We start from the raw sequence: 72,089 nt of genomic DNA on the forward strand, positions 1-72,089 counted from the left end.
AAGGTCCCTGGTCATAGTTACATGGCATCTAACCCTAGGGGCACATAGGTCACACCTTAGGGGTAACATATATGTAAAAATAAGGTAGTTTAAGATATTGGAAGTACTTTTAAATCCAAAGTCGAATTTAGATGTAACTTTAGTTTCAAAGCAGCCAGCAAGGCAGGCCTGCCTTTAAAATTACACTGGGCACCTCAGCAGTACACCTAGGGGTTCACTACCTATGCAGGGGTCCCTAAACCTATATGCCCTACTATATACTAGGGACTTATAGGTAGGTTGATACAGCCAATTTTAATTAGTCTAATTTGCATATCCACTTTACACAGAGCACTGGCCCTGGGACTAGTAAGCAGTAACCAGGGCACTGACAAGAGTCAGTAACCGCCAGTATCTGTCCTAAAGGTTTGGGGGTGACCATGGCAAAAAGGAGGGCTTTCCTACACTGATGATCCCATTGAACATGGTGGACATGTCACATTAATCAGGGGACCTACTCTATTATGTGTCTCGTTCGAACCAAAAGAATCCGTAGAGGTCATGGCTGGCACCACAGTGCTCCGTTTCTCCATTTCTGCATTGGTTCCAAAAGGAGAATTCATTGCTGATACCGAATTTGGAATCTGTGAATCACTCTCATTATTACCCAGAGCATACAATGGGACTACTGGACCTACTGACACAGGAACTTTCAATGCATCTGGTCCTGACAAATTTGTTTGACTTGGCAAAAACATTAGTCCTTTACTGTGGGCAATCAGTACTGTACCAAAAGCTTGATTTGACTGATTCAGGGAAACATTCTGTGGTGTCGTGCCTGGGGAATACATAGGAATTTCTAGTCTCTGGTTCACAATCTGTGCATGTGTCTGTACATTAGACATGGACTCAAATTGAGTCATTCCAGCATTCTGAATTGTCTGTGGTATACCTGGAACTGTGACATTCTGAGCTGGATTAAGAATTGAAACTGTCGGGAAAACTACTGGTACTTGTGCAACATTAGCAGTAGGCGAATTTGAGGTCATCTCAATCTGGATTTATGTGACTGGAACTGTGGCCATATTGGGGACTACATTCTGATTTACTGATTCAAATGCATTGTACAGTGGGGGCTATTCTGCAACAACTGAGTTATAAATTCATCACTTTCGGTGTCCCATACCTTTTTATTTTCACCTAACTTCTGTTCTGAATCTGCTCGTCACAATCTCTGCTCCTCATCCCATCTAGCTTCCGCTAACAATTTGTCTGCTTTCCTCATTCTTTTTTCAAAATTCTGATACTCTTTCTTCCTCGCAACTAACTCCCTAATAGCAAGTGCTTCAAATTGTGCAGGTCAAGGAAAAGGGTTTTATTCATACAACACCCTCCTCAGATTCTCTAATACTCTTAAATTAAAAGTTCCATAACAGGGAAAAGCTAAGGTACCCTCCTTCTCAGTTATTTTACACCAATTTACCCAAAGACATACTGAAACTCCTCTCTCCTCCATTACTTCAAATGCTGGTGTACACTCAGGAGTAGATTCACCATCTCTAACTGGAATAAAAATATCACCTCTCAATGCACTCCTTAAAGCTGTGAAAAACTTCATTTTACACAGAATTAACTTAAAAACACAAATTCTACAAAACCAGGAAGTAATTTTCAATACCACAATTCTTTTCACAATTGGTTCTCAATCTATAGCAGTGCAGTCTTGTCCTCCAATTCGTATGCAGCTTTTCTCACCAACGGACTTATCCCAGTGCGGACCAAATGACGTCCCACTCACGTCACTCAGCGGATGCGACTCACTACAGAGCTGTCTCCTGCACCTCTCACATAAACTTCTAAATTCAAATATTTCAAGCACAAAAACCAAACCTGTCTGCTCACTACAGGTATGACTCAAACACTTAGAAAGCTGTACCGATCTTTCAACTGTAGCCTTTCGCGCTAACAGCTACTCTTCCAGCCATGGCTTTCTCACCTGTGCAAGTAAGATTTGACCCGGAAATTTCACTCAGATTGATACGGATTCTCCTGGTGCACTCAAGGGACCTATTGGAATTGTTGAGAGTGCTCAATCGACTAACACCTGACTGCAGACAATAAATGAATCAAGTGTCTCCATATACTTGTACAATACTCCAGAGTCTTAGGCCTCGTAGGACCCATCAACAACAACAAACATGTGGACAATTTTTTAGCACAGAGTGCAACCATCACTTGGAGTACACCAACTCCCCACTCTCTGACTTGGAGTACGCAAACTACCTACTCAATTATTGGAGTATGCAAACTCCTTACTCACTTCATATACCACACTTCACCGTGATTCAGCTAAAATCATTGCAAGTGCAAACCCCACTCAAACTCATACCATACACTTTAACACAACGTTGGAATTTTATAAACCCTTACACTACACCAAAACAACTCACAAAGTGGGTAAATTCTGAAACTCCTCCTCACAAGACATAACCATAACTCTGCTACCAAAAACTGCTGGCGCGCTTGCGGAGGGCTTCTTCCATCCTCGGGTTTAGAAACTGCAGGCACTCTGGTGAGCCATCATCATTATTCCCACCAATAAATGTTGATTAGATCTTTGGAATTGGTGAAGTGTATAGCAGTTATAATAATTGAATCACAAATCAGTGACATAAAACCCTAAACAATTCTGGACGTCACAAACAATTTAACACTAAATCAAATTCCAAACTGAATAACGTTTTAAAGCTTTATTAGAATCCCAGAATCAATGACACATAAATGGTGAGCAAAACTAAGTTATAAACATATACAAAAAACATTGGCTGACCAAAATATCTAAAGAGATTTAACCTACTAAACATCAATACTGTTAAACACTCTAAAAGAATAACATAGATCAACAAAACCACAATACACATTAATATCAGATTTCAAAGCAGATAATGGTGAGATCAGTAAATCATACAAATGAAATTTCAACAGTCAATTGAAGTGCTGGGCCATCCTTATCTCTAACATGAATTAGTACTTGCATGTGGGGAATGGACTAACACATGAGGGCAAAAGCGAAAGAAAGACAAAAATTATTTGGAAAAATCATCTAAGTAGGCCAACTCACTATACAAATATGCTGGTGTAAGTATCTAAGCTGAAAAGGAAACAAGAAACTAACGTTCAATCATACCCCTCCTCATGGGACAGCAGACAGGAATACATTATCAGATAGAACGTTCATCTTCTCCTGATGTCAGTAGAGAGCAGCATCAGGACAGTGCTGAACACGGGCTGCACATAGGACAGATCAGCAGTTCAGAATTTACAGTGTAAAAATACACACACAGACACTGCAGTGGCAGGTCTGAGACATTACAGGGTTACTTGTGTGGGTGGCACAACCAGTGCTGCAGGTCCACTAGTAACAATTGATTTACAGGCCCTGGGCACCTCTAGTGCACTTTACTAGGGACTTAACAGTAAAACAAATATGCCAATCATGGAGAACCAATTACATACACATTTTAAACAGGAGCACTTGCACTTTAGCACTGGTTAGCAGTGGTAAAGTGCCCAGAGTAATAAAAACAGCAAAATCAGAGTCCAGCACACATCAATAACCTGGGGAACAGAGGCAAAAAGTTAAAGGAGACCACGCCAAGGATGAAAAGTCTAACAAGAATAAATTTGGCATATTACTACTAAACAGCATAAACAAATGGGCAATTAAGACAAAGAGGAAACTCTTCAGAAGACAGGAGGTGACAGCAGCAGACTTAAGACAGAAATAGACGGATTCTGGTAGAGTTCTAGATTGACTAACTCAAAGTTTCAAAGTCTTCTACTAATTAGAAATATTGATGGTCCTCTTGATTGGTCTTTCAGGTGGGCTCATCTTACGCACAAGATTCGGTGTTCAATGGTTACTGATGGCACCATCAAGTTTGCAACTATTCCAGATTTTCTCAGCAAAAGAGCATTGCCATTTCAATGATTTCATACAGTTTTGCCAAAATATTACCTTTTCTAGTTGTTTGTCACTTCAGAATTCTTTCTCATGACACACAAACTGAACTAAGAATTTCTTACATACAATTATTAGAGTTTACTGTCTTGTCCAACAGCTAGAACAAATATTGTTACATAGTTAACATAGGAACACGGTCTTCGTCTTCAATGCAATAGGACAGTCAACATCACGTTAGCAACCTAGGGAAAGAATTCAGGTCATCTGGAACAGAATAAGCAAGTAATTTTCCTCAACTGCTGCAAGATTAATCTCTCAGGCCTATTCAAGCTAAGAAAATCTCAATGCACATTAATACAATTAATACACATCATTAATATTGTGCAACTTACAATTGTAATCAAATATGGAAAGCTAAATATTTTACAGCAAAGTTTATTTACGACATTATTAGAACACAACATTATTAGAACACAATTTAAATATGCATTTCTTTTTATGCACATGTGTAATTCTTTTTAAAAAATCACTTAATTCAACAAATTGATTAATTCATATTCATTTAATGCTTAACTTCTGGTATTCATCTAGTGAATTACTTTTTGCATTAGTTCATGTCAGTAACTTACTCAAATATAAATGCACAATGTCTTTCATGTTAAATGTGATGTCAAAATACAAATGGCAGCCATGTTGTCCACCATAATTCAATCCTGCACATTTTACATTTCTTTCTCTGTTATACTTTTAAGTAAAGGGTTGTAAGTTGCCAAATGCCAGCTTCTATACCACAAATGTATTAGTAAAATGTGATCTCTATCACCCCTGCTGCAACAAGCTATCCAATGTGAAGTTGAATGTAACTTAAAACTGAATTATTGTTATGGCTGACAATCGGTTTAGACAAAATCTTTTAATTTATTTTCCCATTCCCTTGCCCTTCTCCCATTTTTGTATATCAAAATGACGTAACTGCCACAAAATAGTCAAAGCTGTTGCAGATTCTATAGAGAGATGACCCATCAAATAAGTTCAGAGCCTGAACCAATCACATATCTCCCTGCTGTTGACACTGGTGGATTATATGTGTAAAGTTTGCTGACAATAAAAAAGTTGTGAGAACGTAACCAGTATTTAAATTATCTTACTTTGTGCTATTTAGTCTGAATCTGCACTTGTACAAAGCAATTCTTCACTCTGTTGTCATCGGACAACCAACACAACAACAGCTTTGACCTCTTGTGTAATGTGAGAAGGGCCACCCTCCATCAGTCATCTAGAAGTCATCTGAACACAAGAAACAGCAGTATGCAGGCCAAATCTGATCGCATTCATAGGCCGGGGAGAAACATTTGTAATTTCCTTCTCTGAAATTTGCCGAAATGCCAACAAAATTATGGAAAATTGCACGTGAAGTGCTAGTTTGGTGTTGTGTACTATTTTAGGTCAAAATGCATCCATGTTCATTTTTATCATGAGGACACATTTCAAACTAAAAAATATGGCACACAATTGTGCATGATGCAAACAAAAGCAACTCATGCTTGGTTTTTTAAAATTATTCCTGTGCTCCTGCTTTAGGATTTTTAACTAAATTAACCCTCAATTACTTGGTGAGCCGTAATCTTAGGCGTTTCACATAATCAAATTGAAATGCTATATATTATGTGAGATTACGCCAGTACAAAGGAAATCTTGGATTCCAGTTAACCCCTCACTTTAAACAGAAGGTTCTAGAATTCAACAGGCCTTAATGACTCATATATGAAGTTAGGGCGGTTTGTTTCGAGGTAGAGGGAGCTGAATTGTGGCTGATAGTCATGCCACTGCTGCAGCTCACGAAAGTCTTGTATTCCTTCTGCTACAGCCCTAGTTTTCTCTAATTGCCTATGAGAGACAATACTCCAGGCAGGATCACATTTCATTCCCAATGTCTACTTATGTTTACACCACTTAATCCTCTGGTATTCAGGAGTCTCACAGCAGCCAATCTCATTTGGCTCTCCATGTGAAACAGTTCCATATTATGTTGGCAAGTATGTTTTGGCAGAAGCAGACTTGCACCTCGATCTGTATAGAACTTGATTCACAAGACCTGCTACAAGGTCACAAGCAGATCCCCAAGAAGCAAAAGTGGAAAGCAGGCTGTTCTCACAGCCACTCTTCGAGGACTGCTACTGCACAATTACAGAGTACCACCTTAATAAATGGCCAATTGCTTGCTGGCAATAAATACAACTGGGGCCTCCTACTCCTGTCCAGAACTTGTATGTCCCCTTGCTAGTTTGGGAATCAGTTGTGTTTACTGTTGCAGGCTTCCAGGCAGGAACCTGAGTTTGAAGCAGAGTTCACAGCAAAAAGCTTGTTTTCTTAAAACAAAACCGTAATTGAAGATAGAATTTCATATTCTCTCCTCTATCAACTAATGCCTAATACTATTGAGACACGCTTGAAGCCCCGACTCCTTTGCTAGAGGATATCACTTTTCCTCTCAAGGAGGTACCAAAATACTATGCCTCAAGGTTGAATATTGCAGCTGTTTATTGTAGGAGTACTAGTAAATCATATGTCCTATGAATCAATATGAAGAAAAAACTTAGAACATAAACACCTCTTCAATGTTTGTTGGTGAGTTTCCTTTTGTGTGGCTGTGTGTTTTATTGTAGATGGGCAAAAGGGAGAAACCAAAAGTGAGTAAATGAATGGATAAATGGATGTCCCATGCACTCATATACTCCTCATCCAGACACTTTTATAGTCTTACCTGCACTCACATGTTTACTCTTTTGTGCATTCCTGCAGCTACAACTCACCCATCTACATTACAACAAACAAACTCATCAATCAATGAAGATAAATTTCCACTTATAAGCCAGAGCTATTGCTTTACCACTGCACATACCAAACAAAGCATATACCATATTAAAAAAACATTCAGAAACGGGTTACGTCATTTATTGTTAGTCGTTAGTTGTTAGACCTGTCGACCTTAGGGTAGTCTTCCCTCAAACATTTTGCCTTACTCCTCCATTGTTTTACAAGCCTCAGTTTCTGTTCGTCTTAGGGCTCTGTGCACTTTACCACTGCTAGTCAGTGATAAAGTGTGTGTGCTCACCTCCTAGAACATGGTAACCCGTTGATACATTTCATTTACCTATGAGTCCCTAGTGAAGTGGTACTCCATGTACCCAGGGCCTATAAATTAAATGCTACCAGTGGCTCTGCAGTACTGATTGTGCCACCCACTTAAGTAGTCTGTAAAACTGGCAAATATGTCTCAGGCCTGCCATTGAAGACTGTGTGTGCAGTTTTAAACTGGCATTTTGGCCTGGCAAGATAAACTTTTTGCTAGACCTAAACCTTCCTTTTTAATACATATGGCTCCCATAGGCTAGGTGGCCTTAATCAGTCCAAAGGGCTGGGTACTGTGTATTTAAATAGTATGACATGTACTTTTACGTTTTACACGTCCTGGTAGGGAAAAACTACGTTCACTACTGCAAGGCCTACCCTTCCTTTAGGATTACATTGGGTTAACTTAGTACATCTAATAAGGGATCCTTTTTCATTGGGAGTAGCAGGGACTATCAAGTTTGGCAATATCATTTAAAACTCTCTTTAATGGTAAAGTCGGATTTTAAGTCACAATTCTGAACATGCCACTTTTAGATTTCGACTTGCGTGGGTTGAGCAGATGCGGATGGAGACAAACACTAATGGTTCCATATTTAGAAGGTTGAAGTCCCCTTGTGAGTTGCTATGGAGTCTATTTTTGAAACCTGTTGTAATATTTTACAACACTGAGGCCTGATGATGGTCTGACGGACCTCTGACTGCCACCACAGACCAGAATGTTGACATTAGCTTTTCACTTGACAAGCTGAATTGAAAGACCATGATATTGCTTGAACTGGGACTAAAAATCAGGCAATTATTGTGCAGGACAGTGTCTAAGGAAGGATTATAATCTCTTACTGGATCTTCTGTTGGGGTACAATTGTGTGATCTAGTGGGGTTAAATATAGTGTTGTTGTCTATGGGATGGACATTTGTTGTACTTGTTTTAAATTTTTTGAACCTCCCGAAGCCTATTAATTAAAATATTGGATTTGAACATTACAGAGTTGTCTTATCCATTAATTGAAGACTGGATCTTATGTACACAAATTATATCTGAACAATTCCTCTAGGAACATTTTTAAATGAGACATTGTCTTTACCCAGTTCCTAGGTTAAATACTGGGCTGCCCCTAAGTGTGTTGACTTTTAGAAAGTTGGCATTTTCTTGTCCTATTTGGTGCCTGCAGCCTGTATCCTGGGTCACATGACTAGGTGTAGCTAGCAGTTGGTCTTTGTGTATTACTCCCAAATGGTAAGACAAATGGGGGAATAGGTGTTGGTAGGAAAGACTATCTCTGACATGATGATGGGGAAAAGCTGCCATCCACCACACTTACACATCACATAGATTCAGCCTGAACATGCTTAAAAAGAGTTTCTCACTAGTTTATTGCCCCTCCATAAAAACAGGAAATGGAGACAAGAAATTCCAAACACCTCTCATGATGGAAACCTCCAGAACCTTCTCCTACTTCAAAGCTGGCACCAGGTATGCATGTTGGACTCTCAGACTCAACTCTTCAGTATTCCTCTGAACCTTTGGAAGAGTCAGAAGAGTGCTGTGCTGCTCTGCAAGAAGGATTGCTACTCTGCTGCCCTGCAGCTTGCGTGAGAAGGGTTGAACCTGCCTTGTGAACGCAGGAGCACCTGAATGATTCCAATGTTTTAGCTTCTTGGCCTCTCGTCAGAGCTTTAGGGACAGAAAAGGCTCCAACCTCCGTGAACCCAGGACCTGGACTTTGCCCTCTGTAAGTCTTGCCCCCTAGTGGTGCTACTCCAGTCTTAGACCCTCGAAAGAGGGCCTGAAGGTGCTTTGCCAGCCCAGCTGTGGTCTCATGGGCAATGGGAAGCAACCAGTTGCAGTTCCGCATCAGAGCCACCACTGTGTGGCACAACTCTGATGCAGGACCCGCTTAGCATCATGTAGTTACTTGGAAAAACTTGCTTTGCAATGCATCTTCAACACAGGACTTCTTATTGCAAGCCTTCAATGTCATTCTTGATGACAACAGTACAGGACATTGCATTTCAGGCCCGTCAACAGCTTCATATTGACCGCCACTGCTTGACGCATCTCCAACACAGGACCTCACATTGCTGCCAGCAGCTTTTCAGAACCGCTGTTGCTTATTGCATCCTCAACATGGGATTTCACAACACTTCGCAACAAGGATTTAAGGTACATTGTTCAACAGGCCTAACTTGATCCACGTATCCGGCCCATGCTCTATCGTGGTTGTCCTGAACTGGAAACTCTGTCCTAATCTGGTGCTACCAGATAAGTACAGTTGGTGGTTTGTGCTGCTCTGCACTGTTTTAGTCCTTATAATTGCATCTCACCAGTTCTATTAGTTGGATTTTTGTCATTTTGGTATCAAATAATTAGTTACACTTTACTCTATTTATTTCTAAATTGCCATGGGATTTTTCTTGTTTTGTGTTATTGTTTCAAGTGTTGCATAAATAATTTACAAATTGCCTCTAAATTAAGCCTCACTGCATTGTGCAAAGCTACCAGTGGATTAAGCATAGGTTAATTTGGGGTTTGCTTGTGTTTCACCCTGACAAGAATTATCTTTACTGCTTGAATTAGGTTTCACCCCCTTCAACTAGTAACGCAATTTCCTACATTGGTGTATTAGGGTGAGACCCCCTTCAGGCACTGGATTAATGGGCTGTGAGTCATGTTTTGGATCAGCCATGGCATTCCATGGAAGTGTACATACACATCTTACAGTGTTTATAGTTTGATTTGTTGAACATGCAAAGTAGTTAGTGCCAGATTTAAGAAAAGTGGCGCTGCACCCAGTGCAGCACCACTTTTTTTGCGCCCTTTATTGCCCCTCTAATGCCACCATGTGTGCACTGTGTCTAAGGTACAGTACACCATGGCGGTAGTTAGGGAGCTAGCATCAAATTTTTTGACGCTAGTTTGGAGCTTTGCAGGACTAATGACGCTAATCCTGAAAAGCCCATTGATGAATAGTGGTGTTAAAAGTGCCAAAAAAATTGCGCAAAGAAATCTCTTAGATTTCTCTGCGCCATTTTTTCAGCCAACCTAACGGGAGAACACACCCTTTGCATACATTATTCATGTCGCATGCATGATGTAGCGTAAAGGGTTACAAAGTAGCGCAAATCGTGCGTTGCACCACTTTGTAAATCTGGCTTGGCGTTTTTGGTCTTCTAACACCATGTAAGTTCGGTATTGGTTAGAGGGTAGAATGTTCAGCTGGCCTTCCCAAATGCAACTTTTGCACAGGACTAGGAGCCCACACACGCACTGGCATAGCATACTCAGAGGCCAGTTGCATTTAAAATGTTTGTTTTTCCCGTCTAATTTTTAATATAATGCATTTTATAAAATTAAATTGATTTGGACGCTTTTAGAAAATCCGTAGGTTTCATTGAGGTACGAGTATTTGTCATTGTCTTAAACACTTCTGATAATTTTGATGGTTAGACGAGGACTCTGCTTAAGAATCACAGTTTCTTCTATTAAGTTGTACAATTTAAACGATACCCCAACTTCTCCATTGAGTTTACCTTTATAAGCCCTTCTCGGTAACCCCTTGAGCAGAGGAAATTTCCCGCTTTTGTTCTCTCATGGGAACGCACAAATAAAGTCTGTAGCTGAAAAGAGAGGCGGAAAAAGCCTAGCCCAAGATTAGATTGCGGTATTGTGAAATGCGTGTGTAAATTCAGGTTGTATCCGAGGCACTGCACACATTTACTGATATTATATTAAAAAAGCAAACAATATCTTGCAAGTTTTATCCCATTAAATTTATTTTGTACTTTCAGGACACAAACGCACTATTAAATTCAGAGTAAGTAGGAGCATTTATCAAGTTCAAGTTGAAGTCTCCTGCCATAGCGTATCATATTCAATGTCCAGTTGATCAATTTTGGTACAATAAATTGCCAGGATGCATTGATGGATGGCAGAGTGTCATGAACAGTGGCAAGCGGTACAATTCTATCACAAACGGGCGTAGCTTAGTCAGTAAAATGGTGTGGGGAGGGGGAATCGGGCGCGCTTCAGATTTCCCAAAAGCATGGTGCACGAGAGGGACTTAGGGACAGATGTACTAAGCAGTTTGCACGTCGCAACAGCGAATTTCACTGTTTGCGATGTGCAAAATACACTTTGCAATGCACAGACCTCGTTTTGTGATTCGGTAACCTGGTTACTGAATCGCAAAATGGGTTTGCGAGTCGCAATTACGAAGGGGTGTTCCCTTCCTAATTGCAAGTCGCAGTGCAATGCAGGATTGCTTTGTGACTGCGAACGCGGTCGCAAACCTATTGCAGTTCCCACCCTTTTGTAATGGGTGGTAACCCATACCCAAAACGGAAGGGATCCCCATGGGACCCCTTCCCCGTTGAGAATGGCACTGCAAACATTTTTTCAGAGCAGGCAGTGGTCCTATGGACCACTGCCTGCTCTGAAAAATTGAAACAAAAACGTTTCATTTTTCGTTTTTGGAATGCATCTCGTTTTCCTTTAAGGAAAATGGGCTGCATTACAAAAAAAAAAAACTGCTTTATTTAAAATCAGTCACAGACATGTCCGCAGCAGGCCACCATCCCTGTGAGAGCTGCCATTCGCAAGGGGGTCACAAATTGCGACCCATCTCATGAATATTCATGAGGTGGGCCTTTGCGACCCCCTGCGAATCGCAGATGGTGTCAGGGACACCATCCTACATTCTGAATTGCGACTCCCTAATTATGAGTCGGTCTGACTCGCAATTTGCGGGTCGAAATTCATAATGTACCTACATCTGGCCCTTAAAGTGCAGTGGAAAAGGAGAGGATTGCGAATTGGTAGGGTTGCTAATTAAGAGGAAACCTCATCATTGTGTGAAATGCGAGACACCTCACCATACCCGACTGAAAGCACCTGTATCCAACTATTTATCACAAAATACATTTATTGGGTGAGTGTAACACCCCGGACAACCCCCACCCAAGCTACGCCCCTGAACGCAAAAGACATTGGTTATCATAATCATCAAAAAAGTGTAAATATCAGCAAAATAATGCATACATGACTTTAAAAAACGGAGGATTTAGGACTGAGTCAGTATGTACCCTAGAATAATTGGTAAAGTGGTAAAATGACATGAAAATGGATGTTACACTTTGTTGATGCCCCTTCATTAGGAGGTGCTCCTTTCCGGTTTTGAACCAACACAGAAAATTAAAGCATCACTACCATCATGCAAAATCTGTCCAATTTTGAAAGATGTGGGTAAACAGCAAATGCATCAACAAACCTTCCAGCTCCTGAATTATATTTGCTTTGACATTTACTGGATTAACTAAAAGTGTAATACAAATGCAAAAGTCTGATGTGTTGTCCTGTTACAACCTCTTTTAAAAAAATATGTTTATTGCATTTTTGTTTCAACAACAAATCCACATATTGCATACAGTAACAACATAAATGGAGGAAGGACGTCAGATACATTTTGATCATATTTCTTCATACCATCACTCAATACAACGTGTGTGGGTTTCCCACTTGCCGGACAAAGATTGTTAAAACATGGGAGCCCGCCATCTCTGTACATCTCACCCAGTCCATATTGTGAAATAAATTATTCAGGTTGAGGAATGTGTTACACCCTGGCATGAAACTGTTCTGGTCTGAGAGTACTAATGAAGGAACTACATCAGTCAATCAATTGGTTATCTTTCTGAGAAACTTGTAATCCAGATTTCAAAGGGATAAAGGGTGAAAGGATGTTGCATTCAGAGGAACACAGCCAGTTTTAGGGAGCTCAACTATCACTGCCTGTTTCATGGAGTTTGGGAGTGACCCACAGGCCACCGCCTCCTCATATAGCTTAAGTAAACGGTGCACCACTGGGCTCAATAGTGATTACTGGATTAACTAAAAGTGTAATACAAATGCAAAAGTCTGATGTGTTGTCCTGTTACAACCTCTTTTAAAAAAAGATGTTTATTGCATTTTTGTTTCAACAACAAATCCACATATTGCATACAGTAACAACATAAATGGAGGAAGGACGTCAGATACATTTTGATCATATTTCTTCATACCATCACTCAATACAACGTGTGTGGGTTTCCCACTTGCCGGACAAAGATTGTTAAAACATGGGAGGGCCTAGTGGGAATAGACATCCCATTACACCTGACACTATCTGTGTGACTTGCAAACAAAAGGGGGATATCACCACACAAAACTACAACATGTGTATGAAGTCTGCCTCCTCCATTTCGTGCCTGTTGTCTTACTATTTGCTCCTGGGAACATCTTCCCAACCCTCTGCGGGGTCAGGTATGCATGGTGTTGATAATGAAACTGAATGAGGCGGAACCAAGCACTGCACATCACCAACCTAACCAATTGGAGGCACCAGTTCCATACCATTCAATACCATGTCTGGGATGTCAGTTACTAGTGTTGTCTTCCACGAGTTTCGCTATTTCCCAGTCCCCCATCAGTGTGCTGCCACAATGTGGCGCATAGCCAGTTAATGGCTTTAGTAGATTCCTTTCCATTTAAAACCACTTCTAGTGGGGCCCACAGGGATGCCAGTTCACAGTCAGACCCCCATGTCCTCCGCATCACGCCTCTGATGACCAAGTACAATAGAAACTGTACCATTCCCTGTCCATATTCTAGAACCAGCTTGTCAAAGGTGTGCAACCCTTCATCGGACACCATGTCTGCCTAAGATTGAATCCCTGCTTCCTCCCAATCCCTTGTGCGGTATGTCACCCTCAGTCCCATGCACTTTGGCATTGCCCATATCAGGAGGCTGGGTGCATAGGAAGTGGATCTTGCAGCTCCACAGGCATACCGACTCCATGTGTATAGGGCCATCCGTAATATGATACTGTCCAAGTTCATTGACTGGTACCGCATCTCAGGTTCATGAGTACACCTTTCAGTTCCCTGGAGAATGACTATAGGAATGGCCTTGAAGAAGTACAACAATCTGGGCAATATTAGCATTTTGGAGATCACGATCCTGCTCATCAGTGACAGTGTCAATCCAGTCCAGAAGGAGAGTGAACGACATATGGAGGCCAGCCCCCTACAAAAGTTCCCTCCATCAGGCCTTTTTTTTTAAATAATATACTTGCACCCCAAGATACTTGGAGTCAAACTGCCATGTCAACCCTGTATTTGGCAGAGCCTCCCTCTGGTCATCAGTCAGTGGTGTCAAACACATTAAGAAAGACTTATCCCAATGAATATGGAGATCCAAAACTGTCCCCAAATCATCTACCATTTTCATAACTCCCAGCACCATGCCAGAGTCTGCCTTCAGATAAACAAGAATGTCATCCAAATACAGGGATATGAATTGGGTATGTCCCAGTGGTGAAAGACCCTCATGCAGTGCACAGTCCTATTGCCAGGGCAAACAGCAGCGGCAACAGAGGCCTAAAACCTCTACCCACTGGGAATTGGTCTGACATTACTCCTCCGGGTGTACACGGGTGACCCACCTAGTGTCACCCATCTAAGGAAGGGCAGTCCAGACCCCATGTGTCTCAAGGCCGCTTCAAGATATGACCATCAGAGGATGTCAAACACCATTTGTATGTCAAAGGATGCAGCCCAGCCTGCCATCTCTGTACATCTCACCCAGTCCATATTGTGAAATAATTTATTCAGGTTGAGGAATGTGTTACACCCTGGCATGAAACTGTTCTGGTCTGAGAGTACTAATGAAGGAACTACATCAGTCAATCAATTGGTTATCTTTCTGAGAAACTTGTAATCCAGATTTCAAAGGGATAAAGGGTGAAAGGATGTTGCATTCAGAGGAACACAGCCAGTTTTAGGGAGCTCAACTATCACTGCCTGTTTCATGGAGTTTGGGAGTGACCCACAGGCCACTGCCTCCTCATATAGCTTAAGTAAACGGTGCACCACTGGGCTCAATAGTGAGGTCTGCGAGTCGAACGCCATCTGTTACTCACTGTCATCCATCCCCCCATCGGGTTTTGGGTGATCCTAGGTAGGGTGTTCCCACTTAGTCTCTAGCCACTCCCAGCCCTCCCACACTGACTGAACAATAAGCACCTTGTCTCTGTTCATGACTTTAAGGGGCAGATTTATACTTTTTAGCCCAAACCTGCGTTAGCACAGGTTTGCAGCAAAAAGTATAGTTTCGGCTAGCGCCATTCCATGACGCCGGCCGGGCGCCATATTTATGGAGTGGTGCTAGCTGGTGTAAAGGCCCTGTCAGCATCCTTGTAAAGGATGCACACAGGGTCGGGGAGGCATAGGGGGAACCAGGACTTGTGCGCCAAATTATGGGGCTACACTGTTCAGAGGCAAAAAATTGCCTCTAAGCAGTGTAGCGCCATTTTCTGGCACACGATCCCCATGGACATGGCTCCTGTCTCAGTAAAGACAGGAGCCATGCCCACCACCCCAATGGCCATGCCCAGGGGGTGCATGTCCCCTGGACATGGTATTTGGGGCCAGCACCGTGCAGGGGGCCCCAAGTCAGGGCCCACATCCGGCGTTGGTCCAAAAAAAATAAAAATACTCACCTGGACTTACCTTTGGTTGGGTCCCCCATCTGTAGGTGACCTCCTGGTGTGGGTAGGGGTGGGTGGGGGTGTCCCTGAGGACAGGGAAGGGCACCTGTGGGCAATTTCCATGGTCTCCTACCATGGAAATCTGCCTCCAGGTCCCCTTCCGCCTGCCCATATCCGGGTGTTAAATAATGGCGCTAAGAAGGCTTAGTGCCATTATTTAAGGCCTTCCTCCTCCCGTGCGTGATTTTTTCAGGGGAGGTTAAATAAGGCGCTAGGGCTTTTGAGGCATTTTTTGCCCGGGAACACCTGCCTTGCATCTCATTGACGCAAGGTACTTTTCTGCAGGCAAAAAATGTTGTTAACTCCAATATTTTGGCGCTAGACATGTCTAGCACCTAAATATAAATATAGAGTTAAGTTTGCACTGGATTTGCAGAACAAAAATGATGCAAATCCGGCACAAACAGAGTATAAATATGGGCCTAAGTTTGGAGGGAAATATCAGGGCATAATTTAGTCCCATCTGGCTGAGCTTGTGATTCACAGTATACTATGAGGTTATCTGTTCCTGCACGTCCACCATGTAATCCGGGAATATTGTGACTGCCGGTTTTCCACTTGCCATGGGCCTTTGGTGAGGGCAATCTGTAGAATGTTATCTCTGTCACAATAATTAAATAGGTACACCATCACAGTGTGGGGAGGCACACCGAGCAGGGGCAGCTGGGTCAGCACTCGATTGGCCCATTCCACAGAGAAGAAAGTGAAGGTTTTACCCCCAAGGACTGGGGCCATTTCTCTTTGTATAAGTCCATTCTTGAGCTGAGAACCTCTCATGCTGTCCCATCAATCTGATGTTATTCAGTGTCATTGTCCTTCCGTGTTATCCTCTTTGCATTGCAGTAGGTCTACCTCTCACTGCAGTACCACAATTTGTGCCTGTGTCCACCAACATGGCGGGTTCCATGTCTGCTATGGCAGTCTCATGTGTGTTCCCATTCACCTTCAATTTGTTGTGCTCCTCTTGCATGTGGCCCAGATCAATGATTAGTGTGTCAGTTTTGGCTTCAGGGACATCTTCAAGTTGTGCACTTTGATGAGGATCTCTGCAAATTTAGCATTGGTGTCCTGCAGCATGTGGTCAGTATTGAAAGGTACCCTCACTGGGACTGCCCACACATCAGCCAAAGGGAGGTTCTGGTGGGTGTCCCCCGTTTTGGAGCCCTTCTGTCTCACCATCATAGCTCCCCCTGAGTTGGCCGAGTTGCAGTGAGCTCTCCACCCTCAGGTGCTCCCTACCTCATCTGCAAGTGGGTCTTTCAGTTGCATCCCCCATTGACCTCATAGACCCGCTAGATGTCAGGGATGCAACTGGCAGAGGAGAGACCAATTGCTCCATTAAGAATGAATTGGAGACCTCATTTGCAGACCCACATCCATTTATGTCCACAAAGGCCATAGGGCATCACGTACATTCAGTTCTCCACAGAGGCAATCAGCAATGCCCTCCCAATACTCTGTGGTCATGGCAGAGCTCAACATTTTGGGGTTTGCCCCCCTATTCAGATCACAGTCAATACCTTCTTTCACAGTGGCTGTCCATTCTCCATATGGGCCATATGAGCGAATAAACCAAGAGGATTGGGGGAGGGGCATTTCCTATCCTTGTTGACTCCACTCTGCCTTCCTTTGGAGCCAAAGTTAGGCCCATATTTATACTTTTTGACACAAAACTGCAATTGTGCAGTTTTGCTTCAAATAGTATATAGCCGGCTTGCTCAATTCCAGGACGCCAGCCAGGTGCCAAATTTATGGAATGGCGCAATCCAGAGCAAAGGGAGGGCTAACATCATGGAAAATAAAGTTAAATGGGTGGGGGCGGCAGTATGGGGGAAGGGGGTTTTGCACCAAAAAATGATGTTAGGCTGGTTAGAGGCAAAAAAATGCCTCTAACCAGCCTAGCGTCAGTTCCTGACGTAAAACCATCCATACCACATGACTCCTGTCTTAGATAGGACAGGAGTCATGCCCACCACCCCAATGGCCAGCACAGGGGACAAGGGTCCCCTGGTGATGGCCACTGCACCCAGTGCCATGTAGGGGGGGGGCCTTTTAGGGCCCACAATGACACTTTAGAAGTCTTTAAAAAATACTTACCCTACTTACCTGGGATGGGGTCCTCCATCCTCCGGTGTCCCTCTGGTGGGGGTGGAGTGTTCCTGGGACTTGGGGAGGGCACCTGTGAACCCATTCCATGGTGTCTGATCATGGAAATGGCTACACAGATCCCCTAACGCCTGCCCTGGCCCACGTGTTAAAAAATGGTTCTAAGCAGGCTTAGCGCCATTATTTAGGCCCGCCTCCCCCCGTGCACCATTTTTGCACCAGATGATAAATAAGCCACTAGGGCCTTAGAGTCACTCTTTTGGATGGGAACACCCACCTTGCATCGCATTGACGCAAGGTGGTTTCATGCATCCAAAAAATGACGAGTCTAGCTTCCAAATAGCAATATGGAGTTAAGTTTGCGCTGAATTAGAATAACAAACTGATGCTAATTCAGTGCAAAATGAGTATAAATCTGGGCTTGAATGCGGGTGGTGGGCAGTTTATGTTCCCATAAGTCCCCTCTAGGGCCTCTTCAGTTGTGAGTTGTCACTGATGTGAGGAACAGCGAGACCCACCCGTTCCTGTTACAGCCCAAGTGTCTGTGTGGCCCTACAAGGGGTGTTCTGCAGGTATGTGCTGCAGGTAAGATCTTCTGCAGGTATTTTTGCTGCAAATGTAATGCTAACTGGCCACTACCATAGCACCATATTCACAAGGTGGCGTAAACTAGGCTTGCGCCACTTTGTAAACCCTTTGCACCACATCCCGCATAATATGCATAATGTATGTGAAGGGGGTGTTCCCTCATTAGAGGGTCAATAAAAATGGCACAGTGGAATCTACAAGATTACATTGCCCCATTTCTAGCCCATTTTTTTATTTTTCAGGTATTAAAATGAGGCTCCCTTTGATTTCAATGGGCCTCTTTAACACTATAGTGGATTAGCGTATTATTTTTAGGCTAATCCAGTGTAGCGTTACAATAGTATTAAAAAAATGGCACTATTACCCCTATCGGGCGCCATGGTGTGCTGTATTGTAAAAATGCCACTTCCATGGTGGCGTTAGGGGACGCAAGGGGGCCGCAAGAAAAGTGGTGCATACCTAGTGATATGCCACTTTCTTGTAAATATGGCCCTAGGTTTGTGCCACCTTGAAAACACTTTGCACCACATCATGCAAAATATATGCATGATGTATGCAAAAGGGGTGTTCCCTCGTAGAGGGTTGCTAAAATGGTGCAATGGAATCTTCAAGATTCCATTGCACCATGTTTAGCATCATTTTTAATGCCTGCTTAAAGTAGGCGTTAAAATAAGGCTCTCATTGATTTCTATACTGCATTAGCATCATTCTTTTTACTCACTATTCCAATTGTGCCCCCTGCTGTGATTTCCCTCAGAGCTTACAGGCTGTTCTCCATGGGAGCACCGCCCCCCCATGGCCACACAGGCAGCCGGACTCTCTGAAAGTGTAGGCTGTATTCACCACTCCCAATGGCAGCCTCAGCCGCAGTATTCCCTTTTGCCTCCAGGCTGCTCACCTTGCGGGTGGTCTCCAGTCAGTAGCTGCTGGGCCTCGTGGTAATGTGAGCGAGGGAAGGCCGACTCACCACTCCACACTGAAGCCTTTTTCTCCACTGCAGTGCAGGCTTCCACTTTGGCACAGCAGATCTCCCAGATCTGTGGGCTAGTTCTCCGCTCCGTCTTCAGCTTTGGGAGGGCTCAGTCCCACCCACAATGATGAATGTTGCACGCCGCTCACAGCACAGCTTTCGGCATGTCAGCGCTGACTGGCTCAGTAGCCTTCAGAATGTTCAGGGCATATGTACTGGTGGCCCGGGTCCCTCTGCAGACTTGGGTTGTGGGGTCCTCTGCTCTGGTGTCCTCAGTGGGGTGGGATGACAATAGCAGCATGAAATCACAGGATTGCCATGACATAAGGACAAAGCTCACTTTTATGCGATTGCTCTTGCTGCCATCTTGGCCATGCCCCCCCCCCATCAAAATCTCTTTAATCACTTAACTAGGCTGATAACAGGACAATGAGTAGAATTTGTATTTATATTTATTTTTACATTATAAAGCATGTGGCTTGATCATATGGTCCCCACATTTGAGGTTGTTTACTTGTCCCCCTTGTAGTTCCCGATACCGTCCAGTAAATATTGGGGATCTAAAGTGCAACCCCTAGATTCCCCTTAGAAATGAGGACTTACTAGGGGAATTGGTATTATAGGCCCAAGTCCCCTGGTTCGTCCTCATTTTCCTCAAGAGTTTTACCGAGAGCTTTCAGTTGCATTTTCAGATCTGAGGTGCTAAAGAAGATTGCATAATGTTGATGTGGCCAGTACTTGTGGCTAGTAGCCACACTGGAGTTAGGAGAGATCCCATAATGAGGTGATAATCCTCAACCCAAAGAGTCCCACATTAGTCTACAACAAGTTTAAATAGACTATAAAAACATTGCATTACATCTGTGAACAGAGCTAACCGAACAATAGCAGACATGAAACTTGTGTTTTAGTAATAAAGGCACACTGAAATAATAAACACAATACATTGTTTTTACTTATTTGTGTTTCTTTATGGCTTGAACGGCATAATTTCCTCTCTGCATCTTTTTGGCACAGAGAAAAGTATTTTAAACACAACTCATGTTAGATCAGAATGATTTATGTCTGAAATCGCCCCATGGTTAGCTTTTTTCAATCGGGACACATAGTCCACCATTTAGAGTGACTTCCTCAGTCACTCTCGTTGCTGACAACCTCCAACAGGCATCAAGTGATCACATGAAAGTTCAGGATTGGAAATGTTGTCCAAAATAATCCGGATGCAAGGTTGGCACCATACATCCTTTAGTTTCAGCAAAGATCATTTAAGAAGTCCATTTACTGGAAAGAAACCACTATCTGATGTGTTGGTCTTCCTAAACCCACCATTTGATATTGCTTTCGATGGATAGGTCTGGAATGTTGTGCCAGGCCTAATTCTATTGCTAATTATCAATAGGACCTTTATTCCAAATAACCCAATATATTACAGAAAGCTTTTACTGCACATTATAGCCTGAAACCAGTAAAATATTAAAATGGCTGAAGTAATATAATCTCGTTGATGTAATCAAAAACATTTACCATTTACCAGTCCCTCTTGGCCATCCACATCAATGACATCCTTTGTATGAACACATCTTTGTTGTGCCAGTACTACACCTGCCTGTTCCCCGAGTCAGTGGGGACGAGAGGAAATAATTATCTTTTGTACCTTTGCCATTTTGTCCATATTTACTTCTTGACACTTTTTTAACCAGTGATAGCTCCTTGCCATTAGGAATCACAAGCTCCAACACCAGTGTCGCAGTCTTATGTATTTAATTTAAGACAGGTTTTATGAATTCAGTCATTCACAGCCTTCTGGCATCATAATATAATTTTCCAAAATATTTTTGTAATTGATATGCATAATTGAAAGATGCATCTGAATCTGTTGCAACCTGTGTGAGCTGAAAAGTCTTGCAAGAACTCAGTGTTCGTAAATTACTTAAAATCACCTTCTGCAAACGGCATGCATGCAGCAATATTGTAGGTACTGGAAGGGGTAAGAATTAGTTTGAACTGTGATTTCGAAGTTTCAACTTGCTGGTATTAATAAATGGGGTTGTGAATTCGTTTTTCGTTCCACTTTTCTGTTCATTTTGGTTTCTGTATGAGAGGGAATAGGAAAAGTACAAGGCACTTATCTTAATACTTTACGGTGCTGGGACAGTAATATCGCCTACGTGGTGTAACATCATGTTCCTCTGCCCTGAATGCCCACCTCTGAATATCTGGTCTCTTGTTTTTTTGTTTTGGTTCTAGACTCCCAGTGATCTAGTGTGTGTGCAGGTGCCTGATCCTTGACTTGGGTGATGTTCAGGGCTTATCCTTATGACCTGGAGGGGTGTACCAATCATGACAATGTTTTGCTGACAGGAGACTCCTCTCTTTGTCATGGATTTAACATTTAGAGTGGTTGTGGGAGCACTGTATCTTTTGTGAATCATCAAGTGTGACTAGACCCTTTTTATCTGTGTCACTGGAGTTGTAGATTTACTGTCCCACCTGTGTAAAATGCAGCTCTAATATTGTCACCCAAATTCCAATGCTGTAATATAAAGTTTATCATCTGCATGTTTGTGTATGTGGTTTGCATCGCACATGTAGCATGTGTATGAGTAAGCCAGAGGTATGGAAGCCTATGGGATCTACTTTGCATAGCCATGGCCTGCTTCCATGCACAAGAGGAAGGTGAAGTTGTTTTCCAAGACAGTAGAACTGTATTGCTCTCATTCCTGAATCTGAAGGGAGAAACCCTAGACATTTTAGGGGCAAAGGTATAGACTGGGTTCCCTTTAGAAATTTGGTCCGGTCTTTTTACTGAAACAGGCTGCAGATTAGCCTTCCAGAGCACTGCCATTTGGTAGGTGGCGGGGGTAAAAGGTGGGCCTGCATTCTCTGTTGCTCAGAGTGCCAAAATTCTTTCAGATGAGGTCCTCGTTTCATTTAATTCCTGGTCACCTGCTGTGAGAAGTATCACTCTACACTGAGGTTGTGTCTGGACAATACTGTTACGAGGACACTTGAATTGGGAGCCATCTCAAACCGATTCTGAAAGTGCAGACAGAGAATCCACATCCCCTGTCTTTTTTCACTGAATAACATCATGAGCCATGGACCCACTTGTTCCAGTTCCAATTTATCTTTGATCAAGGAAAAGAGTGCTCTGGAGAGTATCCTGAGGACATAACATCACCTGAAATCCTGCCTTGCTGTAACACGCTGTTCATCTGATCCCAGCACCTAGAAGCCAGCCTTCCTGCTGAGAGAGGGAAGGAGCCTACCAACCCTGCAGGAGATGTGACTTCCAAGGGAGAACCAGAAGCAGCAAGACCCCTTTGCTTTTGAGAACTTTTTGGAAAGAAAGACAGAGATGAGAGATGTGCCTGCTGTGGTCCTCACTGCTGAGGGAGCGTATCCTGACTGTGCCATAATGCCTCTTCAACCATGGAATTAAGGGGTGGTTGTTTTTCTGCTTAATGTAAAAAATTTCCTCACTTTAACGTGGTGCACAGTAAAATATAGGAGTAAAGTGCACAGATGAATGCAACGTTTCATGTATGCCATATTTTATCATTGTTTTGAAAGAATGTTTATGTTACAGTGTTTTGGAAGCATTATTCTTTATAATCATTATATATTTGACATAAGAGACATAGAATTTATTTAACCTGAAAGTGTATTTGTGCTTAGTTAGTTTGGCCGGAGTGAAGGCCCATATATGTTTCTGTGTTCCTACCTTCAATGTGAAGTTTGCTATTTGAATGCTTTTCTAAAGCTACAGGTTTCAGAATCTGAGACCGAGTTAAAAGGGAGCTCATTGTTTGGGATGAGAAGAAAAACCCAGCTGAATACTTATCGAGGACGTGAGGAGTATCCGCGGCTGGCAGCTGTAACTCTTGTGAAATTCCAAAGCGTGAAAGTGTGCCACGGTCGACGCTGGAAACTTCGGAAGGCTAAGTGTCAATTAGCAACTTATAATTTGTGACTGTGTTTTTTAACTTGGAAAGGTGTTTGCATTTGAGATCAGCATTAGAAGAATCAAGATTTAAGTGTGGTTTAGTTAGCTGTAAACTTCAGATTCCCTCTTCCTTTAGCTGAGAGCGGACCTTACTAAGATACCTCTTTTGCACTCTAATTTCCTTTGTGGCTTCATGCAACCATACCTCCCTTGATGGAAACTTCTCCAGAAGTTCTGTTGTCTTGACTACTTTCCTGCACCTATAAAATATTAGTATATTTAGTTAGGATTTTAGATCCAATGGTTAGACAGGAAAATTTGGAATCTAAACCTATGCAGCAATAGTTTGTTTCTCATTTTCTGCTTTATCCCTATTGAATTAGTCTTTTACAAGTTAGTTAAATTTCATATTGTGCGACAGTTTAATTCACCTTTGGTTATTCTGTACATTTATACCATGATTTTGAGACCCATATATGTAAGTTTGACTTTGAGTCTAAATAAAGCCACTTGAACTATAAGTTGGTCTCTGGAATTGAATGTGTGACCACCGAGTTACACTGTAATTAATATGAATAATTTGATGCATTGTCTCCTCACCCTCCCGAACAGAGAAGAAAAATTCATCGGACCCCGGACTTAGAACTAGGGCCCAGTGTTGGATTACTGCAATTATCAAAACATACAGCCATTGTGTCTCTGTGATTCCCCTATCTGCTGGTGTGGCCACTTGCAAAGTTTCACCAGGCGACTTGGAAGTGGATTAGAAGCCAAGGAGCACCTGCCCTGTTTTGTGAGGATCCTGTGACTCCAAGTACCTGTGTTCATGGCGAAGGAGCACAGACAATGATTGACTCTCACTGCAACCTTTCTGGAATGAACAGCAAGTCCTTCGACATGCAAATGGTGATAACTCTAATGGAAACTGTACGGAACTGAGCTCTGCTTATGTTGAGGAGAGATAATCTTCACCCACCTCTTGATTTGTGCTGCACAGACACTCTAACCCAAGAGGACCCTGACTAGCTTTCCCAAATGAGGGATACCTGGGAAAAGGGAAGGTTGGGTGGCATTGGCATCCCAAGGCGCAGTAGCTCCAATGCTAGTTCCTGAAGTTGTGCATGTTAATATTACCTGTGTAATTTTCTGTTTTAAGTGTGTCTAATTAAGTGCTTTTCTTTACTTAAGTAAAGGAAAGATTTAGAAAATGTATTAGTTTACTTCATCACTGTGATAACTTTTGAAACCTTTCCCTAGTCCCAAGCTTTATCATTGGATGTAGTCACTTTTTAGTTCTCTAAGGTCCATATGTACGAACACATTTTCCCATTGACATAGAATGGGAAAAACCCTTTGCTACATCTGGCCCTAAATTCCTCTGGCCTGGAAAATCTGAATGCTGTAGTCAGGGAGAGTTTCACAAGGATAGATAACTTTACTGTGAAGTCCCATTGAATCTTTCTTCATGCAAAAAAGTTCCAAGAAGGAAGGAAGTCTTGCTAACTGAAAGTGCACCCTTCAATGGAAAATTCTACAACTTAAATCCTGTCCTCAGGAGTTCACAAGAAATGGCCAAGACCCAAATGCTTCTAACTGCTGGGAAAGTCATTTAAAGATTCTTCTACAGACCTCAGTCCTTCAGGGCAAGCTTCAAGGCACCAGGCTTCCCTTTAGCTAGGCTTCAGTCAGAGTTCAGTCCTAAATGCTCATGTGAGCATTCTTCAGACCACGGAGGCCCTTCTCTATGCATGTTCCTGTAGTAGCAACAGGAGGACACCCACTTGAATTTGGCCCCAACCATGAATCACAGAAGGGTTCTTGTAGACTAGGTATCTGTCAAGTGTTTCAAAGTTCTCTGTCTAGTCTGCTGCCTATGCGCAGGGAACATAATCCTCTATGTTACCACTGGTACTTCTGGTGCAGGGGCGACGATTTCTGACTCCCTCACCCCAAGGTTCAAACCATTTCTAGGGAGTCATGAGCCAGTTGCAGTGGGTTACTGTCATAAGTAAGAAAGCAGGGCCCATTACCACCCCACATCATCATTATCTTTTCGTCTATAGGATATATAACAAACTGGTGGAAAACAGTGCTAGTCGATCCTGATATGGCAGGGCTTGTCAAGTCATTCGTGGTTTTTGAGGTGTTGGTACAGTACTCACCTTCAAAATAGTGGGCAGGTGTCAAGTATTGTTACCTTTGGGGGTGGAGGAGGTGGATAACGCCTCCCTCCTCCCTCCTGGAAGTGGTAAAAATTGCCTGGCATGTGTGCAAAATGACCAAGCACTAGTGCAATTTACTACTCTCATAAATATTTGCTTCTGATCGAGTACTAAAATGTAGCTTTTCTATATGTTGATTTGGCCAGCTGCATATCACTTAGCTTGCAACTGACAAAAAACATTCAGCCTTGGAGAGCAACTCAAGGACATTCTTGCAATGCTGAATAACTTAATTACAAGTTAATTGCTTGGGTAATATGAGAATATCAGTTAGTAATAGGCTGCACACCAAGAAACACTTTTGATTAAATGAGAAAAGGCTGGCTGTCATCCAGTATTTTTTCTTCCCTCTTTCTTTCCTTTCTCTTGCCAATAATGCAAAAGCAAAACAGAGACTTGGAAGAACGCCAGCACCTGGGACACTAATGAATTATTAAGGCGAAATAATTGTAGCGTCTTCTGAAAGCAATGCTTGCGAGTGGAAAGGTGCAGGGAGCGGCGGCAAGCGGGAGAAGCTTAAATAACATCTGTAACGTGGTGATTTAGAGGAGTAAAAACCCCTGTTAATGAGCATTTAACATATTGCTGGATTTCCTTCAGAAGCTTTTAACGCCGTCTCAGATGGGATGGCAGCAGTTTTCCTCTTAACGGGCCAGTCTGTTTACATTAGGCTGAAGCTTTGAAGATCAATGTGACAGAAATGAATTTTAATACGCGTTCCCTTTTGTTCTATGAAACATACCTGCGTTGAGTTTGAAGTGCACGAATTAGGAAAGTGGTTTTCCTAAAATGAGCCAGGGGCATTTAAATAAAAATAAAGCACTTGGGCTGATCTGTGTCAAAATGGTAGTGCTGATTTCGGGTTGTCATTGCTGAGTTCGGTTTGTCATAATTCTACATGTCAGGAATACTCCGACTTACAAAGAGTATCCCTTGCACTTGGAATACCCTTCAGAACTCAGTTGAGCTAATTACTACCAATAGAAATATTTGGTCCCTGCTAACCACAGAACAGGCTCTCCATTAAACAGTCGATATTTTACCTGACTTCTTTCAAAGCCATCTAAAATAGTATGTCTGACTTGAAAACCACCAGGGTAATATTGCACTTATCAAACTTGAGTGATAAAATGATGCTTGTAAAACAAAGACAAAGTACAATCGTAATAATATACTTTGATAGCTGATATCCTCAGAGTGACAGCATGGAAGTGCACATTTAATAAGGCGATCATGCTTAACGGTGGATTTTAGACAACCTCAAAGCTGCATTATACTATCTCATTAGACCATTTGTTCTTTACCTTCTACTGTGGACTCCCACTAAATCACTGTTTGAAGCCAGGGAAGCAATTTCACTTTGAACCTAAAAACAAAATACATAAAACTAATCGATCAAGCATACATCAAACAAATACTGTAATTTTGAAATATGTTCTTTCATTCGCAAACACAACCTACGAACATTTTAATAGGAAGTTGGAGCTTTTAAAAATGTGGTTTTATTTATAAAAAGATAAATATAGGACTCTAGCATTTCTTTTTGTCGGCACAAATTAGTGCTTCAAATGAAGTACCTCTGTTCTTTTATGTGCCTACCATGCTTCCACGAATTAAGCTAAGCATTCCAGCTTACATTTTAGTGTTCAATTTTAAATTCCTTCACATTTACAGAACATTTTCAATTGTAAATACACTTCAGTAATCTGCTAATAGTATTTAATTTTCTAAACCATTTCAGGCCCCTCAAGTAGGTGTTGTGGACCTGCAGGGATCTGCGGACCACAGTTTAATCTCCACTGACATAGACTTTTGGTAAGGTTGACTTAATCCACAGGAAATTGGACTTTGGGATTGTCAATAACTTTTATGTCATTTGTTAAAATTAAACAAAAGTTTTCAATATTGTGCTTCTTGTTCAAGATCAATAATGCCCAGTGGTGGCTGGTAGGGGGGTAAATATCTACCGCACACTGATGGAGGCAAGTCAAACACCATTGATGGTGACCAGGGAGGGTGAGTGCACCTGGGAAAATGATGGGCAAATTATGATAACAATGCATTTTGTGGTTAATATTCCTAAGGACATTAGCTAAAACCCAGTGTCTTAACGAGCAATTAAGTAGAAGATCTTTTCAAATATTCATAAATGATTGAGCATGCTATTAAAAACAGGGTACACTACTATCACAAAGACATAACTTTGCATTATCAAAATATTTACGTAACATTACCAAAACCCAAACTAGCTAATCTACCAAACACACTCCAGTGCTACAAATGTGGACACCAAAGCTATTGAAAGGTCAGGACAGCCACAGTTTTGGCCATGTTAAAGTGATGGCTTTGACAGCATGAAGAGATCTTAATGTCAATAAATTCGATTTGATGGGGTACTGAAAACAGCTTTAATAGAGCTAAATTGATTGGAGTAGGGCAACACCAAAATGGCAACCTAGTTATCATTACCTCAACATGGAATCATGCCCAGTGATTTTTCAATCCTATCTCTAGGCCAGTAGTGAGTGTGTTTCAATGACAGTGAGCAATGGGAAGAGAACATCTGTGAATGGGTGAACACACTATGGTTCAGGCATTAGATTATTCCCAAGTGCGGAGAGCATGAGAGCTCAGGCAGCAACATTGCTAACTCCTCATACCATTGCTAACTCCTCATACCAAACACAAAGAACATGCAACAGCTTTGCAACTGTATTAAAAATAGCTATGTTTGACGACTGACTTTGTGTTGCATATTAGTTGTTCAGTGTTCACCAGTTGCAGATTACATTTTGTATTCAGTTTAGCTGCCTATTGGCTTTATCGTGGCGTTAGACATTGCAGTTGAGACATTGCAGTTGAGCTGTGTTTTTCCACATGGTAAACTAAGCTTGTTTCTTCGTATTTCTACCTCACCGAACACGAACAGTTCATGATAAGAGAGCACATATGTTTTGTTTTCTTCAGTGCTGGGAACAGTTCGTCCTTGGGAGGAGACCCTTGAAAGGCTGGCCAGTTTTCAACGGTTTTCTTCCAACTGTGACCTACAGTAGCCAGCAGGTTTGAATATTTCCATTTGAGAGGGAGGGCCTTCTAGGAGGTTCTTTGGTGGTTGTTTAAGATATAAAAGAGGTGGCCCTGCTCAGTAGCGAAAGAATTTCCAAGACCTCGGTCAGGATTGGACGTCAAATGCCTGACACACACACACTTGTCCCGTGAGGGTGGATATCTCTTTCTTGCAGTTGAATGGGGTCATCTTCTTGCTGGCATGAAAAAGATAAAGAGCTTGGCAGGCCCTACGGTGATTAATTTTTACTTCATTCTTTGCTTTGCAATTATGCCATAATATAATCACATATATTTGCTGTGTACATTGCAGTTGAGAATCATTTTGATATATTTTCCTTTCATTGCTGTGACTATTTTTAAACGTGTGCTTTCAACCTATTAATCTCTTTTGAGGAACCTCGTGGTGGAGTAATAATAAATGTCTTCTTTGAACTAAGAAGTTAATTCCAGAGATTTTTGTCAGCTCGGTCATTAGTGAAAGCAAAACAACGACACAAGGACCACATACAGCAAAAAAGGCAGCAGAACATGCATCACTGTATGGAATACAGAACATATATGGCACAGGCAAAAGGGAATGTTTTACCACACACAGAACACTTAGTGCTCAGAAGTCAGTGCTTAAGTTTCACACATCTCACTGAGAACACGTAAAGCACAATCTGTGCAAACTTCGCCATCTTACATTAGCACAACATTTACAGCTCTGTTGCAACCATTTGCCATATACTGAACAGATACAGCTCATTCTAATACTGATGGCAGCAGCTGATTTTGGAACAGTTGAGCAGGGCTAACAGAACACTCAGCACACTTGGTGCCTGATGTTTTGAGGAGTGCCAGACTGTGGGAAATGGCAGTAGGTGGAACCCCACTAGCAGTTTCTCAATGCCCTTATCAATATTCTCTTTAGCATCACTTATCTGTGTGCATACTGCCTGCCCATGCGGCAGCTAGTGGGACAAAAAAGCAACCCAGGATTCTTTGCTCCATATCAACACCAACTCTTCTCAAAAACACAGAAAAAATAAAGAGCTCGACAGGGAACTAAAATTAATGAAACAAAGACTGTCTCTACTGGAGAAAAGGAGCTGTGGGTCACCTTAAAGACATCCACAGGGCCCCTGAATCTCAGGAGCCCTGCCCAAAATAGAGATCCACTGAGTTGGCTCTGCAACTGTAACAACTATAACTTCTACACCTGCCCTGGCTGCAAGCCTTTCATCACAAGATACTTGACGAATCCAGTTTCTGATCACATATCTCTTTTCACATTTATGAAGAAGTTGAGTAGGGTCATAAAAAGATTATTTAATGTCAAAGGTCTTCATCAGGGTACTAGGACCCCCTAACTATGATAGTCTTTCATTCCATGAGAAAAAGGAAATTAATTTCCCACCAGTCCATTATCTAGCAATCGAAAGAGGGCCTCCACTAGATGCAGAGGCAATGTAAGCCTCATGGAGAATGTGTGTCTACAGAAGAGGCATTCCCCTATACTGAACCATGAAGCCTGTAGTTTAACATGACTCATGTCTATGTTCAAGTAGAAGATGGGTTTTTAGCCCTTTAGGGCTTTCATATAGGTTGAAACATGTTGGTAGCTTATGGATTCTAGATGGTCAAATGAGTCATTGCAGCTCATCAGTTGACAAGACCTTTTGCTTTTAATTACTACCAGTGATGCTTGTTAATAAGGGAATTTCCTTGGTAATACCTCTAGGTACTATTAATCTTTCTGACCTGCACAGGATCATTGTATTTGTACTGAAAGAAGGTATATAAGAACTCACAGGTCCCTAGGACCCAGTTGAGTCTGCTGGGGTTGCATTGTTCCAATCCAATGTGGGACGACTCTAAGGATGAAACATGCAATGATGCGCTGTGGGTGAGACGACCTCTCAATTATCTTTTTTATGACACTACCCAACTTTTTCTTAAATGTGAAAACAAAGAAATGATCAGATACTGGATTTCTCAAGTATCATGGGGGTCATACTGACTCCCGCCGGCCGCGGTAACCGCGGTGCCGGCGGGAGCCGCCAGAATACCGCTGCGCGGTCAGAAGACCGCCGCGGTTATTCTGTGTTTCCCGCTGGGCTGGCGGGCGACCGCCAGAAGGCCGCCCGCCATCCCAGCGGGAAACCCCTTCCCACGAGGAAGCCGGCTCCGAATGGAGCCGGCGGAGTGGGAAGGGTGCGACGGGTGCAGTAGCACCCGTCGCGATTTTCAGTGTCTGCATGGCAGACACTGAAAATCTTTTAGGGGCCCTCTTACGGGGGCCTCTGCAGTGCCCATGCCATTGGCATGGGCACTGCAGGGGCCCCCAGGGGCCCCACGACACCCCTCACCGCCATCCTGTTCCTGGCGGTCGGAACCGCCAGGAACAGGATGGCTGTGAGGGGGTCGGAATCCCCATGGCGGCGCAGCAAGCTGCGCCGCCATTGAGGATTCCTCAGGGCAGTGGAAAACCAGTGGGAGACCGCCGGTTTTCCGTTTCTGACCGCGGCCATACCGCCGCGGTCAGAATGCCCTTGGGAGCACCGCCAGCCTGTTGGCGGTGCTCCCGCGGTCCCCGGCCCTGGCGGTCCATGACCGCCAGGGTCAGAATGACCGCCCATGTGTTTTAGTTACTTAGATAGAATGAGGGCATACTTGAGAACATACCTCCTTTCTCTCCTGCTGCGTTTGACATGACTGTCTGCAAGCCTGCCTTGTCAGTCTGGCTGCTAGTCTGCCAGCCTTACATGCCTGTCAGTTTGCCTGCCTGCCAGCTGGGAACCCTGCCCATACAACAACCCTGTAAATGCTTCCTGGAAGTGAGGATTGCTGGAGCCACAGAAGTCAAGTGGGGAAGCAGCCTTAACAATGCGTCTTGAGTCACGTTGTGCCTTTACAACGCGGCCTGAACCACGAATTCGTCTTTACAACGCATTCCTTTACCACTCAAGTCATTACAACGACTTGCCTTAGGGAAAGTGTTGTTGGACTGATGTTGGACTTTAAGTCCAACACTTTCCCTACTGTGGCGCTGACTGGAGTTGGACTAGTAAACTATACTATTCCAAAGTCCAGCGCTTTCCCCAAGGCAAGTCATTGTAATGACTTGCGTGGTAAAAGAATGTGTTGCAGAGATGCATTTGTGGTTTGGGCCGTGTTCTTCAGGCAGGCGTGTTAAAGACCTGCATTGTTCTGACACACAACCAGTCAAGTCTGCAGAAAATGCAGTTAGCAAGACATAGCCTGCATGAAAGACTTTACCATGACTGTTCTCACAAGGTTTTGGACCCCTCCTGTGGCATCTGTTGTCAGGTGGTGCAAAATGCTGCCAAAGGCCCACTCTTGTGCTCACCTATCAATGTGCCAGCTTCCCCTGCTGCCTCCTGTACAGGATTCAGCACAGGATTCTAAATTAAGGTCTATCCATCATCTGCTGTTCACTGCTGAGAATCCAGCCAAAGGTCTAGATAACCTTGTGTAACAGAAAAATCCAGGAAACTACCAGCAAATCTTGTGGTGGCTTTCACCATTCAACATGGGTGGTGGAGGCATTTGCCATATAGGGGAGAGTAAGTATTCCCGTTTTTTTTCTTCTCTGTGCAACCATGATTGCGGGAAAGCTCGGCGCAGGGAAAATTACCCCCAAGAGATTGAGTAAAAAAAACTATATCAAATCCCGTAGTAAAACAAATATCATCATCTCAGTACTCTTAAACTCATTACACCTAAAGCTACTCTGCTCTCCAATTTTGAATAAAATGATATAACATTTTTTATTATTTTCGCAAAAAGTAGCTGAGCTAAGCATACATCAAATAAACAATGTTTCCTCAATCAATCACTGGAGAACCTTCGCCCATAGCCCAGCTATAGGTTTTGAATAACTCAACTTGGGCTATTAATTGAAGACTTTACATTACCTGACTTTTCTATTCAACATTCTGCACCTATTTCATCTTGTACTACTACTATAAAACCTCAAAAAAGCTACACAGAACATTCAGGCAATAAATCTTTGTCAATTCCAGAGCAATCAGTAACTCCAGGAGATGATTTTGAAAACTCCTGCAATCTACCCGACAGATAGATTCAGTACTCTGAAGTATAACACTCACACTAAAGAATGTTATATTCAGTGTTATCACTTTCAGAAAGGTCTACACATATTTCAGATAATATTTTGGATGCTCCATCAAAAGTCTTCAAAATCTTGTACCTCGGGTAATAGAAGGCTCCCCAAAGGAAACCCAGAACAATTTACCCATTAATTCAGACATACCAAAATATGGGAGATTCACTTCAAAGAGAATAGTCACCTATGGAGTTGTCCTGTGCCAATAACTTGGCAGAAAACTTTACAGTTATTTTCTTGCAATAGCAGTTGCATGTCAAATAGTAAATGAGCTAAAAAATAAAGAAGTGGAAGCAAAATACCAAACATGGGCAAATTTATGTATTCAGAAAACTTTCTATGAAAGGTCTGGTTGATAACAACCATCCGTCCTCAAATATAACTCCTGACTCCTGCTCTGAAGGTTACCAAAAACAAATAAAGATATAACAAATTCTAAAAGAATCCAACAATGGATGGTCAAAACCTTTCTGACAACTGTTTACAGATGTGGTAATAATGTTTGATCTTACCCCAAATAACCTAAAAACAGGTTGCTAATCTGCACCTGCATGCCACTGAGAACTCTTTACAAATGAATACCTCAAAAAACCAAATCCTAGTATTTAAGGAAAAGAAGAAGCAGAAAAGAGTGAAATTGTAATAGTCTTAAGGAAATTAACCGTTAGAAATTGTTAGAAACTTCCCCTACGTGATGAAAATCTTTGTATAAAATCAAAATAATAAACATCACACATCACTTGACTAAAAAAACTATTTCACAATCAAGCGGACTATGATCATTTTACAATGTGCTCAATTGTAGACATTTTACAATCACGATGGCAATGGAACGTTTGAAAATTTCAGGAAGTCTTGTTTATGCAATGGAATCTATTAGTATTAATAATTCGTCTTTTATGAATTTAATTAAAGGGAAAACCCTGCCTAAATTTTGCTTATGGAATTACTTAGTAGTTCAGAGCCAATGTGCTAGGAACGCATAATATATCGTAACTATGCGGCAGAATTGGCAGTAGTCATAAGCGGGGGCTTACGATTGATCTACAGTGAAAAAAACTCTCAAGAAGGTAACTGTTACGTGTAGAAATCTTTGAACGTAAAAGAACAAATAGCATATTCTGGGAAAATCATGTGTTGGCTCTGAACCCATTTGGTTTAGCATATTCACCCTTTGAAGCTTTACTACTAGCTCCGCTCAAACCTCTATTAAAGAAACTTTACAATACAGTCAGCTAGATAATAGAGACAGAATATTATGCAAAAACGGATGTTGCAAGAAACACAGCCTTACTTAGCTTTGAATTTAGATCATAGGGTCCGCTGCATGCATCTAACGCTAAGAACAAATCCTCTCCCATTGAGAGTAACGACGGTGCCTGGAAAAAACTCTCCTTTAAAGATCGTACTTGTGAACTGTACACAACATCATTTTCTGAAAGCAGTTTTTTAAAAATTCTAAATATATACAACGGAAAAAGCTCAACTTTGTATTATGTACCCTCGGAATGAAACGGTATCTTAAAGAATGTTTTCTTGAAAACATGTTTTTTATCTTTCTACTGAATAGTTAAAGTGATTATAATTGATGTAAATATTTTGTTGACTACTATTTGTGGCTCTCTATGGAGTTCCAAATCAAATTTAAAAAAGGAGAGGTGCAGAAATGGTGTAGATACTGACATATTCCCTTTCACAATAAATAATGCACGTGCTTCCAGTGGAAAGCCACAGCAAAACCTGCGTTTATATATAGCTTGCTCTGTGTCTGGCATATGTTTAAGTACTGAAACGATTTCACAGGCACTTGCTAAGTCAGCGGTGTACTTACAAGCAGTTTTAAATGTTTGCCGAAATGTACAGAACTTCAAAACCCATTTCTAATTTTCACACAGCGCTTTTACCTACTTTTTGCTGTTGCCGTGCCCTGCAAAATAACACGATGAGCTCCAAATGAATAGAAATACTCAGGGCCTTCTTTCATAAATGGCCTCTGCACTCGTGGTGGAGGCCCCACAGGTGTGGGAATCTCCGCACTCATGAGGAATCTCCAAAATGAAAATTGGGCTATTCTGCCCTGAGTATGCAGACTCCATCATGCCTGATGGGCCTCCCCCAACGAGTGGGAAAGCCCTTTGTGAATCAGGCCCTCATAATATTGTTGCACATAGAATCAGATTGCCTACACTGACAGCCTTATAATAGTAAATTCACTTAACCCTAAACATATATTATAGTGTCCTGAGGAAGCTCTGGACAGAATTCCCTGCGACGCCTAGATTCTCGGGGGTACTAGATGGCCTTATTGGGTGGGGGTGGAGGGAGGACATCACCTGATTACCCTTTTCTGCAAAGCTTTTAGGGGTGACATGGAATCTCAACAATTCTCAGCATGTGGGGCCTGGGAGAACGATATGGGATCTCGGATTCAGATTGTAGGAGTGTGATGAGCCTCGTGCGTACACTATCTTGCAACAACAGATTTAAGTTACTTTCATTTCTTACATCGTACCTGTTTCACTCCCTGTAGTCTGAACAAAATAGAACCTGCCAAAGGAGCCAAGTGTGGGTAATGTGGTGTGATTGGGGCCACTTTAATCCACCTCTCGTGGGAATGCAAACAAGCTCTGCATTTTTGAGGACATGTAATGCCACGCATAGAGACGATTGGAGTAACATTGATGTCATTAGCCTGCTTGTTGGGAGTGGTGACACACCCTAAAAGTCGTAGAATCCCTTACAGACTTTCCCATTTATCTTTATTATTGTTAAAGAAATGGCTATTGGGTGGATGGGTGGATGGTTGCAAGGGTTCCTCCGCTGGAGCATTGGTTGTGAAATCAATTAGAGTGGAGAGTGCCAGAGGAACATCACATGAGGGTTTCTCACACCAGTGACAGATCAGCAGGTGCCATAACGTTGTGGACGCAATTGATGGTTATGTTCCAGGAGGACAGTGATTTGAGTGCAGAGAGTGAATCTGATATAGAGGGTTAATTGTGTGAATGGTTAATATTCATGTCAAGTTTCTAATGACGAAGTGTGTAATGGTGCTTCTTTGATTAATGGCAATTATGTAGCTTTAGTTACATGTATGACGTGCTTTGACTCTACCTGAGCTGGTAGATGTGTCTACTCTAAGATAATGTATACCGCTAGTCTGTCACTGCTTCGAATAAGGTTTTTTTAACAGGAGGAATATCGCTGACACTGTCAACTCACACTGTATGTTTTATTTTTGTATTTTACATAAAATCAATAAAATACCGTTGAAAAACCCAGAAGCACGGATACACCTGTGAGATGTGAGATACGTTAGCTGCTGTGGCCTGTAAAACCCATATGACCATTGTCATTCAAGGTCAGTGCTGTGAGAGAGTATGCCTCCAGGCCATCGAAGCCATTTTTGCTTGCCTCACCAAAGACAATTCAACAATCCTGAATTTGAGAACATGCCGTTCTCATGCACAGATGTCAAATTTGCAATAAAGCACAGACATCAGCTATTGTTCTAACAGAGAACTGTATCAACGCTTTTGCAAAGTAGCAAGTAGCTTTAACGGAACAATATACGTAGACTAACGAGCAAGACTAATTGGGACTGGCTAGAAGTGCATTGTTCCCATCAGATCAGTTGTTCATCTGCTGCAGCAGTAAACAGCCAACTAATACTGTTCCCCAGAATGCACCCTGTAGGCAGGTTTGTGTACAAAGGCAGGTGAAACGAGGTCATCTGATTTGTGTAACAATTCTCAAGCGTTGCCTTCAAGTACTTCATAGGATTATTCCCACATATATTCATGTAAAAAAATAAGATGGTCTAAATGCATAATTAATTTGTTAACATGATTGAGGCCGACTATCTCACTCATCTAAATGTTGCCATAAATTACTAATGGGTTGAGGACTGGTATCCCACTCTTGATCATAACTCTTGCCAGTTCCACTTCAGATCATGAATCGATCTTTTACACATACCGGTACAGGCACGCTCATTCAAACTCTTAAACACTCACATGTACACTATGATGTACACAAGACTTGGCCTCAGGCTAGAACCCACATTGTTACCCCGTCTCACTTACCTAATCGCCAGGGTTACATTCATGAATTATGCATACTGGTTCACACCCAACTGGCTGGTTTATTCTACTTATAAGTCCTTAGTAAAGTGCAGTACATGTGCCAGGGCCTGTGGATTAAATGTTACTAGTGGGCCTGCAGCACTGATTGTGCCACCTACATAAGTAGTCCCTTAACCATGCCTCAGGCCTGTCATGGCAAGGTCTGTGTGTGCAGTTTCACTGCCACTTCGACTTGGCATGTAAAAGTACTTGTAAGCCTTAAACTACATATACGTCACCCCTAAGGTACGTCCTAGGTAACCTATAAGGCAGGGTGTGGTGTAAACAAAAGGCAGGCATGTACCTGTGTAGTTTACATGTCCATGTAGTGTAAAACTCCTAAATTCGTTTTATCACTGCTGTGAGGGCTGCTCCCTTCATAGTCTAACACTGGGGATGCCCTCATACATTGTTTGAGTAGTAGCTGCTGATCTGAAAGGAGTAGGAAGGTCATATTTAGTATGGCCAGAGTGGTAATACAAAATCATGCTGACTGGTGAAGTTGGATTTAATATTACTATTTTAGAAATGCCACTATAAGAAAGTGAGCATTTCTCTGCACTTAAATCCTTCTGTGCCTTACAATCCACGTCTGGCTGGGCTTAGTTGACAGCTCCCTTGTGCATTCACTCAGACACACCCCAAACACAGGATACTCAGCCTCACTTGCATACATCTGCATTTTGAATGGGTCTTCCTGGGCTGGGAGGGTGGAGGGCCTGACACCTGCATGTCAAAGGACAGTAGCCTGCCCTCACACAAAGGACTGCCACACCCCCTACTCAGACCCTGGCAGACAGGATTGAACTGAAAGGGGACCTTGTGCACTTCTAAGCCACACTTTGAAGTCTCCCCCACTTCAAAGGCACATTTAGGTATTTAAACAAGGCCTCTGACCCTACAAACTCAGACACTTCCTGAAGAAGACAACCTGAACCAGAACCTGCATCCTGCCAAGAAGACCTGCCTGGCTGCTCAAAGGACTCACCTGTCTGCTTTCTGTAAAGGACAGCGGCCTTGTTGTTGCCCTGCTGCCTTGCTGCACTCTGGCTGTGGTGAAGAAGTGCTCTCCAAGGGCTTGGATAGAGCTTGCCTCCAGTTTCCTGAAGTCTCAGGACCAAAAAGACTTCAACTCTACAAGGAGGACTCCTTGTGTGGTGAAATTTGACGCACAGCCTGCCAGAAACGACGCACAGCCTGCACTGCGGTGAAAATTTCACAGCACGCTGAACCAGAACAACGCAGCCTGACTTCGCATGGAGAAGATCGATGTAGCACCAGCGTAGCGACCAGAAATTTGACGCACTGCCTTACCAGATCGACGCACAGCCAAGCCAGAACAACGCATCCCACCTTCCAGAGATGAATTGATGCAGCACCTGCTGTGCGGTAGGAAATTTGACGCAACGCCCACTGGATCAACACAGCTCTTGTGACTTCGTCCTGCCAGTGCCGGAAATCCATGCATCGTCCCCGGGGCGTCTGAAAACCCCACAACCAGAAGAGGATCCATGACTGAGCATCGGAAATTGACACACAGCCGTCCCTGCGCAAAAACTAAACGACGCATCAGCATGTGCAGCCCGAGAAATCGACGCACACCCTTTTGTTTCCAAGCATCTCCTCCTCTGCGGTTCTTTGCAGAGATTTTTCACACAAACCAGGTACTTTGTGCTTGAAACAGACTTTGTTTTGCTTTTAAAAGACTTAAGACACTTTATATCACTTTTCAGTGCTATCTCAACAATTTAAATAGTTTTGACCTACATCTTATCATATAAATATTATATATTTGTCTAAATACTGTGTGTTGTATTTTTGTGGCACTATATGGTGTTATTGCATAATTTATTGCACAAATACTTTACACATTGCCTTCTAAGTTAAGCCTGACTGCTCAGTGCCAAGCAACCAGAGGGTGGGCACAGGATAATTTGGATTGTGTGTGAATTACACTGACTATTGTGAGGGTCCTTGCTTGGACAGGGGGTAACCTGACTGCCAACCAAAGACCTCATTTCTAACATTCACCTTGAGCCAAGTAATATTGCAGCCATTTTTAATGCCTCAATGCTCTCACTGCTGCCTCACAGACACACTGTGCATGCAACATTTGTGCAGTTTTGAACACGTCCATCCTCACATTCTCGGTGTATGTTTGTAAACTGATTGTTCTGCTGCTTTTCTACTGCCGGACTAAGCAACAAAAAAACTTCAGACCAACCTGATCCTCTCCTCCCTAACACCAGGTGGCACGCTACCCATAACTCCCTGTTAACAAACCAGTCCTGAATAACACAATGCAAATGGATGTGTTTCATTTCCCATTTTAAATTCCATGGGATTTTTGCAAGACTCTATTGACGATTAGTACACAAAACTTAAAATAAATGTAGAACAATACTCCAAATAGATTTATTTTGTAAGGGATACCTCTTTCTGTCATTAAATGGATAATTTGCATTTAAAAAGTAGCAATTCATCCTTCAAAATTACCTATTTTAAGGTTTCCGAAACCAGTGAGCAATCTTTGTTCAAGGGGCTTCTGTTTAAGTTGATTGTCTGAGAATACTTCCCTCTTACATTCACAATAGGAATATTGCAAAAAAACTTCAGCTAGACAAGGAGCGAATACATTCTTTTGCACTTTTCTCCATTATGATAACATAATCATAAAGCATGCAATGCAAAATCTTTTAAATCACTCAAGTAGGGGCAAACAAGACACAATTTAACACCAATCCCCTGAGCCAGTTCATGAACCCCTGCTTTAGATCTAGTGAAGAAAAAATTGCTGGTGGTTTCAAAACATAAAACCCAGGGCCATATTTTCTACTTTTAGATGCGAAACTGCGCCAACGCAGTTTTGCGTAAAAAAATGTACCGCCGGCTAACACCATTTCTTTGCGCCGCTCGGGCATCAAATTTATACTTTGACGCACGGTGCCGGAAACCACTGGTGTGAGTCATTTTTTGTACTCAAACCAGTGCGTCACGTCGTAAAGGAAAATGATGTTAACGTGGCAAAAATGACTGTGAGCCGGTTTACGACATTGCAAACCGGCTACGTGCCTTTTCTTGATGCAATAGCGTCAAAAAGCAGTGCAAACACTGAAAAATTTGCAAAGGAGAACCAAAATGGATCCTAGATGCTTGGACAGACACCTGGAAGATGGCAACAGACCAGGAACCAGCCTGGAGGACCCACACAAGACCCAGGAGAGGGAGAAGAAGAAAATAAAGTGTTGGTTCAGTGCAGAGGAGCAGGAAATACTGGTGAAAGAGGTGACGGAACACCAACACCAACATTTTGTCACCTATAAATTGCCAATTAGTAGGAGAGAGGCCATATAGCAACACATTGTTGACAAGATAAACAGTGTGGCAGAAGTATGGAGAACAGTCATCAAGTGCAAGAAAAGTTGGCTAGGAACAGGAAGGCAGCACTGCAGACTGGAGGTGGGAGTCCAGCACCACAGGAGGCCCTGGACCACATGGAGGAGATGGTGTCAGCCATCATCCCTGAGGAGATCATCACAGGGATTCAAGGACAGGACAGTGCAGACTACCAGGAGGCAACACAAATGCAGGGTAAGTCACATGGGGAATTAAAATGCACACATGTTAACTGTAAGCAGGGGGTGGACAAACCTACTACACAATGCATGTAAGTCATGATATTCAGGGAGTGGCATGGGTAAAGGTGCATGGCACGGGGCATGGGCTGTTCAGAGGAAACCTGGGGCACAGTACTACACTACACCAACAACCTTTGCATGAGGGTATGCTGCCATGCCAAGTATGTTGGAAAGGTAAAGCCAGTCCAGGAGGGTAGGGTACAACGTAAAACTGGCCTGCTCTCACACGACAGGTGGTATTCTCCCTACATGAACTAGGGCTCAATTGACAGTCTCAGGCCATATCCGCAAGTAGAATGTAATATTGACAACAGTTGCCACTACCACCTCTGCTGTGTGTGCAAGTCAAGTAGCTAATGGCAGTTACGTGCCCATGGATCAAACACACCCAAATTAGAGGGTTCAGGATGACAACTTTATCAATACCCTGTAATGAATAAAAATATGCAAATCGTGTCAAATGCTCATGTCCATAAGCACTACAAACATCAGGTATTGTATGTAACATTATGAGGTACACAGCAGTAATGTCATACTCATGCTGCATATGTCAGGGTCCACCCTGTGCCTGCGTCACAATAGCTCCAATGACACCATGCAACATCCCAACTGTTATACCGCTCAGACAACAGCATTGAGGGGGAGGACATATGTCACCGGCTAGTGAAATACACCCGCACAGTCAGAAGAGGAAATGGAACACTGCTAGGACCATCAGTGCAATCCCATGTAGCACACATTCCCCAACATCAACATTACACACTACCAATGCTGACATATGTAGTGTGCCATGCCAATGCTATACATCATATATGCTAGGTCTCAGCAACATATAGCTGGATGTGAAATATCAGAGACTGGGGCAGTTCAAGATTGTTAAGTGTGGTGCAAGTGCCATCAGAACACCCACAGCCAGTGCAAGGCCTCACCACGAGAATGGAAGTAGACGGAGGGTTGAGTAGGACAAGAAGATGTCAATATACAATTTGGGCAGAACCTACACTTAGAGGGTGTGATGCTGACTAGTCCCCAAACTGACCACAATACATGTGACATCCAGGTGGGGCATAGGCCTGGGAGAATGCTAATATTAAAGACAGGTGCAATGAACAGGAACCAATATCACAATGTGCAACTAATAGGAAGCTAGCCTCGTCATATTACAAATGCCACAACACAGGCACACTAATTGTACAATATCTCATTGCAGAGGACGATGGCTCTCCTGGGGAAATGCCTGTCCTGGACTTCCCTGATGACATGGATGACGAGCTGACAAACATCAGCCAGCAGACCCTCCAAGATGTCCTTGGAACCCTCCAGACCCCACCTTCAGTCGCAAGGAGGGGCACAGATACAGCAGCCATCACAGAGGACCCACCCACCACCCCAATTGTACAACCTGCCAGCTCCAACCCAGCTGAGGACTCTGATGATACTGACACCAGCTTTGAGAGACGGTAGTTGGAGTACAGCGGGAGCTGGCGAAGGAGGTGCAGGTGGGGATGGAAAAAATGGCAGCCAGCCTAGAGGGTGTGTGTTCGTGCATGATGTCAACTGCAGAACAGGCAGCAGCCATGCAAGAGCGAACATCTATCTTGCAAGAACTTGAAAAAAGTGTGAAGGAAATCAGCACAGCTGTAAGAGAGTTGACACAACACCTCCAACAACAAACCTTTCAACAGGTGCACGAATGCAATATTGACCCCCTCAGGGCCGACCTGGCTGCCTACCACAGTGTTGTGGCTGCTATTCTTAAGATCCAGCAGCTCCTCCTTGCTTCAGTACTGCCCTTAATAGCCCTGTAGTTGTCAGCTACCGGGATTACTGAATCCATGTCTTCAAACACTGAGGTGTGTGTTGCCCCTTCACACCCACCACCACCAAGGGCAGAGGAGACAACACACACATCAGAAGATGAAGACGGGGAACAATAACATTCACCCGTAAGAGTACCCGGTAGCACTAGTCCATGCCACCTGTCCATTTATAACCAAGGTCCTGTGTTTTGTAACATGCCAGTCTTGCAACAACTGCGCTCAAGCACTGTTCTCCAGCCCACTGTTTACCTTGTCACTATGCCCTGTGATTGTCTCTCACTACCTCATTGGCAATTCATGTCCCACTGCAGTGTATGACACTTTACCCTAGCATGTCCAATGACATGCCCTTTTGCACTTGTGTAGGATCACAATGGAAGGTGTCACACTAAGGGAATCAAAATCATGGACAATGTAAATATAGCACAACAGAACTTTAAAATAAATAAATAGCACTTTCACAAGCACTTTGTCTTTGTGTAATGTGACACATCAACCGTGAGGGAAATTAGTGATGTTTGCCTCATGTCAATGCCCATAGAATGTCAATAAAACATCCCTGAAAGAATGCGGGCTGATAACTATGCACTGTGGTCTGGATTGTACCATCATCTACCCTTCCTGAAGGTTAATTCTGAGGTAACTCGAAACTATACAGTGAAATGCTGTGTTGGACAGAATAAGTCTTCTTCAAGGGATGTCTAAGCCAAAAAATATTGCCTTCAATTATTGTTCTAGACAATCTTTACGTATGTGACATTTGTCACAATTGTTTTCACACACACCATACAGCAGGAATGGATGTGTATGAGTGTCACTCCACAGTTTGACTCATATTAATGACCTATGTTTCTCTTGTGGCAGTGGAGGACCAGCAGAACAAGCAGCATGTGTTCACATATTTCCAGTGGTTAATTGCACAAAGGTGTCTAGTTCAAGTGTGTGGCCATGTGTTCTCTGTGTCATTATTGGGGTTCATGTTGTCACAGTTACATGCAGGTCTAGTCATGAGTCTGTGGAGCCATTCCCTGCATTAACAAAGTATCCTTCACAGCTGAATTGAACGAAAGCCAAAGAGGAATTGAGAACACACAAGGGGATAGTCCAGCTATGGCACTGCAGAAGTTTTATGAGACTGACAATAGGGCAACCTTGGTGTGACCCTTGGTTTGACCCTGGCAGACAGGACTGGGCTGAAAGGGGAACTTGTGCACTTCAAAACCTCTCTTTGAAGTCTCCCTACTTCAAAGGCATTTTTTGGGTATATAAACTGGGTCTCTGACCCCCCCAACTCACTTCTGGACCTACACCTGCACCCTGTCAGAGGAACTGCCATGCTGCCCAAAGCACACATCTGGACTGCTTGCTGGAAAGGACTGCTGCCCTGCTGTTGTCCTGCTTCCCTGCTGACCTCTGACTTTGCTGGAAGGTATCTGCTTTCCAAGGGCTTGGATTTAGCTTGCCTCCTTTTTCTGAAGTCTATGGGCCAACAAAGACTTCACCTCTTCAAGAACTTTTTTGCATAAAAATTTGACGCATCACCTGCAGAAATCAAAGCAGAGCAAGCCTTTCAGGGCAATCACCGCACAGCTGACCGGAACAATGCAGCCCTGACTTCCTAAATGGAATTTCAACCCAATACCTACCTTGTGACAGAAAATTCAATGCATCACCTACCAGATCGGTGCAGCGCCTCTGCCTTCTTCCAGCTCGTCAAGGATTTTCAACACATTGCCCCGGGGCATCACAATGAGGAACCAAAACTGCTTGCCGAAAAACAATGTGAATGCCTTGCAGCGTGGAAAGAAAAGACGCATCTCCTCCTCTTCGGTCTTCGTGCTTTGTTATTTTTGACACATCACAGGTACTGTGTGTAACAAAGAGACAACTCTTAGGATTGAGACTCTTTTAAACCTTTTAAAAGTGATATTTCAACTTGTGCTTGTGGATCTTTGTAGTTTTTACCTTATTCTAGTCAGATAAATTATATATATTTTTCAAACCTGTGTGATGTATTTTGGTGGTGTTTTCACTGTGTTACTTTATGAATAATTGCAAAAATACCTTACACATTGTCTTCTAAGTTATGCTTGACTGCTCAGTGCCAACCTACTAGAAGGTGGGCACTGGATAATTTTTATTGTGACTTACCCTGACTAGGATTGTGGTTCCTACTTGGACAAGGGTGTGTACCTCTGCCAACTACAGACCCCATTTCTAACATTGGTGATCAGCGGTGAGGATAGGACTTGTGTTCTTGTGTTTGTGCAGTGGCATATAATAGCTACGTGTACAATACACACCCTTAGTCAAAGATCTTGATTTTGATTTGTTTCTTTTTGCTACAAAATTGCCTGCTTGACATTTTTTTCAATCTAATCGTGTACAACATGTCTCTGGCTGGGTCCACAAGTTGAGCTGGAGAGTTTGACCTAGCCAAGTTTGAGACATATACTGTCAACCAGGTTAAGGGTTTCTGTGAGGGTGTGGGGGTACCTGCCCATGGAGCCTCCAAGTTAAGAGGAGTACCAAAAGGCACTGAGGTCCTGGGCAGAAGCCCGCTTACAAGACCATGTTGAGTTGGGAGAGAAAGTGGATGGCTCTCCAGAGGATTTACCAGCAGTAGTGGGGGCAACAACCCTGATTTTGTTCCTCCTGAGAGACCTGAAAGCAGTGTCTCCCGTCATGGCCTAACCCCAGAGGAAAGGAGGAAGGAAAGAGAATCTCAACGACAGTTGGCAAGATTAAAAATAGAGGCAGAGGAGAGGAGAGCTGAGGCTGAGAAAACCTTGGCAGAAAAGAAACTGATCTTGGTTCAGGAAGTGAATCTGAAAGAGCTGGAGCTCAAGAATAGGCAGTCTGAGTCCACCAGTGAGGGTGACAGCATACATACAGGACCTGTAGGAGACAAGAAGGTTTTTATACTCAAGGATGTGGTCCCAAGTTATGTGGTGGAAGATGACATTGACAAGTGATTTTCTGCTTATGAATTTGCACTAAGGGCTCATGGGGTTCCTGAAGAGCAATGGCAGGCGGGCTTGTGGAAACACGTACCAACACTTAGGAGGGACACACTTCTCACATTAGAGGTTGGGGACCAAACCAAGTATACCCCTATGAAGGCCATTATAATTGGCAAATTTGGACTGGCCCCTGAAAAGTATCCCCAAAGATTCAGGAACAGTAACAAGCTCCCCCACCAAACCTGGATAGACTTTATTGAATTTTCTAGTAAGGCACTGAATGGCTGGGTGTGGGGCAGTAAAGTAAATGATTACATGGGTTTGTACAATTTTATCCTGAGAGAGCATATGCTCAGTGTTAGAAATGTTGTCTTTGGTTGACAGTCAGGTTACCCCCTGTTCAAGCAAGGACCCTTACTCTTGTCAGGGTAAAAGAGAATCACCCTCAGCTAACCCCTGCTTACCCCCTTGGCAGCTTGGCAGAGCAGTAGGCTTAACTTCAGAGCGCTAGGTGTAAAGTATTTGTACCAACACACACAGTAACTTAATGAAAACACTACAAAATGACACAACACCGGTTTAGAACAATAGGAAATATTTATCTAAACAAAACAAGACCAAAACAACAAAAATCTGACATACACAAGTCAAGTTATGAATTTTTAAAGATTAAACTCAAAAATAGCACTTAGAAACAAAAATGCTTCGATGAGATGTTAACACGGCATCGTGATGGAGTCGTTCCCAACAAGCCGACACCAGCGGCCCTGGACACAGAGTCGTGTAGACCCCCAAGTACAGTACCTTTGGTGAAGAGTGTGAACAAGCCGATGCGCGAAGTCGGGGATCGCGGTGTCTGTGCGAAACGTTGAATCCGTGCACTTCAAGCGGCGTCGGTCACGACGTGGTGCGGTGACTTCCACGGAGTCGCGTACTTCAGCGGGGCTGCAGCGGCGTTGGGCCTGCGAAGAGTGTCACGTTCCAGCGAAGGTCACGGCGTCAGGTGCAGGCGGCGTCACCGGATTCAGCAGCGGCGTCAGTCCGGAGTCGTCTGAAGTCGATTTCCTTGGATTTCCACCAGCTTTCCTTTCAAGGGCCCAGGGACTGGATAGGGCACCACTTGTCAGAACAGGAGTCTCTCCAGAGACTCCAGGTGCTGGAAGAGAGAAGTCTTTGCTGTCCCTGAGACTTCAAACAACAGGAGGCAAGCTCTAACTCAAGCCCTTGGAGATTTCTTCACAAGATGGAAGGCACACAAAGTCCAGTCTTTGCCCTCTTACTCTGGCAGAAGCAGCAGTGCAGGAAAGCTCCACAAAGCACAGTCACAGGCAGGGCAGCACTTCTTCCTCAGCTATCAGCTCTTCTCCAGGCAGAGGTTCCTCTTGGTTCCAGAAGTGTTTCTAAAGTCTGTAGATTTGGGTGCCCTTCTTATACCCATTTTAGTCTTTGAAGTCACCTTTCTTCAAAGGGGACACACACCTACTTGTGAAATCCTGCCTTGCCCAGGCAAGACATCAGACACACAGCAGGGGGTTGGAAATGGCATTGTCAGAGGCAGGCACAGTCCTTTCAGATGAGAGTGACCACTCCACCCCTCCCTCCTAGCAGAGATGGCTAATCAGGAAATGCAGGTTACACCCCAGCCCCCTTTGTGTCACTGTCTAGTGCGGGGTGAAAAACAACCCAACTGTCAAACTGACCCAGTCAGGGAATCCACAAACAAGGCAGAGTCACAGAATGGTTTAAGCAAGAAAATGCTCACTTTCTAAAAGTGGCATTTTCAAACGCACAATCTTAAAATCAACTTTACTAAAAGATGTATTTTTTAATTGTGAGTTCAGGGACCCCAAACTCCACATGTCCATCTACTCTTTAGGGGAATCTACACTTTAATCACATTTAAAGGTAGCCCCCATATTACCCTATGAGAGAGACAGGCCTTGCAACAGTGAAAAACGAAATTGGCAGTATTTCACTGTCAGGACATATAAACCACATTACTATATGTCCTACCTTATCCATAGACTGCACCCTGCCCTTGGGGCTACCTAGGGCCTACCTTAGGGGTGCCTTACATGTAAGAAAAGGGAAGGTTTAGGCCTGGCAAGTGGGTACACTTGCCAAGTCGAAATTACATTGTAAAAATACACACACAGACACTGCAGTGGCAGGTCTGAGACATGATTACAGAGCTACTTATGTGGGTGGCACAACCAGTGCTGCTGGCCCACTAGTAGCATTTGATTTGCAGGCCCTGGCACCTCTAGTGCACCTTACTAGGGACTTACTAGTAAATCAAATATGCCAATCATGGATAAACCAATTATATACAATTTACACGGAGAGCATATGCACTTTAGCACTGGTTAGCAGTGGTAAAGTGCTCAGAGTTGAAAAGCCAAAAGCAACAGGTCAGAAAAAAATAGGAGGCAGGAGGCAAAAAGACTGGGGATGACCCTGCATAAGCCAAAGTCCAACACTCAGTATTTGCTTTACAGAGTTGCACCAGCACCTAGTTGACAGTGAGCTGACTTATCCCAGGAAGCTTGCTACGGAGGCAAACCTCTGGGCTTGCACCAGAGTGTCTAAAAATGTATCTGGGGTGGGGGGACAACCACAAAGGTGGTCAGGGTCCTCAACATAAGGACGAGGGTGGGAGAAAAACTTAAAAAATAAGGAGTTCTCAAAAGGCCTCCAAAATAATGCTTAAGGGAATAGTGGTAACCAGTCTCAATCTGATTATAAAAAGGTACCAAACACATTCCACAATGTCAAAGTTGCTGACAATCGTGAGAGCCATCTACTGGTAGCTCTGGTTTCCTTTGAGTGGCGGGGGGTCTCTTGTACTCTGAAAGTAGCTGTGAGTCCTGCCATGCCTGTAGATTGTCTATTAGGTATTAGTGTACCTGGAGGAAGGTAGAGCTAAGGTCTCACTTGGAGCTGTTGGGGTTGCCTGAGTGGGTCTGCATGACCACAAGGTCCATGGCTGGCCCGGAGGGGCATCAAGGGCATCTGGAGCCTAGAGCAGTAGATCTCACAGCTGCCAAGGAGGGGTGCAAGAGGCATGGAAAACTGGTTCCAGAGGTTCTTGCGGTGATTGATGGGGTCCCCGAGGAGGAGGCCCCTGAGCCAAGCGGGGAGGACATTGCTGCCCTGGGTGACCTACTTGAGCTTGCTGGCTGGCAAATTGAGGGTGGGCCAGCCAGGGAAGAATTCTGAAATGCGCAAAAAGAGGGCCCACTTTTGTGGGCTTGAGGCAACAGGCCTCAGCCCAAGCAGCAGGGGAAGCCTCTGGGGATCACCTTATCTACTGGGAGATGCCAAGCATTACAGTGACCCTAAGGTACCGAAGGCTGGAGAAGCACGTGTGCTGGTGGTCCCTCAGTGTTACCGTGCCTTCCTAAGGTCCTGACCCATGACATTACCATGGCAGGACATTTAGGGTAAGACAAGACCTTTGCCTGGCTTGTCTCCCACTTCTATTGGCCCGAATGTGGATGGCCTCAGATGCATTTTGTAGGTACTGTCCTACCTGTCAGGCCAGTGGGAAGACAGGAGAAATGATCAAGACCCCCCTGGTCCCACTGATTCCCTGATCCCCTGTTGTTGTCAAGCCCTTTGAAAGGGTTGGCATTGACATCATTGGTCCATTGAACCCCAAAACTGCCCTAGGCAACCGGTTTATCCTGGTTTTGGTGGACCATGCCACATGCTAGCAGGAGGCAATCCCTTTGAGGATGGTGACTGTACAGGTGGTGACCAGAACTCTGATGGTGACCTTTACCCGTGTGGGATTTGCAAAGGAGATTGTGTATGACAGAGGCACAAACTTCATGTCTACATACATGAAGTCCATGTGGGATGCGTGTGGGGTGACATTCAAGTTAACCCTGTTATCCTCAATCCAATGGTCTTGTGGAGAGATTCAACAAGACTTTGAAGGGCATGCTCACAGGCATTTCTGAGGGTATGAGGTCTAAGTGGGACGTTCTCTTGCCATGCCTTCTCTTTGCTTATAGAGACGTAACCCCGAAGGGTTAGGGTTCAGTCCCTTTTAGCTTCTCTATGGGTACCCTGTCAGGGGACCCCCAAGCATTGTGGAAGAGGGGTGGGAGGAAGCTCCCAAGGCACCCCCCTTAGGATGTGGTCAGTTACATACTGGCCCTCCGCAACCAGACACACCGCTTCTGGAAGAAGACTAAGAGCAACGTCAAGGCCAGTCAAGAGTTATGAAACACTGGTATGACCAGAATACCACCATGCTGGAGTTTCAGCCTGGAGACACACTTTTGTGTCCATGATATTGACACAGGAGACAGTCTCCATGTAAAGAAGAAAATGTACAGGTTGTCAGGCATGGTGAAGGCCAGTGTCAAGGATGAATTTGCCAAGATGCTAGCTCCAGGGGTAATATAGAAATCCAGCAGTCCCTGGTTCAGCCCTGTGGTGCTGGTACCAAAGGCTGCCCCACCCAGTGCCAAGCCGGGGTCTCAATTCAGTCACTAAAACTGATACTCACCCCATCCCCTGAGCTGATAAGCTCATAGACAGGCTAGGTGCTGCCAAATTCCTCAGTACTTTTGATCTCACATCAGGGTAGTGGCAGATCGCCCCGACTGAGGAGGTCAAAGAGAGATCTGCTTTTTCAACTCCTGATGGACATTACCAGATCAGATTGATGCCCTTTGGTTTGGAAAATGACCCCACTACCATACAGCGGTTGGTTAACGGGGTCCTGGCTGATAAGAATGCGTTCTTCAACGTCTATCTAGACAACATTGCCATCTACAGTTCCAGCTTGGAGGAATACCTGCTGCACAAGAGGTGCTCCAAGCCCTGCAACATGCAGGCCTGACAATCAAGGCCAGCAAGTGCGAGATTGGCAGGGTTCTGTGGTGTACTTGGGACACCTAGTAGGTGGTAGCAAGGTGCAGCACCTCCAGGCCAAGATTGAGAAAATCACGGCCTGGCAACCACCTAGAACCCAAACAGAGGTGAGAGACTTCCTAGGCCTCACTGGGTACTGCCATAGGTTTTTTAAGGGTTATAGCACCATAGTGGCCCCCTTAACAGAACTAACTTCATAAAAGAAACCTAGGTTGGTGATTTGGACAGAGGCTTGCCAGAAAGCCTATGACTCCCTAAAGGAAGTCATGTGCACCGCACCCATGCTCAGGGCCCCTGACTACCCCAAGGAGTTCATTGTGCAGACAGACACTTCAGAGCATGGCATGGGGTGGTTCTAGCACAGCCGAATGAGAAGGGCCTAGACCAATCAGTAGACTTTATTAGCAGAAGGCTACTACCAAAGGAACAGAAGTGGAGTGCCATTGAAAGAGAAGTATTTGCTGCGGTCTGGGCATTGAAGAAGCTGACAACATACCTATTTGGGACTCACTTTCCATGTTCATACAGACCACAGGCCCCTCAAATGGCTCATGCTGATGAGGGGTGAAAATCCTAAACTCTTGAGGTGGTTCATCTCCCTACAGGGGTTGGACTTTACAGTGGTGCATCGCCCGAGGACTGACCACGCCAATGATGATGATATCCCCAGATTCTTCCGCACTAGTGATGAGAGCTCCAAGGGAGAATTGGGTAGCTCTCCCCAATTTCAGCGACGGGGGACACATGTTAGACATGACAGCCATGAGATGGTCATCCCCCAACTTTATGACCACCTCCCTCCACTTTTGTGACAGTGTTTTAGGACTCTGCCCACTTTACCACTGCTAGCCAGTGCAAAAGAGAATATGCTCCCTCCCTAACACATGGTAACATTGGTTCATCCCCAACTGGTCTATTTGATGTATTTATAAGACCCTAGTAAAGTGTACTGCACGTGCCCAGGGCCTATATATTAAATGCTACTAGTGGGCCTGCAGTACTGATTGTGCCACCAACATATTAGCCCTTTAACTATGTTTCAGGCCTGCAATTGCAAGGCCTGCGTGTGCCGTTTCAGTGCCATTTCGACTTGGCATTTAAAAGAACTTGTAAAGCCTTAAAACTCCCCTTTTTCTACATATAAGTCACCCCTAAGGTAGGCCCTAGGTAATCCTTAGGGCAGGGTGCTATGTAGGTAACAGGCAAGACATGTAAATATGTGTTGTATATGTCCTGGTAGTTAAAAACTCCTAAATTTGTTTTCCACTACTCTGAGGCCTGCTCCTTTCATAGATTAGCATTAGGACTGCCCTCATATACTTGTTGAGTGGTAGATTCTAACCTGAAAGGGATAACCATGTCATATTTAGTATGGCCAGAATGGTAATAGGAAATCCTGCTTATTGGTGAGGTTGGATTTAGTATTACTATTTTAGAAAAGCGGCTCTTAGAAAGTGAGCATTTCTTTGCACTTAAAACCATCTGTGTCTTATAGCCTGTCTCCAATCAATATCTGGTCTGTGCTGGTTGACAGCACTCTTGTGCATTTCACCCAGACAAACACAGGACACCCTGGCCCTCATTACAACCCTAGCGGTCAGTGTTAAAGCGGCGGTAAGACCGCCAACAGGGCGGCGGTAAAAAAACGGAATCACGACCATGGCAGAAACCACCAACACAGACAGCCACTTTAACACTCTGACCGCCACAGCGGTAGAAACAAACACCACAGCGGTAACCGCCAACGGACAGGCGGAACACAATGTACCGCCCATTGTATTACAAGGCACCAATCCGCCACCTTTTCCGGGGCGGTACCAACGCCATCAAAAGCACGGCAGAAACAGTCTTTGGAACGGAAACCACTCACCTCTCAATACTCTAAGAGGAACCAGGACGTCACGGAGCCCGAACTTCAGGTGCTACCAATGTTGGTTTACCTCCTCTTCTACCAGGAGCAGCAAAGACGGCGGCGACGACCACGGTCAGTACTGCACCTAGCACACAGGGGAGGGGGGGGAGGAAAGAGAGAGTGACACACACACGCAACACGCAACACCCCCACCCCCACCTTCACCAACAACACCATACACACAAATACATGCCACAACATTATATATACACCCAGTCACCCCCTGGAAGAATGCAAGGACAAAAGGAAATGATTGTAACGAGTGTAATCATCGAAAATTCAGATATGGAAACAGGTCTGTAACAGATCATTATGTACAAATATGTCAGCAACTACACAAGTCCAGATAGTGTTCCAATCATTGTCTGTGGACCAGTGGTCCCAAAAAAGCATGGGCGAAGCCCACACATGATACCTGACTGTAAACGGAGAGAACACTGCTGGGGCATCAGGTCAAAAATATACAGGCACCTCAGGGGGAAGGGGATGGGGGGGCATCTCAGACGGATGAAGGGACGACGCCACTGCTCCACGAGGGGGCTCGATGCCCACTGTTTGGTCCTAGGGTGTGCAAAGCCACAGTCTCTCAAGTCTCTGAAGTGGATGGTTTTCCCACTGCTTTATCCTGGGGAGTGCAAAGCCACAGTCTCTCAAGTCTCTAAAGTGGGTGGTTTGCACACTGCTTTATCCTGGGGAGTGCAAAGCCACAGTCTCTCAAGTCTCTCAAGTTGGTGGTTTGCCGACTGCTTTATCCTGGGGAGTGCAAAGCCACAGTTTCTCAAGTCTCTCAAGTGGGTGGTTTGCCCACTGCTTTATCCTGGGGAGTGCAAAGCCACGGTCTCTCAAGTGTGTGACATGTTCCACTGGTTCTGGAGGGCGCTTAGTGTCCAGTGTGCTTCATCCTGCCAAGGACTGGGGTAGTGGATGCTGTTCTCCCCTGGTTCTGGAGGGGGCTTAGTGCCCAGAGTGCATCATCCTGCCAAGGACTGGGGTAGTCGACGCTGTTCTTCACTGGTTCTGGAGGGGGCTTTGTGCCCAGAGTGCTTCATCCTGCCAAGGACTGGGCTAGAGGATGCTGTTCTCCACTGGTTGTGGAGGGGGCCTTGCGCCCAGAGTGCTTTATCCTGCCAAGGACTGGGGTAGTGGATGCTGTCCTCCACTGGTTCTGGAGGGGGCTTAGTGCCCAGAGTGCTTCATCCTGCCAAGGACTGGGGTAGGGAATGCTGTTCTCCACTGGTTCTGGAGGGGGCTTAGTGCCCAGAGTGCTTCATCCTGCCAAGGACTGAGGTAGTGGATGCTGTTCTCCACTGGTTCTGGAGGGGGCTTAGTGCCCAGAGTGCTGCACATGCTGTGTGGCAGGTCCCATTCCCTCACCTGGGTGTGTATGCCACGAGAGTGCCTGGGAACAGGTAGCATGATACTCCATGGAGTCAGAGACACACTCCACCCTGCTGCGACTTTGCCTGCCAAACTGCTGGTACTAACATTGCTGGTTGTGGTGCCTCATGTACGCTGTGCAGGGTCCAGGATGTCTCCTGCAGCCTGGGACGGCTATCCACTGGGAATGTTGTCCATGTCGGCTGTGGTGGCACTGTCTGTGCATGTCGCGGGGCTGGTGGTGGTGATTGCGGCGGTGTCTGTGGCGGAGATGCTGCCGGTGGTGCATGTGTCAGCACCTGTGGAGGCAGACAGCAGGACGTCTCCTGCAGCCTCGGACAGCTGCCCACTGGGGATGATGCTGGGGACTGTTGCTCAGGCAGCAGATGTGCAGGTGGTGGTGCAGGTGGCGGTTCAGGTGGCGGTGCAGGTGGCAATGCAGGTGGTGGTGTCCACCGCCGTACAGGTTGCTGCTCTATTTGCCAGAAGGGGTGACACCAGTCCCTATGCCGGAGGCTCGGGACCCTGAGCTGACTTCCATTAGCCTTGTGTCCCTTCCCCACCGTGGAAGTCACTGCTGGGACCTTGGCACTGTCGCCTTTTGGCTTGGAGGAGGCCTTGCTGGGTGGTTGGTGTGGCTTTTCCCTATGGCATGTGGGCCCCTTCTTCACTTTGTCATGTGGCGGAATGGGCTGATCCTTGGCCTCGCTAGGTGGCACACTGGCAGCCTTGATTGGTGCCGCCCGCGATGTTACAGGACTTGCAGGACCACAGTGCTGGAGGATTTGGTGGCTGAGGTCCTGGGCTGGGACCTGGACATCCTGGCCCTAGGGGAAGGACGGAGGGGGGATGTGTAGGGAAAAGGTCAATGTTAGCCAGGAAAAGTTTTTTAGATACACTAGGATGGGAAGATGGAGGGGGGTTTGGGAGTGGAGGAAGAGGTAGTGGTTTTAGGAGGAGTACGTCTTCTGAATTTGGGTGAAGGTGCATGGGCTGGAGGCTGTTGTGAGGTGGATGGCTGTTGAGTAGGTTTGTGCCTGCGTTTGTGTACTTTGGGAGAAGGGCTCACAGACACACTGGGTGAGGACACATGGGACGTGTGCATGGTAGTGGAGGTGGTGATTGCACGTGAGCGGTGTGTGTTGATGGGCGTGCTGGTGATGGAGGTAGTTGCTGAGGATGTAGTTCATGCAGGTGTGAGTGGAGATGAGACTGGGAGGGAGGAGAAGGATGTGGAGGAGGGGGACACAGTGGAGGCAGTGGATGTTGGTGTGTCTGCATGGGAATAGTGCTTGTGTGAGTGCCTGTGGGATGTGTGGTACTTACGTTTGCCATGTCCACTCTTGTATGTTGATGAGTGTGCATGCTGGTCTGATGGTGTGCTTGGGATAGGCTGATGTAGAAGGGATTGGGTCTGGGTAGTGGAAGTTGGAGGGGGGTGGTTGGACACTGGGACAATGGCTGCCATCAGTGCTGAGGCCAGAGCCTGAAATGCTCTCTGTTGGGTCGCCAGAATGAATGCCCTCCAAGTATGCATTTGTTCGCTGCAAATGCCTCTCGACACCCTGGATTGCATTCAAAATGGTTGATTGCCCAACAGTGAGGGATCTCAGGAGGTCAATAGCCTCCTCACTGAGGGCAGAAGGACTGACTGGGGCAGGGCCTGAGGTGGCTGGGGCGAAGGAGATGACCACCCTCCTGAGTGAGCTGGCACAGGAAACACGCTGAGGGGCTGATGGGAGGGCAGTGCTGGTAGGGGGGGTGGCAGCTGTACCTGTTGATGCAGTGGGCACAGAGATGCCCGCCACCACATGGGAGCTCTCATCAGAGGGGGAGTCGCTGGTATCTCCTCCTGTCCCGGTCATGGAGTTCCCCTCGCCCTTCGTCCCACTGGTGCCTTCAGACTCCATAAATTCACCCTCCAGAGCCATGTGGGTTGCAGCTCCTTCCTGCTCCGGTGCCAATGCTCCTCCGCCAGATGATGCTAATGCACTCAAGGACAGGGTGACAAAACAAAAAAAGGGGGAAAGACAGAGGAGACACATGGTCAATGCGTGCAACACCACTACCGTTGGTGGACACAACACACAGGGAGCAGCCCTATGCCTTAGCCCATTCACTAACAGTTCAGGGGAAAAGCACATGCCCATGGGGGACTCTGCCTAGACCCATTTGATGCAGAGCTGGAACCCACCGGACCCTGACTAGGTGTAGAAGGCCACTACCACTTTGGGGTAGGAGTGGCACTGAGCCTGCAAAACAATGGATCTACCTTGGCGTGTCTGCCCTGGCCTAGGGGAACCCACAGCCCACTTCCCCCACCCAGAAACCTCATTAAGCATGCAGAGTCAGCTGAATGAGACTGTACTGACCCCCTTGTGGCTGCTGTGATACCCTCAAGTGCCCATCCAACTCAGGATATGCCACCACCAGGATCCGTCACATCAGGGGGGTTATGGTGCGTCGTGCACCTCTTCCACGTTGGGAGGCCATCCCCAGCTGGGCCTCTACCATCTTCTTGCTCCAACGGGGCAGGTTCTCCCATCTTTTGCGGCAGTGGGTGCTCCGTCTATGGTTGACCCCAGGGTCCGCACTTCCATGGCGATGGCACGCCGCATCCCCTTCTTCTGGTGGGTGCTGACCTAGAGGAATAGTGAAGTAAGAATGAATGTTACTGCCCCATCCGGTTCTTCTTACTCATTGGCCACAAACCTCCCACCCTGGCCCAGAAAAACATACACTCACCATCCTCACATGCTGGCCTCTGCCCCCGTCTCTTCCATCCACGACACTCCATACATTCATGTGCCATGCATCATGCTCACAGTGTACTCACCTGTTTGTCTGGAGGACCATAGAGTAGCGTGTACTGGGGGAGGACCCCATCCACCAGTTCCTCCAACTCCACTGCAGTGAAGGCAGGGGCCCTTTCCCCAGACACTGTAGCCGTTGTCGCTTCCAGACTCAGGTCACAGCAGCACTTGCAGTGTAGGTCCTCTCCTGTTGAATGTCAGGTATCCAGTGAGTGAACAGATAGAAAATGGCGGTAACGTCCGCGGCGGTGCGTACTGTCACCGCCAGCATACATCGTCATTGGCTAATGGAACCCATAGGGCCCAATGATAACCAATGCTCAATTGTGCTGCGGTCTTCGACCGCCTACCACAACGCTGCACAATGCCAGCGCAGTTATCTCATTTTCCCTTGTCCCTCCTTACAGGTCAGGCTGCCACCATTTCAGGGGGGCACATGGCAAGGCAACTAACTGTGTCACAGCACTTTTGGCCAGGAATACGGACAGACAGCGCCACACACCGATTACATCATGATTGTTCTGAACAGCCTTGTGAAACCTATGTGGTGTATGACCCTCTTCTCACCCTTGTCCTCCATAGGGCACTTCCGCTGGGGCAGGTGATGAGATGGTGTCATCCTCCAGTATACAGACCCCTGGTGGACCTGTCGACAATGGAAGACAGACCATCATTACCGCCTACAGACTTGATCGTGCCACAATCCATGAACTGTGTGCCCAGTTGGAGCCAGACCTGATGTCAGCTATCTGCCATCCCACAGGAATCCCCCTCTAGTGCAGTTCCTGTCAGTACTCAATTTCCTGCCAGTGGGTCCTTTCGAACAACAGTGGCCATGGCATCAGGGATGTCACAGCCAATGTTCTCTAACGTGTTGTCCAGAGTGTTGTCTGCCCTGCTGAAACACATGCACAGCTATATCGTTTTCCCTCAGGTGGAAGATTTGCCAACAGTGATAGGTGACTTCTATGCCCCAACATCATTGGTGCAATTGATGGTACACATGTGGCATTTGTCCCCCCCCCACAGAAATGAACAGGTGTACAGAAACCGCAAAAGCTACCCTTCTATGAATGTCCAGATGGTGTGTTTGGCGGACCAGTACATCTCCCATGTGAATGCCAAGTATCCTGGCTCAGTGCATGACGCTTACATTTTGAGGAATAGCAGCATGCCTTATGTGATGGGGCAACTCCAGAAGCACCAGGTGTGGCTAATTAGTGAGCCCAAGATCCCCACACAGTTTGAATAGGTGTCTGGATATGGGAGAGTCCCTAAGGGTTGGTGTATGTCTAACAGTTGTCCATCGATATTTGCAGGTCACTCTGGTTACCCCAACCTGTCATGGCTACTGACCCCAGTGAGGAATCCAGGGACAAGGGCAGAGGAACGCTACAATGAGGCACATGGGCGAACTAGGAGGATAATAGAGCACACCTTCGTCCCCTTGACGGCCAGATTCCGGTGCCTCCATCTGACAGATGGCTCCCTATGCTACTCACTGAAGAAGGTGTGCCAGATCATCGTGGCATGCTGTATGTTGCACAACCTGGCTTTGCGATGCCAGGTGCCTTTTCTGCAGGAGGATGGGCCTGATGTTGGTCCTGTGGCAGCTGTGGACAGTGAAGAAGAGGAGGCTGAAGAAGAAGATATAGACAACCGAAACAATATCATCATGCAATACTTCTAGTGAGACACAGGTAAGAGGATGGCACTGCTTCTCTCATATCATACTACTGTAGGACATTGCATAATTCTGCTTTTTACTTCTGTGTATGGATCCTGACATGTCACTTTGGCTTTCCATTTCACAGATCTGGGTCCCAGTTTCTGCCTTCTGCTATGTTTACTGCTGCCCAACAACTGTCTAACATTGGTACGTGAACATGAACATTGACATTGCTATATTTCTGAGAGGTTGCAATTACACATTTGTAAAAGTACAGACTGACTCCAGATTGATGTGTGATTCAAGAGTGTTTATTTCTGTGCAAATAAGTGGAGGGAGTGTGCAATAGGCTGGAGTGATGGTGGAGGAATGTCCATGGTAGAGTCCAGTCTCTTGCATTGTCCAAGGGGGCATAGGAAATGGAGTAATGGCAGTTCAAAGTTGTCACGGTGACAAAGTGGGAGAAAAGGGTGACAATCAGGAGAGTGTTATTTCCTGGTGGGGGTCTTGGCAATGTTCTCTGTCTTGTTCTTGGATCTCAGGGACCGTTTGTGTGGTGGTTCTCCTTCTGCTGGGGGTGGGGTGCTGGTAGCCTGTTGGTCCTGTGGCGGGACCTCCTGTCCACTAGCGCTGGCGGAGGTGGAGGACTGTTCATCATTCAGGCTAGTGTCAGGGGCCTGTTTGTGTGCCACTGTGTCCCTCATGGTGTTAGCCAGGTGTGCCAGCACCCCGGCAATGGTGACCAGGGTGGTGTTGATAGACTTCAAGTCCTCCCTGATCCCCATGTACCTTTACTGCAGCCGCTGGGTCTCCTGAGACTTGGTCAGTACCGTGCCCATGGTTTCCTGGGAATGATGGTATGCTCCCATGATGTTGGAGAGTGCCTCATGAAGAGTGGGTTCCCTGGGCCTGTCCTCCCCCTGTCGCACAGCAGTCCTACCAGTTTCCCTGTTATCCTGTGCCTCTGTCACCTGAACTGTGTGCCCACTGCCATTGACCCCAGGTCCCTGATTGTCTTGGGTTGGTGGGTTTGCCTGGGGTCCTAGTAGTGGTGAACACACTGCTGATTGACGTGTCCTGGGGACAGAGGGATGGGCCCGCTGGGTGGTTGCTGTGCTGGTGTTTCCTGAGGGGGGAGGGTCTGTGGTTGTTTGTGACTGTGGCAGGGGAACTGACTGTCCCGAGGTCCCTGATGGGCTGGGCTGGTCATGTTGATCCAGGAGTGCAGAGCTGCTGTCATCACTGTGGGCCTCTTCTGTGGGGGGACTGGATCTGTCTGGTACCTCCTGTCCGGTGACATTGGGTAGGGGTCCTGTTGGGGTGTAAATGCATAGTTATTGTATCTGTGTGTGCCATCTTGTGCAATAGGTGAGTTACCCTCTACTACTGTGCTTGCACTATTGTGTTTGCCCTTCTGTGATTAGGGATTTCGGGGTCTGTGTGGGTATCTGTACTGGACATGCTTTGGTGATGGGTGATGGGTTTCTATGCAGAGGTGTTGCATGCAGGGCTTGGGATTGGGATGGGTGGGTTGTGATGGTGGGGCATATGTGAGGTGTTGGAGTGATGAGGGTGAGGGTGGGGGTATGTGATAGCATGCAGGTGGGTTGGGGGATATAGTAGTAAAGATATGACTTACCAGAGTCCAGTCCTTCTGCTACTCCTGCGAGGCCCTCAGGATGCAGTATTGCCAAGACTTGCTCCTCCCATGTTGTTAGTTGTAGTGGAAGAGGTGGGGCTCCACCGCCACTCCTCTGTACTGCAATGTGGTGTCTGGATACCACGGAACACACCTTCCCCCATAGGTCGTTCCACCTGTTCCTTATGTCATCCCGTGTTCTGGGGTGCTGTCCCACTGCGTTGACCCTGTCGATGATTCTCCGCCATAGCTCCATCTTCCTAGCAATGGAGGTGTGCTGCACCTGTGAACCAAAAAGCTGTGGCTCTACCCGGATGATTTCCTCCACCATGACCCTGAGCTCCTCCTCAGAAAACCTGGGGTGTCTTTGAGGTGCCATGCTGTGGTGTGGGTAATGTGTGAGGTGATGTTTGTTGTGCTGTGTGAAGTGTTGTGTTGGTGTGTGTTCTTTGAGGTGTGTGGATGTTTTATGAGTGATGGTGTTGTGGGCCTGTGGATGCTGGTGTTGTGTTTGCTATTCTCTCTCTCTGCTTCTTCAAAAAAATGTCATTGTAGGGGGTTGTGGGTAATGTGGGTGTGTGTTTTATAGTGTAGGGAGTGTGTGGGTGTGGTGTTTGTATGTGTATCAGGTGTGTGTATTTTGATTTGTCCAATGTGGTTGTGTTTTGTAAATGTGTGTGTATTTTGAGCGCGGCGGTGTGTACTGCCAATGGATTACTGCGGTTGAATGACCGCCATGTTGATTCGTGGGTCGTGATAGTGTGGGCATATTCCTGTTGGCGTGACGGTGTGGGTTTTGGTATTGCCAGTTTATCACTGACTTTTGTTGTGGCGGACTTGTGTGGGTTTCTGTATTGTGGCGGATTATGAGATGTGGGTCGTAATTCCTGTAGCGGATTTCCGCCACGGTATGTTGGTTGCCTTCAGCACGGCCGTAAGCGGGATTTACCGCCAGGGTTGTAATGAGGGCCCCAGTCACATCTGCATTCATCTGCATACTGAATGGGTCTTCTTGGGCTGGAAGGGTGGAGGGCCTGACATTTACATTTCAAAGGCCAGTGACCTGCTCCCACACGATGGACTGAAAGGAGAACTTGTGCACTTTAAAACCACCTTTTGAAGTCTCCCTACACTTCAAAGGCATTTTTGGGATATATAGACTGGGACTTTGACCCCACCAACTCAGACACTTCTGGACCTACACCTGTGCCCTGTAAGAGGAAATGCCTGGCTGCCCAAAGGCCTCATCTGGACTGCTTTGCTGGAAAGAACTGCTGCCCTGCTGTTGCCCTGTTGTCCTGCTTGTCTTTGACTTTGCTGGAAGGACTCTGCCTTCCCCAAAAGTGCTCTCCAAGGGCCTGGATTGAGCTTGTTAACTGTTTCTGAAGTCTCAGGGCCAACAAAGACTTCACCTTTTCAAGAAATTCCTTGTGCAGTGAAAATCAACTGTGGAAATTGACGTGAAGCCTGCATTGTGGCTGAGAAATCGGCACAGAGCTGACCGGAACGATGCAGCCTGACTTCCCAACTGGAAATTCGATGCAGCGCCTACCTTGCTATGGAAAATTTGATGCATCACCTACCGGATCGATGCAGTGCCTGCGCCTTCTTGCAGCGCGTCAAGGACTTTTATCGCATTGTCCCTGGGCATCAAAATATCCCTGTATTGCAGTGAGGAACCAAGACAGCGTGCTGGAAATTGACGCAAACCCTTTGCAGCGTGGAACGAAACGATGCATCGTCTGTGTCGCATCAGATATTCGATGCAACACTTTATTTTTCCACACATCTCCTCCTCTGCGGTCTCTGTGTATTGTTATTTTGACTCATTCCAGGTACTGTGTGTGACAAAGAGACAACTGTTTATTTCTCAGGATTGAGACTCTTTTAATCTTTTTAAAAGTTATATTTCAACTTGTGCTTCTTGAATCTTTGTCATTTTGTTCTTCTTCTATTCAGATAAATATTATGTATTTTTCTAAAACCTGATGTGTATTTCTGTAGTGTTTTCACTGTGTTACTGTATGATTTATTGCACAAGTACTTTTTCACATTGCCTTTTAAGTTAATCCTGACTGCTCACTGCCAAGGTAACAGAGGGAGGGCACAGGATAATTTGGATTGTGTTGTGACTTGCCCTGACTAGAACTGTGATCCCTAATTGGACAAGGGTATATACCTCTGCTAACTATAGACTCAATTTCTGACATACTCCCATCATCTTCATCTGTAATGGCTGCATTCTCACTCTAATATGTATGCTCTCTATAATTATTGTTCTGCATCCTATTTAGCTTCTACCAATGTCTTAATTACTTTTAGCATTATAGTCTAAACTTTTGCCCTTGATCTCTATCTTGCAATAAACTCCCACATACTGAGGGCTTCAAAATATGTAGGTCTTGGAGGTGGCTTTGATTCATACTGTATTCTCCTTAAATTGTTTAACACTCTCAAATTAAATGTTCAATAATGAGCAAAAGCTAATGCACCATCTTCCTCAAATATTTTACAAAAATGTTTATGCCATACACATGCTGGAACTCCTTTTATTGATGCCACCTGATAGGCTGGGGATCCCTCAGGTGGGACTTCCTCAACCTCTCTACCTAGAATAAACACATCTTCTCTTGGTGCCTGGAAAACATTCATTTTTTGCTAAAATTCAATTAACCACAACATATTTCAATTGAAAGAGGAAGGAATTTCAATCCAACAATCCTTTTCGCAAGCTCTTCTCAACCAATAGCAACACAATGTTATCCACTCATACCCATGCGGCTTCACTCTAACCTACCTATACCAGTGCAACACAAAGTGACATCACATTCACTTCTCTCAGCACCTGTCTCTCATACAATTGTTCAGTAACACCTAATAGAAAAAATTACAAAAGATGTATGGGCTACACTTCCATCTGTGGCTTTCACAATTACACAACGAGTGAAACTTGCTCAGCAATTCTTACTCGTTATTGATGATGATCCTCCATAGGCCTTTCAGATTCACTAAATAACAACCAACAACTCACTCACTCAAGGAAAACTATTGTCAGTGACGTCTCATCACATGTACCTCTCTGCAGACAATAAATTAACCAAGTGTCTTTTACACTTGTGCGTTATCTCAGGACCTTAGGCCACATCGGACCCATCAACAACAACAACCACGGACAGTTTTGAGTACAAAGCACATGATCACTTCGAGCACGACAACTCCGCAACACACGTCACAACATCAAAATTCACTACAATCTTCAAGCCAAAAGGATGGCAAGCGCAAAACCTGATTTATACTCATGCAACCCGTCACATGAAGACACAATGCTGGAACTTCATTAATCTCTGGAACAGACTATGGAATGAATTATGAGGTGGGCAATTCTTGGACTAGGTAATAACATGGGATCAATCCTAACTCCCTAACACTAAACAGAAATGTAGATCCCCCTCTTATGGGGCAAAACCATCAGTCTCCTATCAGATCTCTGGATGCATTTTTCATGCTTTGCAGGAATCAAATGTTGAACCAGTTCAACAGAGCTTTGGACTCAGAAAGATGTGTGGTGAACCATCAACAATATTTCAACTTTACTGCAACTATCACAACACCATGACCAAAGTGGCCAGGGAAGGAAAACTCCAATCAGGAATAAAGTTAAAAGATTTCTTCCAATACAAGTTCAAAGTCATGCAGACAGTGCGCAAAACCAAAATATAAAGATACATAAACGCCATTGTTTGTCCAAGGTAACTAAATAAATTAAAGTGAACGAACATCAATAAAACTAAGAATTAAAGAAGAAGAATACATAAAGCCAATAACAATTTCTGTGATACAGATATCACATGTTGCTTAGGAATCATAATCTTTAGTCAATTACATTTTAGCAGAGTCGATAATCCTTTCTGGGCACAGGTCAAACCTACGGCTGACCAAATTAAGGAAATGCTCGTATGTGGAGGAACGCATGTGGGCGAAATACGAAAAGTACTAAAAGGACAAAAATAATTTGGAAAAATAATAACTTGAGCTACAGGTCACTACCAAAAAATAAAAAAAATAAAAGTGTCAGCATACTGGAGTTTCTAACCTAAAGGGGCTTTTTTAAGGGGCAACAGCAAATGTCAGAGAGGAAGATACCTCTCCAAGGGACCAGCATTTAGGGAATCCTCATCAGCAAAGCATCTGATCAGCAATGTATCTGCAAGCATCATGAAAGCGTCTGGGGCTGACCAAGACTGTGACTGACAGAGACAGAGACTGACCAAAGTTTGAATATGCATTAGTATATCAATTCACAAAAAGTGTTCTGATTTGTCAAAGATGTCAGTTCACATGATATTGACTAGGCATCATCCACATATAGTTCACCACCATACATCAGGTTGCAATAGTTCGACAATTTTACAAGTTTGTCTCCATGTGACTCCAAGATGCTTTAAAACAAATGTATAAAATCTCAGTCCATGTTCCTGCACTGTAATAATTCCAAGGACAAATGGGTAAGTTTGCCCATGCTTTAACAATGAACTTATTACAAAAGGACTCTGCATCTCAAGGGAAAGAAAAATGAAAGAAGACTTCATCTTGTGAAAAAAGTATTCAACACTTTTACATGACTAGAAAATTCAAGCTCTGTAGGCCACACCTATACTAACACAAAAGTCATGACATTACTTTTAATTAATACATTTTAATAGAACACATATAAAATATAAACTAATACATTTTGCATTAGTAAGACTACATTCCATTAATATTGAGGATTGAATTTTTCTCACCTGCCCATATTTTGAATTCGTTATTCGTTCATTAAACACAAGAAATTCAATATTGTTTCTATTTGCACTGTTAGTCTAGAGTCTAAGTTACATGCTAATATCAGTTTTAACCTTCTAGCACATGATTTAGTGAAAAAGGCACTAAGTCAAACTTTGAAATACAAACAAATTGTAGATTTAAAATGTGTGCCAGTGCAGCTTTCTTTATTAGTTTTTCCACTCTTATACTTTCACAAAAAACTTGTCACATTCTGATGACTTTTGTGACACAAGGGGCAGCACTAAATGTTACGCTCTTTTGTTAATAGTCCTAGAAAGGTCTTGTTCATTTTGTGCAATAATATTTACATTAAGTTCCTTCATAACTTAATAAACCCCACTTGGGATATGTTTTGCAAATATGCATGACACACTGATGATTTTTTGACTATCATAGGACATTGGAATTTCTAAGTTTCATTAAAGCAATATTTAGACAAATGCAATTCTAGATGAATGGCAACTGACTTTCCCAAGAGGAGGAAACTTTTCCTGATTGTATCACTGTCAATGTAACTATTCCTGGTTCAATGTAGACAGTGAAGAAATTCCGCCAATGGGGAAAGTAAAAACATTCTTCATAAAAGAAGGTTATTGGACTATAATACATAATATTTCATAAATTACTAATGACTAATACAAGATCTAGTAAACTTCTTGAACACCAAGAAAAAAATGACTATACAATAAGATGGAGGGAAAATTAATACTGGCAGTGTCCTGGGGTGTAGGAGGCTGGCCTGGTTTGTAGTGGTACCTTGGGTACTAACACCTTACACCAGGTACAGTTATCCCTTATTAGTGAAATGTAGTAGTGTTCTAGCAGCTTGGACTGATAGAGGTAGCTATAGCAGAGCAGCTTAGGCTGAACTAGTAGACATGCAAAGCTCATGCAATACCACTTGTAGTTGCACAGTACGTAGACACAAGTAAAGACAATACTCAGTGTTACCAAAAAAAAGGTAGTTTATTTGGGTGACACAGTACCAAAAATATCTTAGAGGCAATACTCCTTCTGGAGGTACGTATTATGCACAATATATACACTAGACACCAAAATGAAGCAAGTAATTAGTCATAGGACAGTGCAAACAATAGGACATGCTATAAAATGCAATGGGAGAAAATAGGTCTAGGGGCATCACAAACCATATACTAAGAAAGTGGAATGTGAATCACAAATTCCCCCATAGACAATTGCAGTGTATGCAGAATTGCTGGGGGAGTACGAATACAGTAAAGGTAAGTAAATTACCCCACCCCAGAGCCCAGAAAAGCAGGAGTAAATTACTGCAAGTTTCCTTAGGACACACTACACCTCATTATTAGAGTTATTGCAAGAATCAACCAAGTCTGCAAACAACAAACAGTGATTTCCTGGACCTGAAGACCTGCAAAGGAAGGAGACCAAGTTCAGAAGTCGAAAGAAGTTCCTGGAAGGACAGGAGCCCCTGCCAATCCAGAAGATGGTGCAAAAGAAGAGTGTCTGGTTGGACAAAGACTGCAGAAATGCACCTTAGGAAGATGCCAGAGGGTTACTGCATGATGCAAAGGATGTCCCACGTCATGAAGTTGGATGTAGGCGGGTTTTGGCACTGGATTCCTCCAACAAGCCTTGGTTCCGGCAAAGTCGCGTTTTGCGTCAACTAGGTGCTATCTGGACCCAGGAGGGACCTGGGGGCCTCAACTCTGTGTGAGGAGGAAAAGGGGGCTCTCAACACTAAAGAGAGCCCTCAGAGCACCAGAAAGCACCCACGGGAGTCCCAGGACACGGGGACAAAGGAGGTGCAAAATGCGGTTATTGCAGCACTACAAAGGAAGGTCCCATGCAGCTGGAGAACAACTTAGTGAGTTGAGCGTCACAGGATAGAGTGCTGGGGACCTGGGCCGGAGTGCATGACGGAATTTTTCAAATAGTGCACAGAGGCCCCAGGAGGTGAAGAAGATGTGATGCACAAGGTTACTGTCATTATGGGGGAAGGCAAGGTCCTACCTCCTCCAAATTGCGACAGCAGGACCTCAGGACAGCCTGTGTCAATGGGGTCCACCCTCTGTGTTCCAAGAAGCATGGTCGTCACCAGGAGAGGAGTCCAAGAGAACCGTTCGCCGACTTAGAAGATTCCTGCGTGAGCAGGGGAATGACTCTGTCACCACACGGGAGATTTCTTTGGTCTTTCTGGTGCAGGGTGAAGACAGGGAGTCCTCAGAGCGTGCACACCATGGAAACTGTTGCAGTTGCTGGCTGGAGCTGAAGTCGCAAAGGAAAAGTATCCCTTCTGGATACTTTGTTGATGTTACATCGGTTCCTGGAGCAGGCTGCGGTTGATCCGAGGTCAGAGGATAAAGTAATAGTTGTAGAGGATTCCTGCTGGAAACTTGCAAGTAGGATCTGTAGGGAACCCACAGGAAAGACCCTAAATAGTCCCCTGAGAGGGGGATTGCCTACCTTATCAGGTAAGGACCTATCAGGAGGGGTATCTGTTGCCACTTGCTGGCACTTGCCACTCAGAGCCCTCCAGAGTGTCCCCACGCCTTGCAAAGCAAGATGTCTGAAGTCTGGGACACACTCGAGGAGCTATGGGCACCACCCCTAGGGTGATGATGGACAGGGGAGTGGTCACTCCCCTTTCCTTTGTCAAGTTTCCTGCCAGAGCAGGGACAAGGGGTCCCTGAACCGGTGCATACTGGCTTATGCAAGGAGGGCACCCTCTGTGCCCTTCAAAGCATTTCAAGAGGCTGGGAGTGGCTACCCCTCCCCAGCCTATTACACCTATTTCCGAAGGGAGAGGATGTAACACCCTCCTACCAAAGGAGATGCTTTGTTCTGCCTTCCTGGGACTGAGCTGCTAAGACCCCATGGGGGCAGAACACTGTCTGTGAGGTGGCAGCAGCTGAAGCTGCAGTGCAAGCCTCAGAGAGCTGGTTTGACAATACTGGGGGTCCATAGTGGAGCCCCCAGGATGCATGGAAATGGCTATCCAATACCAGATTTGGAATGGGGGGGACAAGTCAATGATCTTAGACACCTTACATGGCCATATTCAGAGTTACCATTGTGAAGTTACTAGGTATTGACCTATATGTAGTGCACGCGTGTAATGGTGTCCTCACACTCACAAAGTCCCGGGAAATGGCCCTGAACTATGTGGGGGCACCTTTGCTAGTGCAAGGGTGCCCTCACACTTAGTAACTTTGCACCTAACCTTCAGCAAGTGAAGGTTAGACATGTAGGTGACTTATAAGTTACTTAAGTGCAGTGAAAATGGCTGTGAAATAGTGTGTGCACTATTTCACGCAGGCTGCAATGGCATGCCTTTGGAAGGGTTTTTCTGAGCTCCTTAGGGCTGGCAAAATAAATGCTGCAGACCATAAGTATCTCCTGGAACCCCAATGCCCTGGGTACCTAGGTGCCATATACTAGCGACTTATAAGGGGGTCCAGTGTGCCATTTGAAATTGGTAAATTAAGTCACTAGCCTATGGTGACAAATTTAAAAGCAGAGAGAGCATAAGCCCTGAGGTTCTGATTAGCAGAGCCTCAGCGACACAGTCAAACACTATATACACCACACACATTAGGCCATAAACTATGAGCACTGGGGTCCTGACCAGCAGGATCCCAGTGAGACAAGCAAAAACATTCTGATATACAGGTAAAAATGGGGGTAATATACCAAGAAAGATGGTAATTTCCTAAATGGGGTAAGAGCACAAGACGTACCAATACTCAGTTTTTTGCAAAATACTTCAGCCCATGCTGTTATTGATTATCCAATAGCGTGCCATATGACAATGATCTAAAAGAAAACATGCAGTATCTTCCCCTCACGTCTAGAGTCAGGTTTAGGGCTTTGCCTTATTTGACAATAGTCCAGGTTCCATGAAAACGTCTTACACTATTTATGTCTGCAAAGAACATTGAGTCCCAGTGCTCAAAACGTAGTTCAAGTGCCCAATAAGGGAAATGCATTCACTCATAGGGTGGTTCTGTTGTGCAAAGAACTTAGAACAGCTGTAAGGCAGCGGATCAAGTGTGTCTGTTGTAGGTGAATGCTCAAGACATATCTTCAGTCCAATCTTTTACCTGTTTTGTCTCTTCCAAAATGTAGGTGCCTCCGGGACTGGCAGGCTCTAGAACTACAGTTGGTCAGCTGACCTCAACTGTACAGTAGCAGTCTGCCGAAATCACTGCTGTTTGTAAGCAATATTAAGGAATTCTCTTTAAATCAAAGAGCAGCAGTGCATACTTTTGAGCACTGGAAGTTTTAAAAGGTGTTCTTTCTGACAGCCCAGACATGGAGGAGGATAATTAATTACAGTACGAATCATTCTAGAAACCTTTTAGCAGACCTCAACACTGAATGTATAAAAACATACACGCTTGCCAGTGAGAGAGAGCACATGTTGTTCCAACTTCATTAGAAGTGGAGTTCTGTTTTTGCGTTATAATATTGGGTGTTGTTTGGTATTAGGCTGGGCGTAATTGGTGCACCTTTGAGACATTAGGGGCCATATTTATACTGTTTGACGCACAACTGCGCCAACGCAGTTGTGCGTCAAAAATTTTAACGCCGGCTAACGCCATTCCAAAGCACCATGCGGGCGCATTATTTATGGAATGACGTTAGCCGGCGCAGCTGACTGGTGTGCGTCAAAAAAAATGACCCACACCAGGCAGCGCCGGCGCAGGGGAAAATGGAGCTTGGGCGTCAAAAAATGGGGCAAGTCAGGTCTGAGGCAAAATATTGGCCTCAACCCGATTTGCGCCATTTTTTTGACTCCCAACCCCCATTGAAATGACTCCTGTCTTAGCACAGACAGGAGTCATGCCCCCTTGCCCAATGGCCATGCCCAGGGGACTTATGTCCCCTGGGCATGGTCATTGGGCATAGTGGCATGTAGGGGGGCACAAATCAGGCCCCCCTATGCCACAAAAAAAAAAAAAATAATACTTACCTGAACTTACCTTAAGTTCCCTGGGATGGGTCCCTCCATCCTTGGGCGTCCTCCTGGGGTGGGCAAGGGTGGCAGGGGGTGTCCCTGGGGGCATGGGAGGGCACCTCTGGGCTCCTTCTGAGCCCACCGGTCCCTTAACGCCTGCCCTGACCAGGTGTTAAAAAATGACGCAAAAGCGGCTGGACGTCATTTTTTTTTACCCCCCCACTCCCGTGCATCATTTTTGCACTGGAGTTTAAATAAGGCGCACATGCCTTGGAGGCATTTTTTAGACGGGAACGCCTACCTTGCATATCATTAACGCAAGGTAGGTGTCCACGCAAAAAAATGACGCAAACTCCAAGATCTTTGCCGCTAGACGGGTCTAACGCCAAAGTATAAATATGGAGTTAGCTTTGCGTCGGATTTGCATAAAAAAAAAGACGCAATTCCGGCGCAAACAGAGTATAAATATGCCCCAAGATACCTATTGTTGTGAATAGTACATAAAAGCAAAGTAATATTTCTCAGCAGCACTTTACAATCAAATATTAATATTATATGGTATGCCTTAAAAATTATATAATCTACCGAATTGTTCCATTAGAAACTGATTTCTTTTTTCTCATATTCATAGGACATAGCCAAAGGCACGCAACACACATTTCATATTGCAGCGTCTTTATCAAGTGAAGCATGTCATACAATGTATATAACTTACAAGTACAACTGACAAGGTTTTCACAGGTAACTGATTTTCTGTTTTACAACGTATCCTAACAAACAGTAACAAATAGATCATATATTTGACAGGTTCGGCTCCTTCGTAATGGCAAAGGAGTTGAAAGATAAAACGATATTTTACTATTGTTTTATCTTTCAGATGCTGGCTCAGCCATCAGAATGTGAAGGGATTGGCCAGCTGGGCCACGGAAGGTGGGAGGGGGGAGAAGGAAAGTGTGCACCTAAGTGCACATGTGTTTTTGGCTGGCCTAAGACGGCAGGCCAAACACACATGCACAATAAGGTTTCTTCAGCCCGGTTGTGTTGACCCAAGGGCACTGTCTGAGCGGCAGTCCAATCCGCTCAAACTAATCCTGGCATCAGGGATGAGAAGCAACTCTGCAGGAGGCAGCGGTGATGGCAGAAGGTACTTTTTTTTTTATTTAGTGTTTTTATTGTACTCCCAATCCCTCCCCCTGCCCTCCCCTCCACTTGAGATTTGCGGCAGCCACCACTAATATTTGCTCATGAAAACCTCCATGAGCTAAAAAGACGTACGTCACCATGCAAGTTTTCTGTCACCTACTTAAAGCTCATAGTTGCATTTTACAAAAAATTCTTGATATGACTTGTAATAGTTTTTCAGAGATAGGTGACAACTTTAAGTCTTAATTATTCGGTATGTAGCTTACGAATTTAAAAAAATATTTCCTTAAAGTACCTGACTGTCCACTGACAGTTACTTACCTTTTAAAGAAAATGGGGGTCATTTTGACCCCGGCGGGCGGCGGTCGCCGCCCGCCTGGAGGGAACCGCCATATGGCCGCTCCGCGGTCGAAAGACCGCGGAGGCCATTCTGGCTTTCCCGCTGGGCTGGCGGGCGACCGCCAGAAGTCCGCCCGCCAGCCCAGCGGGAAACCCCTCCCCACGAGGAAGCCGGCTCCGAATGGAGCCGGCGAAGTGGGCATTTGCAACGGGTGCAGTTTGCACCCGTCGCGTATTTCAGTGTCTGCTATGCAGACACTGAAATACACAGTGGGGCCCTCTTACGGGGGGCCCTGCTGTGCCCATGCCATTGGAATGGGCACGGCAGGGGCCCCCAGGGGCCCCGCGGCACCCCCTACCGCCATCCTGTTCCTGGCGGGCGAACCGCCAGGAACAGGATGGCGGTAGGGGGTGTCAGAATCCCCCATGGCAGCGCAGCAAGCTGCGCCGCCATGGGGGATTCCAAGGGCAGCGGTAAACCGGCGGGAGACCGCCGGTTTATCCTTTCTGGCCGCGGCAGAACCGCTGCGGTCAGAATGCCCTTTGGAGCACCGCCGGTCTGTCGGCAGTGCTCCCGTGGCCGGTGACCTTGGCGGTCACCGGCCGCCAGGGTCTGAATCAGGCCCAATATCTTTTCATCCTGTTAGACAAATAATGCAAGGTGTAAATGGTGCTCTTTCAAAGCAGGGTAATGAGCACACAGGATCAGCAAAGGCCATTGTTCTGAAATCTGACTCCCACGAGACGTGAGGGTACAGAAAAGAGTGGTCGTAGGCACAAGGGAAAAACATAGGCTCAAATGAATGTAGTGTACATGTGGCTTCTGTGAGCAGTGAGAATTGCTGCAATGCTGTATATCTGTGGAGGAAATGCAGGACTCCGGCTTCTACCTAGTGCTTATAGTACCTACATGTAGGAGGCTGGCTGTTAGACCTGACATGCCTTAGGGTGGTCACCCCTAACTTTTTGCCTGCCTCCCTCCACTTTTTGGACTCTGTCTTTGCTGGCTTTTAGACTCTACACACTTTACCACTGCTAACCAGTGCTAAAGTGCATATGCTCTCCCCCTTTAAAAATTGTAACTTTGGATCCTACCCAATTGGACTATTTAATCTACTTATAATTCCCTAGTAATGTGTACTGTATGTGCTTAGGGCCTGTAGATTAAATGCTACTAGTGGGCCTGCAGCCCTGGTTGTGCCACCCACTCAAGTAGCCCCTTTACCTTGTCCCAGGCCTACCATTGCAAGGCCTGTGTGTGCAGTTTCACTGCCAATTCAACTTGGCATTTAAAAGTACTTGCCAAGC

This window comes from Pleurodeles waltl, chromosome 4_2, assembly GCF_031143425.1.
Source record: "Pleurodeles waltl isolate 20211129_DDA chromosome 4_2, aPleWal1.hap1.20221129, whole genome shotgun sequence".
NCBI classification, from domain to species: Eukaryota; Metazoa; Chordata; class Amphibia; order Caudata; family Salamandridae; genus Pleurodeles; species Pleurodeles waltl.